This window comes from Anas acuta, chromosome 2 (assembly GCF_963932015.1).
Source record: "Anas acuta chromosome 2, bAnaAcu1.1, whole genome shotgun sequence".
NCBI lineage: Eukaryota > Metazoa > Chordata > Aves > Anseriformes > Anatidae > Anas > Anas acuta.
In genome coordinates, this window is record NC_088980.1 from 34,531,732 (window position 1) to 34,603,820 (window position 72,089).

Genomic DNA, 72,089 nt, shown 5'->3' on the forward strand with positions numbered 1-72,089 from the left:
GATCTCTCGAAGTCCCTTCTAACCCCTACAGTTCTGTGATTCTGTGAAGAGGGGCCTATTATCCTAAAGCATGAAGTCAGTCTCATAGCACTAGGAACACTTACCAAATCTACTAACGTTGCAAACATTTTTCTTATGCTCCAAGGATTTGCCTCTAAGCCTTTTTTTAAATGATACTAAACTCTTTGCCTTCCACATATACCAAGCAGAAAATTAAACAAGTAAATTAGGATGTGCTTCCCAAGTTCCTTATTTTGATTTTATGAGTTTGATCAAACAAAAATTTTCATTATGGAACTTATAGACATATGATACAAATGACTGATAGGACTTTTCTGTAGCAAGTATATTTTATACACTTGTCATTAAGTTGTAGTTTCTATTTTATTTGTTTGTTGGCTGGTTGGTTTTTGTTTATTTGTTTGTTTTCCAGAAAGAACAAGCTCAGTTTCTCACATCTTTCTTGTTAAGTAACAAATTCCCTGATTTTAATAATGCCGAACCCTGATTTTAATAACCCTGAACTCTGAAAAATTGCTTGAAGAAGCAAAGGAAGAGGGGAGTATATCTGATCTCTCAATGGAACATCTTAGAAGACTGCAGTGAAGAAAGACTTGATAAAAGTAGAAAGGTATTTTGCTCCTTCTTCAAGTACTCTCTGAGAAACAATTGAATAGGCCCTCTTTTAATTAACTAGTTAAAACAAACAAACAAACAAAAAACAAATGCACATGTGCTGTTTCTGCTTTTTTTAATCACCACCTGGCTTCTAGCTCCTTAAGGTATTCATTGAACCAATATTAGTTATGCTACGGAATTTTCAGTAACAGTGATACTGATCTCCTAGCTCACAGAAAACAGCAATTTAAACTTATTATTTGCATCCCTTTTGCAAAACCAGCTGGTAGTTCATGAGGTGGCTTTCCAATAACCTTACTATTTATTGCACTGTTCTTATTTTTGAAAGGCTTTGCAAACAGGACTTCAGATGTTTAAAAATAATGTGTTTGGTGATTTTGTTGTTGTTGTCATTCATATGTCCCCTCTCAGCTTCTTGTACACCCCTGGCCTCCTCATTGGCACAGCAGCATGAGAAGCAGAAAAATCCTTTACTCCTGTGCAAGCACTGCACAGCAACAACTAAAACATTGATGTGTTATCAACAATATTTTCATCACACATGCAAAACACAGCACCACGTGAGCTACTATGAAGCCAACAAAGTATCTCAGCCATAACACAAGAATAGACATGCTACGTTGAAGTACTTTTTATTTGTTAGTATTTTAAAAAGACCAGGGAATGTGTCAGTTATGGAAATAAAAAGCATTGAATCCATAGAATTTGTGTCTCCTTCCCTCAGTGATGTTATCTCTGAGATCTTTTGTCTCTCCGTTGATAGAATCATGAAAACGTTTTCGTGCTGCTGTCTTAGAGAAGGAATCCTGCAGCTCCAGCAGTGCTGTCGGGCGCTGAAGAACCTCAAAGCCAGGGATCCATTCAGGCAGTGCTGTCTCTGTTTGCCTCTCTGGTCTCCATGCAGGCTGACTTGCTTCTTGATACCAGAGGTTGTGCAATTCAATTCTTCTTTCATCGCTGTTTACATCCTGTGGTAAGACTGGTTTATTTAGGCTGACTGGGTTTTCCCATGCTGTATGTTGGTCCAAAAGTTTGGGCTTGATATCTTCACAGGAAAGGCAATGTGCAGATTTTGGAAGGGATTCAAGTTCAGACATTCCTGAAAAGTGCCTCTTGTACAATGCTTCTGTTTGCCACGTGTCAGTGATTTTCTGAAATTCGTTTATTGGCAGCCCTGTATCCAGATAATGATCTTTCTGGTAACACAGGCAAGGCGGTTGGGCCTGCTCCTGGCAGGAGCCCTGTTCTTGCAGAATAGATTCATGGGGACGTCGGCCTTGAAGTAAACGTGCAGTGCGCCCTTCAAGAGGTCTCACTTGTGAGAGACCAGACAGAAACGTTTCTTTCTAATGGAGGAAGGAACAGAATTAACACTCTAATTAGCAGGGATTGGGGCAACCATTTTCTGGGACTAGTGAAATTTACTCAGTTACGGGTCTATCTTTACTGCCCCACATTGTGGAAAGTGAGGGAAGCATTATTCCTAGGAACTTGGAGTGCTGTGCCAGGTGTGAGAACTTTGTCACTCTTGGCCACTACTTCACTCTGACAGTATGCAAAACAGGCTGGGAAAGGGAATTGGTCCATCAGTCCAGACAGTCATTACTGCCCTGCCATACAGAGAGATTAGAGCTGGTCTGTATGCTTTGGAAAAGACAAAATATTCTGCTCCATCCCTATGTACAAGATGCAAATGGATATAATTAGATTGTGCTTTTTTTTTTTTTTCTTTTTCTTTTTCTTTCTGCAAGCATCTGTTTTCCAATTTGTGGTCTCCTAAACAATGTGATAGTATAAACAGTGACTATTATGGGCCTGGCTAAGAGCAAAGTCAGCACCCTGAACTTTAGAAGATCCAACTTCCAGCTGTTCAAAGAATTAGTGGACGAGATCCCACGGGACACAGTCTTCAGGCTTCTGATTCTTCACAGGCTTCAGATACCAGTGCAGAGACAAAGCTACATTGTATAGGGACTGCTCATACAAAGTATGTTTGAGTCCTGTACCCAAAGAGTGGGCTTCAGCAATTACTGTGCTGAACAATCTGAATTTTTGATATTTAATGTATGTATCTTTTAAGTGGGATAATGATGCTCAGATAAATCAGCATGGCCTCTACTGATCACACTTTGGAAGCCAGAGGGCAATAAAACTGCTCTGTTTTGAATTAATGTAAGCTGCTAGTTTGGATTTTCATTTCCAGAGACAAGCTGTTGAAGGTGTTCTTTGAAGTTTTCATTGTCACAAAGCAAAACGTTTGTTTCTTTATCATGCTGGAGAAAAAGCCAGACAACTTTTCCGATTCAGTTATCAAAGACTTGTTAATACCATTTCAAAAAGGATTTAATTTATTTGAATTAAAAAAAAATAAATTAGTAATAATAAAAAGTACAACAGTTTGGGGACTTTTTATCCAGGGCAATTTTTTTGACTATAAACAAAGAAAATGACAGCATCTTACTTTGGCTGCCCTGCTTTTCATATATTTGTGCAATCACATATGAAGGCATTAGAGACAAAGAAGTTTGAACCTGCAAGCCCTGTAAAACCAGCAGTGCTGTGAAAAGGTGAGCAGGAATCTGTTTTACATGCAAAATTGCTTAGCTGGTAACAATCAATTATAACTGTGTATGTACTCAGCATGACAATGTGCAGGTGTCACTGAAAGGGCTTAAGCCATTACAGGTAATGATGCATTAGCAAAAAGCAAAACAAGTTGATTTGCTATTCCTACCTACAATGTTATGCCTTGTTTGCATGGGTAGCATTTAATAAAATAGTATTTTTTGACTTTCTAAGAGGCCACATTAAATATCAAAATTTTTGAAGACAATGAACATGGAGTTTCCATATCTATGTTCATGCCTATGTTCTTAAAATTAAATATTTGCAATGAAACAGAATTTGGCAAAGTTACTGATGCATCCTAAGGAAAAAAAAAGCAAACCACTCACATAAATGGAGAAGGATGAATCACAAGAACTCTGCCAAACTTAAACTGGTATAGTTAGTAAGGACATAGGAGTCTGCAATGATACTAGGCCACTTATCAAATAAAGCAATGTGCAGTAAAGACAATAAGCTGATGTGGAGCTGTGCTGATTAACACCAGCTAAACGTCTAGCCAGTATGTTTCAGTCTCTGCAGTACTGCACGGTTCATAAGAGCTGCCAACTCATTTTATGGAGAATATTACTTCTACTTTCCAAGGCAAAAGGTCCTTTGAATTGCTGTCATGAGTTGGTGGCAGCTTTAAATGATAAGATAAAAAAATATTCAGATGATCACTGTAACCTACCCCCAGCACCTCATACCCTGAACAAATCACTAATCCATTACATAAGTTCTGTCAAGCAGCTCTGTCAGGAGTCATTTAGTATACTGAACTTTACCTTTTCTCTTAGAATGATTCTTGCCTTGCATTTAAGTATTATTAAAGGGAAGGCTTAATTCTTTTAGTTGAATCTGGAAATATTCTTGTCAATGTTACTGTGGTGAAAGCATCAGATTTTTAGTAAAGGCAGTACTTACAAGTTCCACGTCTGTACCTAGTTCTCCAGTTAGTCTGCCAACTGCTTTCATGTAATAGTCATCCAGTATAAGGGGATTCATAGGGCCTCTTCCTTAATGGAGACATATTTTATCATCACATATTTTGATTAGTTAGGAAAATGAAAATTAGTGCTCAGCCCCCCTGGAAAATCTCAGATAATTTACAGATTTTGAGACCTTTGTTACTAAATGACTTTTTTTTTTTTTTAATTTATTTTTTTTTTAGAGAGAATTAAAGGGTGACATCTTGTGGTCTTTCATTGCTATTCCAAGTAAATGAAAAGAAAAACAATTGCTTACCTGTGAAGTTCCGACTGTATGTTGTGATCCCCTGAGCCCTTTCAGTGTTTCGTAGCATGTTGGTTGTTCTTGGAGAGAGATTATGTTCTAGCTCTTTAAAAGTGGAATTAGGGGCCACCATCTTTGGTGGATTAGGGTAGTATATTTGACCCTTTTCTTCAGCAAATTTAGGAAGCTGAAGGATAAGAAGAAACAGGTAAGGCATAAACCAAATAAATAAAATAACAATGTTTTAAAGGTTTAAAATATCCCTTCCATAGTATGCTAAATTAGTGTATTAGAAAATGCTAATAAAAATCTTCAGTACAGTATTTCTACTCAAATAGGAAGATTTAACAGGCACATAATTCAGCTGAATTCATTTCAAAGGACTTGGAATCAACTTAGGCATGGTAGCCACACCAAGGCAGAACATTACATGCTATATAAAGTTTCTTTTGCAGTCACAATAACAGCCTGAAAATGGACTGCCACTTTGATTTTCCCCTGCCACATCCATAAGATTGTGTGTCTCCAAAGGCTGTATCTTTCTTTGATTACCACTGTCTTTTGCTACAGTCTTCACGGCTTTTATCTGTCATCAAACTTCAGGCTATATCCCCCTAGGACGAGAACAGCTGTTTAACAACTGTTTAGGCTGAAGAACAGTAGAAACCCAATCATTCATGACCGGTTTCACTCTTCTGTTTCATGGATCAGCCTAGTCTCCATCATTACAGCTGTGGAAAGCAAGGTTAGAGTCAGTGACCATTCACAATCTGCTTCCTTCAGAACATGGAAATAGAGACACCAGCCTGTCAGTATGTTGGCAGGACTTGTGGAGAGGTAAGAAGGAGCAAAAATCTATTGCTGCTCAAATCCATTTATTTCTAGGGCTGGAGAGTGTAATCTGGGTTTCTTTAGCAACACCTCCCCCCATATGCTGTATGAATTACCTACTTGGAAGTATGTGTATTGTCCTGGCCAGTGCAAAGCTTTCTTCAGGGAGTCAGGGGGAATGCTGACAACCTCATGCCTGTATGGATTACCTGAAGGGGATATATTTAACATGTTCTAATGTAACACCATTGATCAGAATGACAGATGTATCTGCATATCAAGCTGTAGACGAATTATGCTCAGTTTATAGACAGCTGTGCTGGTGGAAGAGGTTCTTTCTGGAGCTGCTGCTGCTGTCTTTTCTACCTTGGGAAACTTACCTCATGGATCTGCAGACAGAACTCATCTTCACTCTGTAGTACAAAATCAGCAGAGCTAAATCAGATCAGATTAACTATTTAGGCAGCCTACGTTAACCCTCCTGCCTTGCTGGAAGTCTTCACATGAGCATCTGCACCACCAGATAGTTGTCTCAGGCAGAGGGGATGGAGACAAGTTGCTGAAGGCTGGATCTTATACCCCTGCTAGAGCTGACTGACACATGCCCGTGACCAATTGTAGGAGCTCTGGATTAATTCACACACCAGCAGGTTCTTACTGCATTCTCTGTGCATGATTTTTACAAAAAACAACAGCAAACAGAAAGATCAATAAAATTTCATGAATTGTTGAAGCTGGTTTTGTACTCATAATGTCACCTTCAGCAGAATAACAGAATTCTTCTAGACGTTTGATAAAAATGAAACTGCAGCGTATGCTTGCAAGAGCTTTGTTTCTCACCCTGGTTCTGTAATTGACTACATAATAATTACTCTGAGTTTTGCAGAAGCAAGATGTAGAAAGGGAAAAATAAATAAATAAATAAAATTTAAACATAACCTTGCTGTGAAAAATTTTAAACACAACTTTCCAGTGGTAAAAGTCACCCACATGTGATCTGTGTCATCTGTTCTTAACCAGAGGTTTCTCCTTCAGTCAGTGAGGAGTGGAAGCATCCTGATCAAATGAAGTGAAGTTGTTTTTGGAGTGCCAGCAGTAGCTGCCCCCTTATCTTGTAATTCCGAACCTGCTAAGCTTTGCTGGAAATAGAGCTTGGCCTCCAATGATCCTTCTGTTGTGCAAAAATAGGCTTTGTAGTCGCAATAAACCCACCTCCACACATGTCATTAGTGTTTCTTACATTGAAAAATGATCACTGAAAAGTGACTAAAAATGACTGCTCCTGGCATTATATGTTCTGTGGAGAGATACTTCATTTGGATAGACAAATACCCTGCAAAAAAATGGCTCACATATCCAATTATATACATAATTGTACAGTAGTGGCAGTGACTGGGAATGGCAGCTCATTAGTGCAAATTAACCTACTACTTAACATTATCAGCTTTTACAGTACTGAAGAGCTTCTTAGACACACCAGTGTATGCTTCTTCTGTTCCACAGTTTTGCCAAACCCCTTCTGAGGAGCAGTGCCATGGCACTGAGAGGTGCTGGCTTTCTGCTGTCCCAAATTCCCCAAGCCTCTGTGGCCAACAGCTGCTAAAGACTGCTCATCAGTTCATGCAGGTGATCAGCAGAGCCATCCAGAATGAAGTACCTGTCAGAATCCCAATGCAGCAGACTGACCCCAAGGAAAAGCACAATTTTTCATCCAATGCATTATGCAAGTCACTCCCAGGACAAAATTCTGCTGGGGTTAAAAACTAACATGTCACAATGGCTTACATGGTGTTCTGTAAAAAAAATCAGTTACTATGTGATTCTAGACCTTGTTCCACCATCTGCATGGTGATAAAATATTTTAAATCATTCAGCACTTCTTTCAGGGGTAACTTTTTGTCCTCAGCAAAGGTGTGGCAGACATGGCGTTTGCCCAGAATTTGTTAGTTTTTGATCCCTCTTAAAGCATTTTTTTCCTTTCCCCACCACTCCCTCAGACTGTGAAGAATCATTTGCCTGCCAGAAGGTATCAGATACACTGAATGATACATATTTATGGAGAATACCATTTAAGAACTTTAAGAACACTGTTGACTTCTGAAGCTACAAGGTCTTTGTATGAGACAGACATTAATTCATCACTCTCAGTGCTGAGGTATCTCCCTTGGAGAATGCAACCATCAGCATGAAGAGCTCCAGTTTAAGCCAAGATGTGTAGCTTGGTCACTAATATTCTCAGATCCTAGCTGCATGGAGCTTCATTAGAAAGGAGTCAGAAGACATAGGCAGAGTTTCTAAACAAGATTCAAGAATAGATGATAAATCCTCAGAGAGCAGTCTTACCTTTGGTCTTCCTTAGAACAACCACATCATAAGGCTTGCTAGGGATATTGGGGTGGAAAGGCTGATGATTGCTTGCATCGACCCCGGTGTCTCGATCCTCAGGTGATCTGAAGTTTGGGAACATGGCATACCTAGAGATGTGTGTCTGGTAGGGATGAGAGATGGGAAACGGCAGGCACAGCGGTCTTGGATTGGTTTCAGTTGACAGGAGGATGAACAGAAAGAAAGAAAAAATCCTTATTTCATATTTCCTTATTTCACATTTCACGGAGCTTTAGCATTAAATATAACACTTCGCAAGAACTGGGAGGGAAGTAAGAAGCAGAAAGATGGTATCTTTTTTCATTAATCCTCTTTTTCTTGTACCCTACAACGAATTCACAATGATCATTCCCTTGCCTGCTTCTATATTGTCTGCTTACATGAAAGAGAATCATTAGATTTACATTTGCAACTTGCAGAACTGCATACCCAGGCCACCAACACTCCCCAGTCGAAGGCGCAGTGGCTATGCCTCTCAGACATGTCCAACAGTGACGTGGGTCTGTTGGTTATAGCAATTTCTCCCTGGTGCTTAAAGACAGACCCAGTTGAACTGGAGAAAGGATGCCTCTGTCAGACCCCAAATGCAAGTAAAAATATTTGCTTCTATCATTATAGTCTTCCTGTTAGCTACAATTACTATGAATAAGTCTTTCAGAGCAACACAATTGTTGTGACTCTATCACAAACCATATTGGATATCATCATATTCAGAGATTTACTCTGCCCTTGATGGAATGCAGGGCAGGATTGTGCTTCAGAGAGAGGTGCCCACTCCAGAAATCATAAATAACTGAAGAATTGATGAGAAATCTTTCCAGGGGAAATTTATTTCCTGTAGACTCCAAAAATGACAGAGGTGAAAGGGGGAAGTAAAGCAAGATTGTCATGAGGAACAGTGTGAAAAGAGATGGTGGTGATGGTGGTGGGAATAACGAGTGAAGAAACCCCGTCACAACAGAAGCAGTCTCATCTGCCATTTGGACTAGGACTAGGACTATTGGGCTATTTGTGTATAAGAAGGTATTTATTTGTGAAAGGAAGATGGATAAAGCTAAACTGGAGAGTTTTATGGGGTACTGAGAACCAGGACTTCACAGAGAGTTCTGGGGTTGCTGTAGCTATCCTTTTCAGCTTTCAGTTTTCCATAACAGCCTAATTAAAAAAAATAAAAACCCCAAATAACAGGAATCTTCTGAGGCAAATGAAAGGCTTCTGAGGAAAATGAGAGGTTTAAATGAAGTTTATTCCAGTAAGAGTAATCCACCCCTTTTGGATTCTTCTAAATTCTACCACAACTGCATGTAGCAGCTTACTGAGAGCAAATGCCTTTCCCGAGTTGCTGCTGAAAGCAAAGTTTTGACCTTACGTAGGAGCCAAGTTCATCCATTCCTGAGCCTTTCCATCATGAGGTAATAAGTTTTTTTTACCAAGCTGAGCTCTTCCTAGGCTTCCCTCCCACAAATCTGCTTTATACATACATTAGATTTGCATACTTTCATTCACGTTGGGTAAAGAGGCCATGAACAACACGGCCAAGGAAACCCAATTAGCCCATAGGCAAGTCAGCAAGATCAGTATTTGTTAGGAGAGTGGGTGTGCTGGGCAAACACTGCTAACTTGCTAGACTTATCATTATATGCTTCATTTGAGAGAGAGCTTTTTGCCTAGTAGCTTTTTGCTGCTGCTTACTGCCAAGGAACTTACACTGTGCAATTATGGCTATAAGAGAAAGGTCTTGTCTTTTTATTTCATTAAGGAAGTGATAAGGTACAATAAAGGTGAAATGTACTTACTTAGCCAAACTGCTTGGCGGCTTATGAAGCCTGTATTAGGGAAGAAAAAGAGTGAGTTACTTGAAATGGTCCACTTTCATTTGCACCTCTCACACTTTATCTGAATCAGTGCAATCAATATACATTAGGGACAAATCAATGTGTAAGCAGTGCAGACAATATTCTTACTGGAATCACTCAATCCACGAGAAATGTTTGGTGTTGCTAGGTGCCAAAGGCTGAAACAGTGCCTGGAACAAGTGGTATGTAGAATGTCTTCTTAAAAGGAGTGAGGGAAAAAATCTAGCCTCTTACACTTCTGTGTAATAAACTCTATATTAATTAACAACTGCATGTGCTATTAGTAAAAATAAATCAGTAATGCAAAACAGAAAATGTATCCTATTCATACTTGCAGGGAAAGTACTTATTAATTCCATGATAATAAATTATTTATATTTTGCAATGGAGACTTATTTTATGCTTCAAATGAATTTTTAAAAAGCAATCAAAAGAAAACACTAAATTTAAAGGGCAAGAATTTCATCACTGAGGCTAGCTAAGAGTCTCTTGGTGATTGTTCCAAGACAGAAAAATGTCTAAGATTAAGAAAAAAAATTACTTTGCTTAATGGTTCTGTGTGGCATAACGAAGGAAAAAAAAAAAAAAAAAAGACAATTTTATTACTGATCTTATCATCTAGTAAAAAATCTAAGTGTATCACCTGGAGCTCTGAAATCCTCATGTTTTCCATGAGGAATCCTAAATTACCTGGTCTTGCCTGAAAAGGTCTTTATATGGGTAGGAGAAGTTGTCTGATGATAATCTTAAGCTTTATTTTTTGTATGGTGTTCGTGTTTCTTGATTCTACAGGCCATATACCAAAATCTTCATATTGCCAAAACCCTTCATATTTCCCAGTGAGGAGAGAGATGTCCAGGAATCATTCCTAAGCAGGAGGCAATGATAACTTCAGAGCTCCCGCTGTGCCATTTGAGGACAGAGCTGTGTGAGACGTTAATGTGCTCCATGAAGACCGCTTTCTTTCAGCCTTAGTAGTTCATAGAATCATAGAATCATAGAATATCCTGAGTTGGAAGGGACCCTTAAGGATCATCAAGTCCAACTCTTGACACCGCACAGGTCTACCCAAAAGTTCAGACCATGTGACTAAGTGCACAGTCCAATCTCTTCTTAAATTCAGACAGGCTCGGTGCAGTGACCACTTCCCTGGGGAGCCTGTTCCAGTGTGCAACCACCCTCTCTGTGAAGAACCCCCTCCTGATGTCAAGCCTAAATTTCCCCTGCCTCAGCTTAACCCCATTCCCGCGGGTCCTGTCGCTGGTATTAATGGAGAAAAGGTCTCCTGCCTCTCGACACCCCCTTACGAGGAAGTTGTAGACTGAGATGAGGTCTCCCCTCAGCCTCCTCTTCTCCAGGCTGAACAGGCCCAGTGCCCCCAGCCGTTCCTCGTACGTCTTCCCCTCCAGGCCTTTCACCATCTTCGTAGCCCTCCTCTGGACACTCTCCAACAGTTTCATGTCCTTTTTATACTGTGGTGCCCAGAACTGCACACAGTACTCGAGGTGAGGCCGCACCAGCGCAGAGTAGAGCGGGACAATCACCTCCCTTGAGTTCCTTGGGAGACTTTTCCTCCCACAGCTCGAGACTACCCAGTCACCTGGTTAATGACATAGCCATGGCATGGGAGCTGCACCCAAACTCTGTTCAAGTCACCCGTGTCTCAAGAACTACAACTTGGCTCCTCCATCATTAATCTAGTCTCCATAAAAATAGATACTGCACAAAGAGAAAATATGCTCCCTTGTCTAAAGAAGTCCAGTACAATCCTACGCTGATTTCTTTCCACAATGAAATGGTTCTTTTGAAGAAAAACTTTCATGTGCCAGATAATTTTGTTCATGTGCTGTTCCGATACACTAAGCAGTATTCATGCATTTCATTGTGAAGTCTGTGTGATCACCATGAAGTGCTACATCTCCCAAATTACCATGCCAACATAACTCATGCCTCAACTGAGCTAAGCAAAAGATCTGCTTCCCTTTTAGTGTGTGATGCTAACAGCATTTAAACATTACATGTTGGATTTTGACAACCATTTGTATACTGTTATAATCATCTGGGACTCTGATTCAAACTTTGTCTTGAAAAATGAAAGCTTTTACAGAAATAGCCACACTTACAGAAAAAACAATCTTTAGATGCTTTTTCCATAGATACTCCTAATTGGTTTTCCATTTCTACAGTTAGAACAGAAATTGCTCAGAGACATGGAGGAAAATTCTCAGTGTTTATTCTCCCTTCACATTATGTTACAGTGTGCATTGTTAAATTCTTCATTGCATTCATTGGACATATTCCTGATACAAATATGCAAGTATAAGGAGAATAAGCCTCCTTTGTGCTGTATCATGGCAGAACTGTTTAAATACCTTTGTGGATCACTTCTCATTATAACACAAGGCAGCAATAAAATAAGGATAACTATGCATTTTCATGACTGCTGTGATTCAGAGAAGCTTTGTGAGCTCAGGTTGTAACAGCCAGCAAAGCTTTACATTTTCAAAGGTATCCAGTTATTTAGAGTGTCCCTTACATTTTTAAAACTCAAACTGCGTTATTGGTCCTGAAGCCACTTAGAATGGATGGCACTATAGAAAGGTCTAGCTCCAACAGGAAAGGAAGAAAGCAGTAGTAATTTTTCCAGACTTGGGTCTGAGAGGCTTTCAGTGAACTTCTGGCAGACTGGAGTCTGCCAGTGTTACACAAGACACAGCTGCTCAGTAATCATTATCTCCCCCTTTGTGTTCAGTCCACAAAGAATACAGAGTCCGTCACTTCTTGAAAAGAAGTCAGGCTCGAGCTGGAGGGACTTATGGTGCCAGTTTAGAAAGCTCCAGAATAGGTCCAGGGAGTGGTCCCGTAGGACACTGTCCCATTTCCCTAGCAATGAGAGCACTTTGGGCACCTTGAGCTGCAGGTCAGGGAACCACTAGGTCTCAGGGAGCCGGGGCAAAAGCAGAGGAATGGAAATGATATGTGGCACGATATGCATGATTTACAGATTAAAACCCATGCAGAGAAAACCCAGTGGAGAAAAACCATTCTGTAGCGCTGCTGAATGCACCCAAAACTTTGTTGGTGTGACTTGTCTTTGGAAGGAAAGTGTAAATGCACTGGCCTGATGCAGTGTGTGTGTGTTGCTAAGGTTCTAGTAATGGCTCAAGGATGTTTTTCAAGGCCTTTCAGGATTTTTATGGTCTTGTTTGATGTGAACGTGAGGACTCATAACAGCTTTAGATGGAAGTAGGCAGCTACTTTTCTCCAGTACATTTGACAGAGAGGGCACATGTAGCCCACTGCTAATGCACTTGCGAAAGTACATCTGGGCAAACCAAGTGATTCATTCTAATGCAGGACTGCACAAGGATATGTAGGGTGCATATTTAAGGCAAAAGCATAGTTGTCTCATGAAGGTGTACAGAGTTACTGCAAATGTCTGGTAATTCATTTCCCGCAAAAGACAGTAATGGCTCAGAGGAGCCCTCACAGGCTATAAGGTAAATAAACTGAGTATTAACAGCTCCCAAGTAGACCTGCAGAGCAGCACTCAGTGGGCATTTTTCAGGAAAGGTTCCATGTGGCTGTCACCGCTTAATAGTCTCTGACAGCAGGAAGAATATTTTCTCTGAAAGACCTTGAACTATGAACATGACAGATGTATTTGGTGTATGTTTCACTTTTCATTTTAAAGGATACACTCTTTCCTTCAATTCAAAGGTCTCTAAAAGACAGAGAAAATATAACCTTAAAGAAAAAAAATGTTTAAACCAGAACAAAACATCAACCATAATGTATTTTAGAGACCCAGCATGTTTCAGATGAAGATGTGAGTGCAAAATAATGGAGAAAGTACATCAGTGTGCTAATGATCAAACATTCTGTGTCCAAGGTTGTACACTTCTGAGTATGTGTTGGGGGCAGAGTCTAACCTATGCTTATATAAAACCTCCTTGTTTCTTATATAGTCAGCACAAAGCCATATAGTTACAGAAGTTCCTGGTTACTTCCCCTTACTGAATCAAATCCCCAAAAATGTCCCATGTCCTCGCCTGACTATGTGGATATTCCATTCAGGTAGGCAACTGGCATAAGGAAAACTCTTGCTGTGAAGTGAACAGGTCTCAGACCATCCTTTACCAAGATGCATTTCAGGTTGAGCAGCCTAGGAATTACTGAAAACACTCCTACCCTATGTGAAGAACAGTTTTAAATTTTACTCCACAATCTGCCTGGGCTTCTGCTGTTTCATGGATACAAATAGACATGTCATGTAACAGGACAATTATTTGACTAGTAAGTCACAGTAGGCCAAATTGTTTTCTGGTATTCCACTGCATTTGATGGAGTCTTCCTGGGGATGGATTAGGAAATAAAACAGAATCAACCAGTTTTGCTATGCAACATAAAAGAAGCAAACATTCATGTAAGTGGTCAGTGTTAAAGGAAGAGTGAGCCTGTTTCTGCATGTGTTGTACATCCCAAACTTGAGGTGTATGCACAATTTCAAAAGGGCATGGGCCAGTTCTTGTCATTAAGTGCTTGGGAGATATGCAGGAAGAAACTTGCAAGGAAACTTGCTACTTCCTTGTAGCTTGTAATCAAATTATGCAAAAGCAGCACAGCCAATAGCTCTAACGTGCATGGCTGGTGAAAGGCCATATGCTATCCCAGTATGAAGGAGTCTTGGCCTGTGCATTCTTGGAGGTAAACAAATTCATCTCTTTTTGCTGGCTTACTGTAATGAGGTAGTAAAAAGAAAAGCCTGCAAAGAGCAGTGGACTACAAAGAGCAGGGTGGGAGGTTTCCTTGTGTAGCTTCTGTGGCTTGTTTACAATTAGCTCTCCTGCTTTTCTGGAGTGTGTTGAGTCTACACAAAACGGGGAGCAGGTACCTCACATGCAGGGGGGCTAAATGGAGACTGGTGGAGGTCAAACAATACCCTTCACAGCCCTATAAAGATAATTGAAAAAATAATCACAGAAATATTCTCAGGTTTCTAATGTGCTGTAGCTATTAACGCTGACATGAGAGGTGTAGCTTCGTTCATTTCCTGCATTTGAAGAATTTACATTTAAACTTTAAATTACTTTAAATTAATTGCAGTAGTTTGAGCAATGTTAAATGTTTTGCTGGTGCCATCAAGTGGCAAAATGTTGGATTGCAGAAGTGCAGCCCCATCCAAATTCACTCAATCTTTCTGTTAAGCAGTAGCAGTGAGGAAAACAATCCTTGCCAACCCTCCTCCTTAAATGCATCTCTCTATATATATACACGAGAAAAATGGACTGAAATACACACGGTGTCATGGTTACTGCAGTTACTTCAATTTAATCTAGATTCTAACTAGCAGAAAGGACCGTACTTTTGAGTATTACAAGTTGATAAATATGGAAAATCTGTAAAACAGATTCAGAGACCCTTGTTGAAGAGATACCAAACTGAAGGGGCACAATGCCATATTCTGAATTTCCTTTCTAGCTGCGTTTGCTGTTGTTTGTTATTTATTAGCCTATCCCTTTTTACAGAACACGTTCCTTCAGATTTCACATATCATGTGTGCACTTCATATCACATACGCATGGTATCACCAGAGTGGAATGAATATTCAGTTTTCTGATAAATTCACTAAATTCACAATCTAGGTAGCACACAGTTTAAACTTACAGATCGTCATTCATACGCACATCACTTTTTTTCAGCAGGGTGACATCATAGTACTGCTCAATGGGAAGGCCTCTGTGCAAAGAGAAAATGCAAATGTAGAACACTTGTGCTTTATATGCTCATATTCTTATATTCTCATAAAAATTCAAATCAATATATATGTTTTATGATATGTATATGATTTCTCAGGTAATTCTTAATACCCAACTCATAGGTGCTACCCATGTAGAAATCTGTTCACAGTTTCAACATCTAAATTATGCAGGGCTGGATTTTGAGAGGTGTCAAGCACCTGTGCCTGAATCTGAAGTTTCTGAGTATGCTGAGTACTTCCATCTGTGAAAGCTTGGCCCTTATAGCTCCAAACCATGCACACCTAACACTCAATAGGAGCTGTGGGAACTGTTTTCACTGCAAGTGGCATAAACCCTATTATATTCTGAACTCCTAGAGGAAGAACCAAAGATATGCAGTGTGCCTGTCTCACAGAGAAACAGAGTTGCAGCTGCAAGAGTGTAGATTTGTGTATTGTCTCGAGGAACCGTACTCCCTTGTATCTAGAGAGTTTGTTTTACAGGTCTAGAAAGGATTATTTAGGTTACAAGCAGGCTTAAAATTATAAGGGCCAATGAGCCAAACTTATAGTTGTCCTTTTCAAAGAGGTTACCAAGTAAGGCTGAGGGGCTGACTCAAGCAAGGGCCAGCTGGTTATGTTAGATCTCTCGGCAGAGTCCGTGGATTAGGGTCAGAGCTGGGATTTGTTTTTTAACTGACAAGCTGATGAACTGAATTTGAGGCTGGGCCTCATAGGGTGTCTGTTGACATTTTTCCCTGATAACTGCAATAGTAATTCAGCTTATCTGGGCAAACAGAGACATCTGGTCTAAGGTTAAGGTTGAGGTCAGGAAAAGAGAAAGGAGGAGCTAAACTCAAGTGCAATTTGGGACCAGAGATGCTCGTGTATGTGTGTATAGGCAGAAAGCACTGGGGTAGGGTTTGACCTGGCAGGGAAGAGTGGGTAATATGACTTGGTGTGCAAGGTGCCATATGTACTGTGTATCAACCCTAAACTGGTGCGCACTCCACATGCCAGGTGAAATCAAAGCTTCAGGCCTCCAATGGGCCAATGAGAACTGCTATGGTCTCCAGTGAAACTTCTCTCTGCAAGGTTCATGTTTGGTGTTCAGACCTGGAGTCAAGAACAGGGCCTGGACAGAGCAAGGCTGATGGAGGCAGACAGGCCTGGAACTCAGCTGGGCTTGGGCGGTGGCTGTCTAGTGGGTGCAGAGCTAGGAATGGTGAGAGACACACTGCTGAGCTGGGCCTGACTGGATCATGTGTGGCTGAGTGGCAGTTTCCTGAAAAAAGTAGCGGCAAAAGAGCATCCAGAAAGCTGACATGACAGTGGAGCTGTTAGAGAGGAAACCGTTTGTGCTAAGAGGCCAAGAAAAGGAGCCCTGGCTCAGAAAGCACACCCCAGATCTGTTCCCCTCATCTGTTGTCTGATGAAGACAGATCTTGGCTTTTACAACAGCTTTCTAAAAAAGCTGTGTGCCTACTTTTCATTTTTTATGCCTATGGGATTTGTGGATGCCGAGCATTCGTGTCAATTAGGCCAGTAGTGACATTTTAAAGGCCAGGAAGGGTGTTTGGGACAACAGCCAACAGTAAATCATTACCAAATGATGGGCAAAAAATAAATGAAGTATGGAGATTTGGAATTTTAAGTGTTTCAACAAAATGCTCTGTGGAGATTTGTGGGTACCAATATGTTCACACATTAATATTTCAGGCATTGTAAAAAGGGTAGAAGCTTAAATTGCTCCATTTCTAGAATGCAGATATTTGCATGTCTCAGGCTAAATTGCTGTCTAACCCAATACGTGTCTATTGCTATTCTTGCTAAAATCCCTTCACTTAAACATTTTGATTGTATTTGTCTAACTTACCTTGGACAAGGGTCAACAGCACTACCAAAATGGTAATGTCCTCTAACAACTGTGCATGGAGACTTGGCCTTTGCCATCTGGTCTTCTGGCAATACAGGTAGTGCAGTTCCCCCATGCACACTTTGTATTCCCCCAGGAAGCTTGCAGCAGTAAAGGGATTCCCTGAACTTTTTATATCTGAAAGAAAGAATTCCCCAAAACACCCTTTAACAGCAGCAAAGGTGATGGTTGCTTGAAGTCTTTTAAACAGTGAAAATTTGGCTTAATTTTCTTGGCTCTGAGTTACACAGCCTTATTCTGGATAATGCTATTTTGGTGAACTGGCACTAGGAGAAGTAGAACAGTGACTGTCAATTCTTTAATGAAGGTTGAATCAAGTCTATTATGTTTTGAACAGTGAGAGAAGAAAGAAGCTTTTACATGCAGCATGTGCATCTCACAATATAAATCTTAGCTGCCTGCACACAAATACCTGCATTGTTCCTTCAGTAAATATTACTGAGTGGCATACGGATGGTGAACATATACAATGTCACAGGTGGGTGAACATATACAGTGTCACAGGTGGAAGCTTTAGCATCTAATTTCCACTGATTTCATGAATTTGTTATCTGTGCCTTTGAAAACCTTATCTAGGCCAGTCTCTAGAGAGGGGTGAGAAATGTTACTTTTTAGCCCTGAAGTGGTCAAGCAGTTGGACTCTGGTTTTTGTAGGTCCCTTCCAACAGATCTAAACCTATTCTGTTCTATTAATGTAAAGTTCGTAGCTCTAATTCACACTGAATGCTAGCTGTATCAGGTACTTCACATGTAGTGAAATGAATTTGCTAGTGGAAAAATACGTGCATTACAGTTTCATATATCTGTGTCATTTGAAATCAAGGAGTTGAACATGTTTAGGTGCATGATCACCCCACATGTTTTTGGTTAAAAGTGTTTTAAAGAGCAGCACCAAACTCACAGAAAATTTGAAGTTTCATTTTCCTTTGGACTGCAGCAGTTTCCCTGCCAGGGGTACAGATAGGCTCTTTTATTAAAGAGATAAGAGCAAAAATAAGTGTTATAAATTTGACTTAGTTGTGCAGAATTTTCTGAAAACAGAAGGAGCTAATGAACTGCTGTGATATGTGATAGGCATGGTCACCCTCAGGATCTTTTATTCATGCGCCGTATTCATTCCTATGAAACCAGAGAGCATGATGTTTATGTTACTGGGTTGGGAACTAGCAGCCAGATCTGTCTGTTGTCAGTGTTTCCATCATGTATAACCCTGATTCTTGTATGTAGCTGGGCTTCATCTGTGCTACCTCCTTTTGCTGATACTAGGTATTTCTTTACTGATAAGTGAAGCATCTGGACATGGTTGCAGACCAGTAGGAGAGCATTTGTTGAATGTGGTGCAACCACTGCTCCGCTATCACAGCACTGGACTTGGTGAACCACACATATCCTAGCTTGCTCCCAGCTAGCTTGGACTTCTCTGCCATGAGAGATGATGATGTATGAGATACGGACACAGTGCTGCTGTATGGTGGTTTGTTCTCTGTGGTTGCTTGGCAGTACAGTGCCATCCTGTCATTTAGTTTCTTCTTCAGGCATCAGGACCTCTCTGCTGCCACCTGATGCTGTTCCTTTATCCATTCTACCATGATGCAAGGGGTAATACATTTGTATTGTAAGGTGAATGAAAATAAAAATTTGTACATTTGTAATTCTTCATTTGTATTGTAGGATGGACAAAAATAAAAATCTGATGTTCTGAGGTTTATCAGAAGGCTTAAGTTTCTGAAGGAACACAAGCATCCGTTTTTTAAATTCTTTCTAAATCCTCATTTTCCCTTTATTAATGTAGGTAGACAGATGCCATATCATTTGCATGGATATGGTATTTGTATTCATTAAGTGGACTCACGCTGGAAACATTAATAGATCATTCCTGTTGTTTGCTATCTCCAGGTTACTAGGTAGCATAACAACCACTCTCCCTTAGGCAGTAAGGAAAAACACTGCACACACAGATTTCTGGGGCTGATCACCCATTCAGTCCAAATAGGACTCTATTAAGCTTAAAATGTTTCCAAGTCTCATTCTCATAAAAAAAAAAAAAAGCAAAAAAAAAAGCTGATATTGATCAAGTGATATTAAAGATGACTGCTTCTGTCCAGAGAATATCAAATGAGGTCTCAGGTGGACAGAGTTTTAAAGAGTATATCGTGAACTTCAGAGTCTCAGCAATATAGTCAATGACTTATTAAGATTTTCCATTTCTAAATTCCATGACTCTAGATTTATTCTGAATGCTGAAAGCTGACTCCTAAATTTTTATCTTTCTTGTTCTGACCAAAAAAAAAAAAAACACACACAAAAAAAAAAAAAAAAAAGAGGAAAAGGAAAAGAATAAATTGTCTTAGACTGTGAGCTTGTGAAGGGCTCCAGTAACTGCTTTGATCAGCATGTGAGGCCAATGCTTCTGAGAGTGTGTTGCTGACGGCTTCCAGAAGGTCTGTGGAAAGTGTGTTTGTACAGGGAGAGGTTTAGGGCCTGATCCTATATGAGTTCACATGGGATGCATTCACACTGGCATTTTCATTTGGATCAGGAATACACTTTTGACATTAATTTTCCAATGGTCTGTATTCTGCAGTGCCTTGGCTTGGAGTATGTGAACTAGGTTCCTTCTGGATGCAGTTAACTGCAAGACATGCTCCAGAAATGCAGTGGGAGTGTATTACAACATTTAGTCCCTGGAATCACACTAGAGGTAATCTGAAGTAGAAAGAACATGAAATGCATTTTGTTCTGGACCTCAGGCCTCCAACACCAACTCTTTGACTCTACAGGTCTTCTGTACTGTACTCCGCTGTACTTGCCAGCATAGATGTAGTCACTGAGTAACATATTGATTTGGGATTCAGTGCATTGGAGGGAGGGGGAGAGTGGAAAAAGTAGAACCTTGTTTTATTTATTGTTGTCCAACTAACATACAAATAACTACATACATTGTCTTAGTATATCAACCTGAATCTGATTGTCTAATCACAGTGAAAAATCCTTGGGATACCTTTAATGTACATATATAAACTTATAGGGCTTTACAAATACATGTATGTACCTCTGGTTATGCTGAGGGCTGTTTATCAGTGCAAATCTTTGTGACAAATATTCTAATCCAAGATGATAATGTAATAAAATTCACGGATACAGTATTTTTAGTAGCTGACAGCAACTGTATTCTATTTATTTATGTGCTTATCACTATGTGACTAGAAAAAAATGCACCGTTTAAAAATGCGTATGACATTCTAAGACATGCAGGCACCTTTTCAGATATAGATTGGTGAGTTCACTGGAGCGTGGATTTACTCTAGCAGAAAAGTGTAGCTCACTCTCTGTGTTACAGGTTTTCCTGTTCAGAAAGAAATAACCTGTCTGTGCTTGTTACTTGTTTGTTGTATTGCTACTAAAACAGTAGCAATATGAAAGATGTTTACTAATGTGTTAGGATCCTAATGATGCAGACAATTCTGAGCTTATATTTTCCTTTTGATTGGTATCCTGTGTAGCCAATGTGAATCTTTCCTGTACATTCACTGAAACTGGGCCTAACATTTAGCAGACTTTCAAGTCGGACAATAGTTAAAACAGTTCCGATGGAAATTCACCCAGACTCCTGTAATACAAGACCTAAAACAACAAAAGCTGACTCAGGGAAGATACATAAGTGGGAGGCCTCAAGATAGTTTGACAGACATGATAATTCAATATCACAATACTCTGTCTGGAATTCAGATGTTGGATATGCGATGTTACAAATAACAGAAGTTAACAGTAGTAGTAAAACAGAAGGCTGTCGGTAAGATGAAAAATCAGAATTGAGTTTTCTAGCAACAGAGATAAAATCTCACCTCAAAGAACACTGATGGACTTACGTCTAACTCTTGAATGTTGTGTATGTAAAAAATAGAAATTTAGATTAAAAAAAAAAATAAAATTGGCATGAGTACTGAACAACTAGAGGTTCAGATTTCCAGAACTTTAAAAGTTGCAGGAATTCTGCCATATATTGACTCCTAGCTAACACTTTGACTGGTCCTGTAAAACACAATAATGCATTGATTCTTGAAACTTTCTTATTGCATGTAATAACTACCAAAGCAAAAAGCAGGCTTCCTGTCATTAAATTTTAATTTTAAAGTTTTATCTCACTAATTCTAGGCCAACTTGCAATCTAGAAAAAAAGGTTTGAAACAGGAGTAGATCAAAGTGTAATGTGATAAATGTTGGTGATCAGTTTGTGAAATATGTACATTTTTTCTGAGTTAGTAATGCAATATACATATTGTCTTTATTCTTTATGAAAATTATTTCAAGAGATTTTTGAGCCTTACAGCATAATATATTTCATCAGTCCTCTTTTCACTTGTAATCAACTTATTTCCCAGGGAACTGACAGACTATTGCACAAGGTTATAATGAAAAGAAAAAATATATCATGCCATAAAAACATAACGTTTAGAAAAATGCTTTCTGGTGACAGTAATTAGATATCAAATACTTTTAATGAAATAATTTTTCTTTGTGAGCTCCGTTCTTACCTGTCTTGTGAGACAGTTAGACGTGAAGGAATTTGAAGTGGAGTAAGTATCTCATTGGACTCAAAAGTTCTTGATAGGCTTTCAGTTCCTTTAATTTCCCTGTGGTAGCGGGGCTGGTCATGCATCATCATGTTTTGTATTTGAGGGTCTAGGAGAAAGCAGAGGGATAAAATACCAAATCAGCAAAAGGTTTTTCAGTGCATCTGGATCCCAAATAAGAAACACAGATGAGTTCTGCCTAATTCTGGCAAGTGTAGACTGGAAACAATGGTTGTTTTTACTATAGCTACTGGTCTTTTGTACCAGGTTACAGAATAAAACAAAACCAAGAGACAGATTAAAGGGGTATGATACTGTTGTTTTGTGTTACCGATGAGTAGGAGTTAGAAAAAAAAAATTAAAAATAATGACTTGAAAAAGTTTGGACTTGCACTCAGAAAGTCTCATTTGTGATCATTTGGATATTTTCCAGTCCCACTGTAAAGGGTGATACTGCTTCACAGAGATTTTTTTTCCTAGTTTCCTTGATTTTTGTCTTTCTAGCTCTGTGCTGAGGAGTGCTCTAGTCTTCCTTTCACTTGTATTTCAACACTGGTGGCTCTGATTAGCTCTTTGTGAGGAAAGGTGCTATACCAGGTCAGCACAAATATCCTGCCAGGTTCAGTGTTCTGCCATCTATAACCACATGCAGATGTTTGTACCTGAACAAGTTGCCTCTATTCTGAATTGCTCAGGTGTGCAAGAGAAAAGCACTGGGACTTGCCCTTTCCACTTGTTGAAACTCTGGTTCACAGCACTGGGAGTCTTCTGTCAAAAAACAACAGGAACTTCTTAAATAAATTATATGTGAAGATGCACTACTGTTTCCTCTTCCTCTAACAGGAATGCTCTAGCAGAGCATTCCCCTGCATCTATTTCCTACTTTTTATGGCAGAATCCTAGGTTTTCCAGAAATATACCCAGTAGGGTAATAACTTTTAGTAAAATTTTATGGGTACGAAGGGAAGCACTGCCTTCACTCTGCTCTCCACAAGCAGTGACAAAGCTCCTTTTGACTCATGACCAATGGCTCATCACGTGGAGAAGGCTGAGAGGCCTTTGTTCTACCTCCATATATTTTGACTTGTACCTTCAATCAATTTGCTCTGCATTTTATAGTCTGCTAGCATATGTAGCTTAGTCAGCTTGGATATGTAGCTTACAATGGCAACAGGAGTCTGAGGAGAGACTCACGGAGAAAGGAGCAACATAAATTCATCTCACTGGTACATGTTTGTGATCCTGACTTTGGCCAAGTTTTGACAAGTGGGATATTTTCATTAAGCTCTCTTCAGGAATATGCCAGTGAAATGCAAAAGATTTGACTTCCCGTTACTAAAACAGGAAACAAATTTGAAAATATTTGAAACATTGTTCTTCTAGGATGCCTGGGCATTTGGGCCAGATGTGTCGTAAGAAAAAAAGCCGCTATAGTATGTTCAAGTGAAAAAATTAAAATTAATTCTGTCATGCTGGCAGTTTCTAGAGCATTGGGTGGTCTGCTATGGAATCTCATGCTGATTACTCAGGTTCAAGAACTACTGTCTTGCAAAGAGAAAAATATTCAGATTTGTTGATTCTCAATCTTCATGTGCACAAAAAAAATAGAAGCCAAACTTTCCTTCCAGCACAACTGCTGTAGTTCTGTAAGTCCTGAGTCCACAGTTTTCAGAGCCTACCTGAATTTCCTCTCTATCCAGCTTTACTAACCTTTCTGGGAAGTATGTTCCTGGCTTACAGAATTTCAGGTGAGGCATATGACTGGTAGCTCTTATGTCCCTGCCTGTTGTATACATAGGGAACTGCCACAATTCTCAGCTTCTTTCTCTGTGTAGTGGGTTTACATTGCAAGGTTTTGGTAGCAGGGGGCCATAGGGGTGGTTTCTGTGAGAAGGATCTAGAAGCTGCCCCATGTTTGGGAAGGGCCCCACTGCTGACCAGAGCCGAGCTGATAAGCAATGTTGTTTTGCGCCTCTGTGAGAGCATATTTAAGACAGGGAAAAAAGAGCTGCACCACACAGCAGCTGGGAAAGTGAGAGGAGTGAGGAACGGCCTTGCAGGCGCCAAGGTCAGTGAAGAAGGAGAGGGAGAGGTGCTCCAGGTGCCGGAGCAGAAGTCCCCTGCGGCCTGTGGTGAGGACCATGGTGAAGCAGGACGTCCCCCTGCAGCCCATGGAGTACCACGGTGGAGCAGGGTTTCACGCTGCAGCCCGTGGAGGAGACCACGGTGGAGCAGGTGGCCCTGCACCGACGGAGGCTGCCGCCTGTGGAAGACCCCTGCCGGAGCAGATTCCAGGCTGGACCTGTGGCCTGTGGAGAGGAGACCACGCAGGAGCAGGTGACCTGGCAGGAGCTGCTGCCCGTGGGGGAGCCAGGTTGGAGCAGTTTTCTCCTGAGGGATGGACCCCGTGGTACGGACCCATATCTGGAGCAGCTCTTCCAGAGAGCTGTGGGAAGCCCACGCCGGATCAGTTCATCAAGGACTGTATCCCATGGGTGGGACCCCACAGCACAGGGGATGAGAGTGACCGAGAAGGAGCAGCAGAGAAGAAGTGCTGTAGACTGACCATAACCCCCATTCCCCCGTTCCCCTGCGCTGCTCGGGGGGGGGAGGAGGTGGAAGAGGGTGGATGGGGGGGAAGGTGCTTTTGGTTTCTTTCCTTTGTTTCTCACTTCTCTAGCTTGTTAGTAATAAGCAATAAATCTTACTATCTCCCTATGCTGAGTCTGTTTTGCCCGTTACAATAATTACTGTGTGATCTTCTCTTCCTTATCTCAAACTTGGAGCCCTTTTCATCGTATTTTCTCCCCATTCCTCTTTGGGGAGGGGAAGTGAGAGAGCGGCTGTGGTGGAGCTTGGCTGCCCACTCGAGTGGAGCCACGACACTGGAGCTCCATGACAGTAGCTGTCTGCTGAGGCAGGGATCTGCGCCCCAGTTTTTACTTCATCAGTCTCCTGGCATTTCAACTGTTTTCTGTAGAACCAGATTCTGATCTCATTGCATTCAGCTGCAAAATGTACTTACACCCCCCTGCAGTTTGATCCGTTATATCAACACCAGCCACACTGAGAAGCCCCAGTCAATAATAAAGCCCTCATCAATAGGGTTCTGCATCTATACACCTCATGTCCTTGCAGCGACACTTGTCCAATGACACCACCTAAATCCCAAAGCCTGCCTTCAGCTCCAGAAACATAGTTCATTGCACATAGAGCATTTCCATGTGGCTGGGTTGGGAATCAGAATTTCACAGCCCTTGACAGCTACTGTGAGCAGCAGGATGCAGGCCAATGACTGAGGTATCCCTATGCCTGGAAACACTTCTCTCTAGACACAGTCCAATGTCTGCAGAAGACCCCCATGCTCTGTCCAGTTTTGTTCCCTGGGAAACTGGCTCAACTCTTCTGCAGTAGAAACCTCATTTTTTATAGCTCAGTGAGGCCATTCAGGCTAGAGAGCTGGCAATAGGTAGGGGAGAGTAACTCTAGGAGAGAGATGATGGAATAATAAGCCAGATGGAGCCAGTTAGTGGCAGGACCAAAATCTCAAGTCCTTCCTGATCTAGGGGAAATTACTCACATAGGTTAGCTCCAAAGGAAATCACTAGTTTCCAGGATGATGTCTTTCCAAAGCAGGAAACACAATCCTTCATATTTCAGCCCCAGAGCTTTCAGAAATCCGTGGTTAAGACAATAAATTATCTCACTGTGAGCCTTTTGGTTAGGAAAAACTTCCAATGGGGGAAGGCAGGAATATACAGAAAAACTATAATGTCCTGAGGAATCCTGCATATATAAAATTTAATTTCTGAATGTAATGAACTTTTAAATGCAGTGTTTACCAAATGCCAGACAGATTTTATTCTAAAGCAGGGGACAATATCTGGGGATTAGCCCCTCTATTCCCAAGCTTTACTGCCTGCCTGTCTTCTGCAGAACAGGTTAGTCAGAAACAATATAGAGCAAAATGACAAACTGAGCCTACCTTCTTGTTCAGTGCAGCACACTGTGAGTGTGCATAGGCTGGGGTTCTGGTACTATTTGACATCACAGTGAGAGAGTGCTAGGGATCTTCCAGGGTGATACACAGAATGAGGCAGCTGGTGATGTTAGCAAGGGGTTACCTACAGCATGAAGGAGGAGGATGTTACAGCATGCTTGGGGGCGTGGGTCTGAGACTCAAGTAGCTGATGGTTTGCTTCACCTGTTGTGGTTTAACCCAGTGGGCAGTTGAGCACCACCCAGTTGCTCAATCACTCTCCCCAGGTGGGATGGGGGAGAGAATCAGAAAGGTAACAGTGCAAGACCTCATGGCTTGAGATAAAGACAGTTTACTAGGTAAAGCAAAAGCCCAAAAGCCATGTGTGCAAGCAAAGCAAAGCAAGAAATCCATTCGCTGCTTCCCACCAGCAGGCAGGTGTTCAGCTGCTCCCAGGAAAGCAGGGCCCGTCACACATAATGGTTTATTGGGAAGACAAACACCATCACTCTGAACTCCCCCCCTCTCCCCGTTCCTCCAGCAACTAAAACATTGGTGTTCTCACTGCTAGTTTCATCAAAAATTCAAAACACAGCATCATACAAGCCTCCATGAAGAAAATTAACTCCATCCCAGCCAAAATCATGACATACCTTTCCTGAATAAAGCAGTAAAAGCACAGGCCAAACCAAAAAATATAGCCAGTTCACTACAGAAATTCTGACCATGTCAAATATAATTGGAAGGAACTGAGTGAAGTCATGGGGGTGTTACTGAATTCTTCACAAACTGGCTGAGACTAGAACATTTCCAACAAGACAGACAGCACAACATCAGGGCTTCTGTGAACTGCAACTTCTTATTTCCATTCTCAGAGACAGCAATATTCTTTGCTTATGTTTTGTGCATGTGTGTGTAGGGGGATTCACAACATCCTTCAAAATAGTTGGACCTGGCACCGGTGGAATTTGGATTCTGGTTAGCTGGTTTGCTGGATGTTTCTGCCTGCATGTTTGACAGACACAGTGATAGATTTCGATCTGTTTTACTTTTTTCTGCTGACCTTTTCTTTCCTCTCAATGTGGTTTTTGTTTGAGATGAATTAATGTCAAAATAAATGGATGCGTTTGAAGAGAATGTTTTTGTTATGTTTTATCTTTCACCAAGCAGGGTAAAATTAGCTGGAGATCCTACTTTTCTTGGAAAAGTAGTAGGAAGAAAGCTGGAAGCAAGTCTTTTGGCAAGTGATAATACATAAATAGCATTTCTGAATATGGATGAAATGGACTGTTGTGTTATCATCCAGGAGAGCTGGTAGTTGGTTTATTATGGTTTTGGACCACTGGTTGGTTTTTAACACGGGTGACTTGGCCATCACATTAAAGTGAACTATACTTTAATGTTTGTGCCACGTACAAGTGCTATAGCTCTGTCAGTAATTCCCAGGGTTCACAAGTTCAATATATTCCGAAAAATAATATTTTCAGTGTTTCGTTTTCAAGCTTCATCTTAGTCTAGAGCCAAATGTATGGAAAGGCTCAGAATAATCTTTTCCTTCATTTAATTAATTACTCTACAGTTGAAAAATGCTATTATTTCCTTCCAAAAATACCATGGAAGATTTGGAGTTGTGGTTTATAAGATACCATGGGAATGACATTCATTATTTGTTATTATAGAGGATATGCTGACTTGGAAGCAAAAGTCTTAGGTCATCACTTGTACCCTCCAAATCCTAACACAGAAGAGATCTCCCCACATGTAAATCTATCACTGCCCGCCAAGAATCTGGATGTATCTCTGCTATATGATCATCTCACACCTGTATCTCCAGGTTAGTGAGTTTCTTTAGGAAAAAATTGTCTGGGGGGACTAAGGTCCATAATACCTCTTTGTATTTACTCCTGACCAGACTACAGTGGTTGTTCTGCACTGATGTGATGAAAGAGTAGGGAAGATGGATACTACAAGAACACAGAATCACAGAATGATGAGGTTGGAAGGGACCTCTGTAGGTCATATTGACCAAACTGCTCAAGCAGAGTCACCCAGAGCAGGCTGTCCAGGACCATGTCCAGACGTCTTTAGAATATCTCCAAGGAGAGAATTTCCACAGGCTCTGTGGGCAATCTGTGCCAGTGCTCCATCATCCTCACAGTAAAAAAATATTTCCTGATGTTCTAGTGGAGCCTCTCATGTTTTAGTTTGCACCCACTGCCTCTTGACCCATCACTGGACACCACATGAAGAGTCCGGCTCTGCCTTCCTTGCACCCTCCCTTCAGGTATTTGTACACATGGATGAGATCCCAATCTCAAACCAGTCCAAAAAATGTCAGTTACAGGCTGACAGCTTTACTAAGCTATGTAGGTAAGCATATGAAGCTGTTTCGTCATGAGTTCCCCATGAGTTCCTTCCATTTTTACTTGTCTTTGACTCATGAGATCTTGCCCACAGATTTTATTTCTTACCTCAGTGGCCTATTAAATACTTGCTCCCACAATCCTACAATCAAGGCCTGTCAAAGGTGTCCCTGTGCTGGGGGAAGCTATGTGGAAAGTGGGAAAAAGAATACTACCCCTTTGATGGGGGCAAAGAGGAGTCCTGCAACAAGACACCTCTTGAATTGGAGGTATAGTCTGCCTTCTTAAGCAAAATATTCAGCTCCCAAAGGATAGTCACTTGATGGCTCTGACAGACACATAAAATAGTCATTTGTGTTTGACTCTGGCAGATATATGGCCTGATGTCAGAACTCTTTCAAACTTCCCATTGATTAATACAGAAAAGATGAAGATTTGCAGAGGCAGTTATTAAAGCAGTACCTCTCCACACTGAAACTGAATATGCCTCTGAATAAACTGTATTTGGTGTAATGTAATTTAGCCAGAGGAAACAGAAAATTGAAGGATCATTTCTGAGTGGTTAAATCTCTATTTCTGTTACCTAAATGACAGTGGGCTGAGAAAACATGAGGCCAGCTCAGCGAGGTAGGAAGGAAAGTCATTTCTCTAACTCACATTATCCCCCAGATTGTGGTAGGGAAAACAGAGGGATATGAGCATTTAAGTGAAGAGGACTGCAATGCCATTCTCTGAACTTCTCACTGATTTTGATGGCCATGATTTTGTGTGAATTACAGATGCATCCAGATCCAAAAAGAGCCTAGGCAAGCTGTTTATTGAAGTGAGAAATGATGTATATTGTTATCCTTATGTCAGTGCTAAAAGGCAAAAGATATAAAGCAGTAATAACATTGATTGTTTAATACACACTTCAGCAAATGCTCTTTTCAGGCTTTACATCAAATACTGTTGTGATTTATTATTATTTTTTTTAATTTAGTTGGTCTAGAACAATTTATTTAAAGGCTTAAAGTTCAGTGTGACCAAAATTTGTTAACACTGAAAATTCGTGAAACAGCTTTTGTTAAACTAACTTTGTAGTTTACATTTTCTGACTCCTCCGGCAGGCTTTTAGGCAATCCACAGCACAGGTTCTTTAAGCTGATTAATTATTCTCTCCAAAACCGTGCTGTAAGACGAATGTTCTCTCTGCCCTCTCGTGGCCACATGCCTGTGCTGCAGTTTTGCCACGATGGGAATTTCAAATGCCTGCACTGCATTTCGATGCTCCTAATGTTTTGCTTTTACTTTACAGAACAAAGTTTTGTATCCCCAAGCAAGTTCTTCTATATACACTGTACTTATTAATATCTTTTATTTGAGCACAGAAGTTGACTATGTAGATTGTCAAATGAATTACATACCATATTCTTAGTTTTACCTTACAATACAGTCTGAAGATATGACTTGCATGTTAAAAGAAGTATGTATGAATAATTTCTTTTCTAGCCACTAAGATCATTTTAGTCTAAGGATCTGTGCCTCACTTTTGGCCTGTTCACCTGACAGACATCACATATCCACATATGCAGCTTCTTCACTTCAGTGATTCTTTATTTATAAAAATCCTGCTCAAAGTTTCCATGTCAAGTCAATCAATCAATACGTAAGCCAATCTCAGTGGAGTTCCTTTAGATTTATCCCAGAGTGAGGACAAGATAAGACCATAGTTTACAAAGACCCTGTGCAGTTTAAGGTTTATCATGTATTCCATGTATGTATAACGCTATCAAATACAGGCTTATAGAGTGAATTGTACAATTTCATTCAAAGCCAAAGTGAGCTGTTACTGCTGCTTATCAGCTTTCCTGATGATCAAACACACACACTAAGAATAGGTACATATAAATGCACAGTGGTAGCTCTAATGCATGCTAGCTGGTAAGGATCTGAAGACAAAATTTTGTAGCCAACATAACAGAAAAAAAATATAGAGCCTATATCACAGTTATTTAAGAGAACAGTATTATACAAAACAATAACAGAACAGATTATTCAGTGTCAAGATTAAACTAAAGAAGTGAGAGTATTTTGCTGTTTTAAAAACACAAGTATCAGAAAATGGAAAAAAAAAGCCCATTACTTTGTACTTTACCTTCAGACTTTCTCCTACCTGTCCCTTTTCACAGCCAGCCCAAGTTCCCATACCCTTATCTCTCAGATTTCTGAGGTTATTAGGAAAATCCCCACTGAGGACTAGTGCACAAGCACAGCCTGTGCTGCTGTTGTGCCAGGTCCACCATGCACCAGCTGCACTTAGCATGAGAAGGAAATAAGACCCAGAAACTATTTACCACTGGTTATAAATTTCAAATGGAGGTGGACTCTGCAACCCTCCAGGCTACCCTTGGGGATGCATAAATTCATGTGGTGTATAAATAAGTGTAAGCACAGATTTGTTAGGAAATGTCTCCTGGTATGGAGCTTGGGGAAGCAAGCAGCAGTGGCTGAGCCAGTGGGGGATGCATCTTTTGACAGTGGTCTATTCTTTCCCCCCACCTGCTTTTTTCACACATAACTGACATTTCTAGTTCAAAAACAATTCAGAAACAGCTGCATTCACACTTTACTATTTCAAGCCATATGTGAGCCCTGTATAAAAGCACGATAGGCACCCAGGTGTACCTTCCCTGGTATTTAATTTTTTTTGTAGGCATCTAAATTAAATTGCTGCCTTTTCATTCCTAGCTGCCGAAAGAAATAAGCTGCTGAATTAGGATGTACCATTTCATTTGAAATGCCTCTGGAGAGACAGAGCAAACTTGCACCTCTCAGAATTGATGATGATCTCTAAGGGCAACTAAGCACTTAGTCAAAAAGGTAACCACATTCAAAGACAAGCACGGCACCCAACATATGTTTTTATTTTTAATTTGATCCTCTCTCTTCAACAGCAGGGTTCAGGGAAAGTTCTTCTCCATTCTTTTATAAATAAAATTCTCCATTTTGGGTCTATAATGTAATTTTATTACCTCAAGATGCAGATGTACTTTAGGTACTCACAGACTTGAACAGCTAAGAGAAACAGCTGATTTTACAAAGTTCCTCTCTGTTCTCCCTCACAAATTCATGCAAACAGACCAGCTAAGCCCTGCTGGGAATCAACAGCACATGGAGCTCATCAGAAAATGCTGGCTCTGTTCAGCATCTCCACAAATTGTAAATCTATTTGTTTTCAGCTGAAAAAAATCAGAATAAAGCTCCTCAGAGATATAAGTTGACCTGTGTATACGTTGAATCTCAGTGATGCAAAGTAATTTAATGTGTTCTCTTTGATGTGAGGCAGGGTGGTTTTAGGAACTAAGGGTCAAAACCCAAGCAGAGATTTGAGTTAGGATATGCCTAGTAGTTGCCTCTGGTTTTGAATCACTGCTCATCTATCACTTTTTACCTGTATAAGCATAAATGTGGTATTTGCAGTCAGATAAAATGACTTAATGTGCCCTACAATATATATATTGCACTGTGCATGTTTATGCATCTCTCCTGTGATATACAGTGTATAAAATTTAACTCCTGTTTTTCATATTTAACCATTTATTTATTCATTATGTCTGAGGTATAATATATAAAATATATATTTGATAATAATTTGATATATAAATATATTTGAGGAAAAAGAGAATACATGTTTTGCAATAGGTAGAATGTGAAGCAGTAATTGAAAGGATTGGTAATGTTCCTTGTTTAGTTATTTGCTGTCTCTAGCCATATATGTAAGATCAACCCCCCCCACCTGCCTGAAGTGAAGGAAATCTGAGAAAAATTAAAGCAGGAAGTGTCTGATATTATGCTTTGCTTTCAACTCTGTTGAACAATAAACTGACTTCTATTTTAATTGAATATGGTTCCAGGTAAGGCAGAAGAATGTGGCCTATACCAGTCATCATGTAAACATCCTCCTGCAGATATTTGATTCTATTCCACATTCTGATAACAAAAAAATAGTCTTTTTTTTTTTTTTTTTTTTTTTTACTCTACAGCAGAAAGAAACAAGAATCTAAAGCTGCCACCTTTATGATTCTGTGCACATTTCAATTACTGTATGCTTTCCCTTTGTTATAGGCAATCCTGAAAATCCTAGTATATGAATATTCTACAATTTTCTATCTACCATTTCATAATTTTTCTGCTTTAGGCAACATATATCCTTGAATAATGCCAAACTCCTATATTACCAAGACCTAAATTCCCTGAAAAGCAAGAATGGGATTTGAGTAGCACTAACAGATAGGAGCTGTTTTTAGGAAAAGCAAGATATTCTCTTTGATACTATGGAAGAGAATCAAAATTCTTAGTTTGATAAGCATTTCTGCTAGATTTTTAGAAGAAAAACTGAAGTCCAGCTCACTCTTCAGATTTTGTTGACATCAAAAGTTCCTTCATTTAAGTTCCTTCACTTAAGTCCAGTTGAAGTTCATTTATTAGCTGTATTAGAGTGTCATCAACTGGTTCCAGGTACTGCTGCTTTTCCCTCTGAGAAACTTAATGCATTTTTGGAAGAATCATCTCAATAAGGAAGATACTGCTGATTTAGGATTTGAATGTAGTAGTACCAGTAGAAATCACAATTTAGCCAATGTTCTTTCTTGGACCATGTGGTGTAAATGCCTGAAGTAACTAGGAAAATAAAATTAACATTCACACTTTTAAGGAAAAGGTACAGCATTGAAGAGGCTTTCAGGGTAGGGCATAACTGCATTATCTGAGCATTCCCTAGGCTCCCAACCTTAGATGCTATCGCGCTGGGGAAACTTGGTGTGCTAGCCCTAAGGAACACCACGGAGCGTGGAGTGGAGTGGAGACACCACGGCTAGGCTCTGTAATCAGGTGGGGCCTCGATTGTTCTTGTGCACAAAGCTGCACTTTTTGCCACCCTAAGCCAAAGACCTGTCATGTTTTGACAAATGCTGTACCCTAGTGTACTTTTTGCTCATTATAATATCATTATAATACCAAAACACACCTCCATCCCAAAAGCTACCCGCCTCCAAGGTGCGACCACCCCTCACTGAGCATGCGCTCTGAATTTCTCGGAGCCTATTACTTTAAACGGAAACGGGAAAACTTTACACCAATCATAACTAAGATATGCTTGACTAGAGCCACTCAAGCTCCACCTAAAAGATAGAAAATAATATAAATTGGCCCAAGAGAGAGGGGATGTTAGGGAAGATACCATCGTCAGGGGAGATACCATCCCAAGGACATACAACATCCTTAGGACCTCCTGACTCCTGGGATCAGTCGACGGGCTGAGCCTCTCTTCCCCCCCCATTGGGACGCCTTTGGGTGAGATCTGAATATTTGCTTATAAATCTCTATAGAGTCTTTGATCCTTTTAACGCGTTTATTTCTAGGCTGCGCACCTGTAACACCTAGAACACCTAGAACACACACCTAGAACACACACCTAGAACCCACACCTAGAACACACACCTAGAACACACCTAGAACACACACCTAGAACACACACCTAGAACACACACCTAGAACCCACACCTAGAACCCACACCTAGAACCCACACCTAGAACCCACACCTAGAACCCACACCTAGAACACACACCTAGAACCCACACCTAGAACCCACACCTAGAACCCACACCTAGAACCCACACCTAGAACACCTGTAACACCTGTGTATTTCATGCATACTAGCTTGCTTTTGCAGATAGTCACTATCACCGGCAATCCAAAAGAACCTGATTATCTGTTGCTGTAATAAACCATACTTGATTGCATTGTGATAGCTCTCATTAATGCAACTAGGGTGAGGGTGGTTATCCGTGATAGTTCAGTGTTCTGAATCTAACCAGACCCCCAGACGGTTAATGCATTGTTGGTGAATGTCTGAACGGACCCCCAGGTGGTTAATACGTTTTTGGTGAATGTCTGAGCGGACCCCCAGGCGGTTATTACGTTTTTGGTGAATGTCCGAACGGACCCCCAGTTTTGGTGAATGTCCGACTGGTTCAGTACTCTGAATCCAAACGGGCCCGTGACGGTTAATCAGCTACACCCCTTTAACGCGACAGACCATTACTTAGTACCAGAAGCAACAATTGCACATCCATTTATTCTGTTACAGAACAAGCAGACTTGAGGATCTCATATGTAGTCCTCCTTCTATTTTCAGTAACAGCCTCTCATATATTTCTTACAGAACCGGGATCTACCTTCCAAAACAATCACTATCTCCATCTTTCAGTGTTTCTCCATCACATGCCATATGAGTGAAAAAGGCACATGTTGTGGATGGGACAGATGGGACAAAAGGCAGGTGTTTATCACCTAAACAAGGCAAAACTTCTTATGAGATTACCCAGACCCTTACCTGACAGCAGCTCTAAAAAGAGAGGGTTTATGCTCAGATCCTGCCAAAAGGTAAGGCTGATCGCATCAGAACTGGATATATCAATAGGTTGGGTTTCCAACTCAGGCAAAAGCTTATTCAGGAGCTACTGTCAGGATGCTTCCAAAACCAGAATGGCCTTACTGGTCAAGACAGAAGTTTCTCTGAGCCAAGCAACGTATCCCTGGCAGAAACCTGTGGCAGATATCGGCAGTGCACAGCATTCCATGACAATGAAGTCCATCATATTTGTGTTCTGTTTGCAAAAGCTCTTCCTTTAGTTTAGGTTAAAGCTTCTCATTCATAATTTCTTTCGATTCACTTATTTCTTGTGTTATCAGAAAAAAAATAAAGAAGTTTTCTATTCTTCTATATGAGTCATGATTTTATAGGACTTTATTTTTTCCTGTCAATCATTTATTTCACTGCCCAAAAAGGAGTGGTCTATGTAGCTCTTCCTGTAATTTTGATCATTTTTGTCATGCTTTCCTATGGCCATTCAACTGAACTTCTAGCTAATTACTTCACAGGATTCATATGCACAGATATGAAAAGAAGAAAAAAAATATTTTACACTGTCCATGGTTCTTTGAGTTAAAACACACATAAGGATCCTGTAAGCCTCTTTTCCCCTTGTTAATGGTACAGATTTTTTTCATAAATATTCTGAGGCACCTCTATAGTTCACATCCTCAGGTGAGCAGCACAAGTGCAAATTGGCTATCTATGGATGCCCACGCATCTGTGCTAGATGTTATTTAATATCCGTCAATAGTGAAAACATTTCCAACTCCTGTTAATGGTTACTTTTCAAGAGGGGGTAATTTTCAAAATGTCTTGTTCAGTGGCTGGAAATTTCTAGTAGCCTGTCATTTTGTAAGCACTTGGATCAAGGCCATCACACTTGTCATCTTTTGAAGAAAACGCAGTGGGCAGTTGCAAAAGCAGTTGAAGCGAAACTAAGATTGAAAAATTGCCTGTGTTAAGCTCAACCTTCCCCTTTCCTTTGGATTGCCACTGGTGATTATAGGTCAATGCAAGCTGAGCTAGCAAAAACAAAACACAGGGGATTTTGTAGGGTTAGTTTCCATCCATGCAGTTTCATGATGGCTAATACTGGCATTAGAGATGTGGCAGGATATTATGGTCACAGGGTGGAGAGACACAGGGCTGCTCCTACCGCCAAGAGCCTGCAGTAAGAGCCGTTCAAACTGATCATGTACCTGTGTGCCAGATTCTTAGTATAAAGACAAAAATGGTCTCAGTTCCACTGACCAGCCTAGCCTGGCTCCTTAGGTCTTTGGAAATGCAAGAGACTGATTTCCTGCCCTGTGAAGGAAAATTGACAGAGAAATAGGAGTTTGTAATGCCAGATGCCCAAGTCTTCAGCTCCTTCTGAGAGTAAAACAGTGTCTCTTTACATTCCACTACATCTGTCCAAATGATTTATTGCAATTAACCGCATGATGAGCCCTCAGACTTTTAAATTAATCAGTAGATTGTCAGCTGTCCTCTCTATAAGCTTAAGTCAGAATCTAAAATAAGCCCGGTGTTGTTTTTGCATGGAGGCTTTAATAACAGACATAAATATTGTGTGTATGGCAGGGAAGGCTGGGAGCTCCTGAACCCTACTAGAATTCATGCCGGTAAGCCTTGATAGTCTGTCACTTGATTTACTTTAGTCCTTTCCTTGCTTTTTCCCAATTCATGAATAATATCTGTATTTGGATAATAAATAATCTGGTGAGTAATAGCTATAGCAATGTATGTTGCCTGTTGTACCCCTTTGCTTCCCATTGCACTATCCAGTGATTGTTTTCTTGGCTCACATGCTCTCAAACCAAACAGAAATTTTGCACAGCGTAGCATAATTCCTCCTTTATGTACTTTTCACCTAGCTCTTCCTCTGCTGAGGGAAAATAAATCAACAGCCATCTCCTGTGTCCATGCTGTGCAGCTTGCAATAAGAGGGCAACCTAATTGTACTTGCTGCTGGGCCAATGTTTGGGCTTCTGCTTTCATCCCATAGCAGCCATCATTAATGCCAGTTGACGTGTACCCCTTCCCTGTTGCTAGGTGATATGTGCCTTAAAAAAGCAGCTCCCATTGCTGCTCAGGGATTCTCACAAATCTTGTTTGCTCTCAGTTCGCATGATATGCAGTGAGGTTTGCAGGACCAGAACACAAAGTTCAGGGAATTTCCTTCTGCTGTTCATTTGTCTGTAAATCACTAAGAAATTCCAGTTTTCTTGATTACAGAAAGAATAATGTCCTGTCCTGGTGGCAGGCAATGACAAAACTTCTGCTTCATAGGCTGGGGCCTGGATTTTCACCCATACAGATGATGTGTTAACCAGTATCCTTCAGCATGGACCTGGCAGCAGTGCCCAAGTGTCAACGTGTCATGCTGCAAAACTGATGTTTCACCAATACTCATTGAGACTCTCTCACTGAGACTCGGAGACAAGCCTAAAGATTGGTTTGGGCCTCGACTTTCAAAAGGCTCAATTCCTTTCATAATCTTGTTGGTTCTCCCTCTCTTTGATGTTTCAAGTCTGCATGAATATTGAGACTAGATATTCTCAGGACTGCAGTTTCATTAATTTGGATTGAATTAGATTAATCAGCCACCAGTTGATTAGTATTGTCTTTCAGGTAGCTGTAATAACTTTGTAGAGGAATAGCAGAGCTCAGGCTCTGTCCCAACTATGAATTTATCCGATTTTTTTTTTTTTATTTTTTTTTGGGGGGGGGGGAGAGGTGTCTTCTAAAGATATGTGGAATGTAAGGATATCTGGTTACTGGTTATGCAGCATAAAAGGCTGGAGAAGTAATAAATTAAACTCTCAGTATCCAAACCCTGAGGAAGAGGAGATAACAAAACAGTAACAAAGAGCAGAACTTTTAGATCATTGATTGATGGGGCCTTAAAGAACCACTCAACGCCTCGTGGAGGTTCAGCCAGAGCCTTGTAGCTGGTTATCATGGATCTCATGGGAAAAAGCAAACTTAAGATGGGGTTTTTGAAAGGGCTTGTGGGATCACATACAACTTACTAGGGGATGTTTTAAAGGGATGTGGGAAAGTGATGAACTTATTTGGGGACGGTTTAGGGGAGAGCCAAAGACAGTCAAGGGGAGGGGTCAAGATAGATGGGGGAAGAACATGCGTGGGAAAACGGAGAAGAGGGAGGATAAAGGAATTTGGCTTCATGCAAGCAATCTACTGTGCTTGTCTGGTCATGTCATCTCTTGTGCCTGATTGTCATGGTTTGTCCTATCCTCATGTTAATATCTGTATGTTTTCCTGTATGAATGTGCTCATGGACACTGGAGGGACCAGGGGTCTGTGAACCAGCTGCTGGAGCGACCACAGGTCTGGAACAACTTGAGGGAGATTCTGGAGGGAGAGAGCTGGAGGGAGATTCTGTTCACAGATCTGCTAGAAAGCACTGAGTAAGAACAGGATCAGGCCATTTGTAAGTTTGTGTGAGTCCTGTTGGTGTGTATGTAAAGGCATCGCATGGTGTCTGTAAAGGCATCGCTGTCTGGTCTGTTGGTAGTCAGCTGTGGCTGTATATACTGTGTGTACGTGTTCTGTGTTTTCTTAGGGATGCCCAGTGCCACCACTGGCTGGACCTGACATCAGGTTAGTGAGGCTTCTGGGGACTAGAAGGAAGAATCCCATAGATCCTGGGTGTACTCCAACAGATTTGACTTCCCTTTAATGGGTATGAATTCAGTTTCTTTTCAAAACTTACTGGAAACTTACTGAAATTTTGGAGGAAGCCTAAAGAAACAATATTCCACTTAGAAGAGAATGTTTTGATAAGAAATATGAAATGGAAATATGGGCTTATAATGGAGGAGCCCCTTCTGCATGTGTATCTGGTAACTGTAATGTTGTTCACATTAATAGAGGAATCAGGACACCCACAGGGCAGATCTTGTAGGTCATTAGGGAGGACATTATCTCACATATAAAAAACAAGGTAATTGCATTACAGTATGACTTTGGTTAGATGTTATTCCTCTGTGGGGGTCCAAGAAGCTTGTTTTTTTCCTGACTAGTCGCCTTTCAGATTTATATCTTGCAGGACTCATAAACAACAGGAAAAGTGCTTTCTCTACATTTCACTTGATTTTCTTCAGCTACATAAGACAAAAATGTACCGGTGGTTTTGGTCCTGCATCTGTTTGTTATTCACACGGTAGGATTCTTTTTATTTGTACCATGCTTCTTTATTTTTACTATGTTTCTTTAATTGTGTTTAAAATGCTTTCTGTTATACAGCGATTGTTTTGAAATTAGTTTCTACAACCAACAAGATATCAGTTGCACAGAAGTAAATAGAATTTATACTGTACTGCCACTGAAGTAAACTAGTACAACACTCACTACAATCATTCCCTTATACATCAATCATTTATACAGAATACATACATTATAACATGAAGACAGGTTTGCATTTCAGTTCTCATATATGTTTTCTTCTTATGACCTTTAGTTTTGGATACACATTGCATCTTCTCCAAGTCTTTCACTTTCACTCTTCTGATTCCGATATTAATGTATCAAATTCATATCCCTAAAAATATCAGAAAAATAAAACAAAATCTATAATAGTCAGGTTAGATGGTGAGTAAAGAATAAAAGAAATCCAATTAAATAGGAAAGAATATTGGCTTCTGATAGATCAGGTATCTTTCCTGGCCTAAACTTCCACTTTATGCATATGGCAGATGCAAGTCAGGGGTAGCCAACTGAAACGTGGTTCCAAAACAAATAGGCAGTTCAGATTTAAAACAGTGGAGATGAGAAGAAGGACTGTTATTGAAGAACTGTTTAAAATTATTCTTAGAAAGGACAGGAAATATTTTTCCTAACTTGAAAAAAATTTGAGACATCAAGAAAACTTCTCATCTTAACTTGGAATGAAAAATCAAAATCTGAAACATTACCTCAGAAAGACAATCTGAAAAAAAAATAGGTTTGGATCAGGAAAAAAAAAGTTGTTCTGACCATTTCAAAAAGCTGCAATGGAGTTTTGAATTTATTTTTTTTTACTCTAATTTGCATAAATTTAGAAAATGAAAGAGTAATTTTTAGGTAATTTTCTTTGGTCATTTTATAGTGCTGAAATGGGATATTTTAATGATGCTGAACCTTTTTCACCAAAGCTTTAAACTTTTCAAAATGAAACCTGATCTAAAAAAGCATTGCCAAACCTAATCTCATATGAGCTTTTTGGCTTTGACTATTTGGCACTTTCTCATTAACAAAGATTTCATAGAGATTCTCTACTAGTTCTTGTGATGAGGCTTTTTGATTTCATGAACTGCAAATCTTTCTTTTGGCAAATTGGTCTCATATTGAAATGTTTAGAGAATATTCCTTGAGGAAGGCTGGTTGTGTTTGATCATTATTAACTTGTGATTTAATAATTTTAATACATGGCTTGAATACTTGCTTATTGTTACCTGGTTCAGATTCCTGGACACCTTGAGACAGACTGACAGGCAGTGACTTCCCAAATCTCTGTGGCAAATTTAGAAGTGATTGAATGGAACTTCTAACAAGTGGAGATCTCCCAAGCCTCTGTGATAAATTTGGAGCATGCCTAGGTAGATTCCCTCCAAAAGCTCTTCCAAATCTCAGAGGCATATTAGCAATTGGTTTAATGCTTCTTTCTTCTGGATAGTTTCTTCCAAACCTAAGAGGTAAATTAGCAACTGAATTTGGCACTTTGTTTAGTGTAGGAGTGTTCATTTTAATGATGTTTTTTGATCCCCAGTCTTTCATTTCTTCAAAATTCAGGCTCCTTTGTTTTTCTTCCAAGGCATTGTCTTTAATCTGAAGAAAAAGTAAAAATGATACTAGCATCTGTATAGCGTATTATTTCAGCTACTAGTCAGACAAAGGATTCATTTTATCATCTCTCTGGAAAGCTTCTGTGTATCATTCTTTTTCTCTTTTTCTGTTATCTAATGCTTTCTAGCCATATTTGCTGAACTCCATTCTAGTGTGGATTACTTCATTTGGAGACATTGTCCTGCATACCTTTTCAGTCCTCTGACTGCAAGAGCACATCAGCTTCTGCAAGTGTTCAAATGGAGTCAATTGGAAATATTTCTGGACATAGGTGCTGTTAACTCTGCCATCAGTTTTGTGTGGACAGGTATTGTTGTCATGTCCACATTTGCTAATATCACTGTCTGAAGGAGAAGAAGATCTTGGGTAGAAGATGCTGGCTATATTTAGTGACTTGATACAGATACAACTTCTTACTCATCTGGTCTAGATGAACAGGAAGATGGGCCAAGCCACCTGGAGGTGTGTCTCATTTCTTCCTAAGCACTGGGTGTGTGCTTTTGACCCAACATGCTAATGGGCTAACAGTCAGCAAAACAAATGGAAAGTATATGGGTCAAGTCCATCTCAAACCTCTTCTGGCCTTGTAGCACAGAGGTTATCCTGAACTTTAAGTTGCTTTAACCCTCCACTAGCATACAAGATACATGAGTTGCTCCTGGGCTGTCAGAGCCAACCAGCACAAAATCTAACTTCTGTGGCTACAATAAAGAACTGAGCTCAGTATGTTACTAGTCTTATGATGTAAAGAGCAGCTTTTACCTGCAAAATAACTATATCAACCTGATCCTTTCCTATGTATCATGTTCTTTCCCTGGGTGTATTGAAAATCACTCATTCTGATTTTTGTGACAAAAATAAATTTCTCTGCCTTAGCAGCAAACATGTACAAATATGATTCTCTACTTCAATTAAAGTAGTAACACAATTAGTAGCACAAATGCTACTAATCCTAATTTCAGTTTCTTATCCACGTTTGGTGGTTTCCCCACCACCAAGGAATGAACCATTCTAGTTCATACTTCATGATTAAAATGTCAAATAAACTATGCCTCTGATTGCACCTGTGAACCTGAAGAGAGATTGAAGACCAGGAGATTTCACTAAAATTATTAAAGGTGTATTTTGCTTTGAGGGATCTTTATTACACCAATGACAATAAGACAAAAAGAGAAGTTGGCTCTCACTTCCCAGGGAGTATTTGCAGGGCAGACAAGAAAAAAAAATACAGATGAGCTGTGCAAATTTGATTTGGCATCCATTGAGATATAATAAATGTGCAACCCTGCAAAGATATTTTTATAGTCAATTTCCAGAGCAGAATTTAGGAACATTAACTATATTAGATTTATAATGTTCTCTGTTTATCATTATTCTTTGAGTATTACAAGCATGCCTTTATTAATTCTGGATTAATAATGTATTTGTTATATTATGTGCATAAAATGCCTGACAGGAATGTTAACTGAGGCCCCACTGTGTAAGTAAGAAACATTTCAGAAAAAAGTCTCAACCTAATCGCAAGGCTGTATTGCAAGAAAATTGAAACACGAATTGATTTACACAGTGTGTGTGTCAGAGCAAATGAATTTCCTGAAAATTTTCTCAACAAGCCTCTTTCATACTGCTAGTGCTGTAATGTCAAATACTGTGCTATGAGGTTAGGAGAGCCATTGTCAAAAAATTCAAAGTACTCAAGATTTGACCCACAGTTCCCCCAAATACTCTCTTAGTAATACAAATCTTACCTTGTAATATTTATCATCATCATCTTCTCTGCTCTGCAGACTGGACTTCATCAGTTCATCTAGGCACATACTATTCGATGTTAGAAGGACCACTGTAACTAAAGCAAGTAGAATAAACTTCTGGGTTGAAATGACTTCCATTTTTTCTCAAATTGAGCTCAGTTAGAAAGCTCAGAATCTGTACAGAAAAGCAAACTGCCATCATTTTATATCATCAGTAAACAAAAAGACATCATTTCCTATGACATCAATCTCAAAAGCTTCAATCCTTAATATTAATTAATGAAGTAATTTGAATATATTTGAAGAATGTTGGGAATGTTTTTTGTGTGAACCTTTTTAATCAACATAGCTACTTGGTAGGGACACGCTGACTTTACAATTATTTTCTTTGCATGAAATATGTCTTAATTAGCTAAATTTGAGAGCCATGACAGGAGAGACTTAAAACAGCCACAATGTTCTATCTCTATTTGTAGACAAAAACACCTTCTTTCTTTTGTTTCAGTGTCCTCAGAAAGACTATGAAAAGAAGCTTTCTCCATGTATGCATTCTTCTGCTTCAGTGGTCCTTTTGGACCATATAATTCTCATTTTTAGATGTGTACAACTGGGGGCATTTGGCCCATTGAAAACAAGTGTTATATATTGACGTAGTTGATAAGGTTATATAATCATCAAATTACAGACTATCCTGAGTTGGAAGGGACCCACAAGGATCATCAGGTCCAACTCCTGGGTCTGCACAGGACCACCCAAAAATCAGGCCATATGTCTGAGAGCATTGTCCAAATGCTTCCTGAACTCCAGCAGGCTCGCTGCCATGACCACTGCCTTGGGGAGCCTGTCCCAGTGCCCGACCACCCTCTGGGTGCAGAGCCTTTCCTAACACCCATCCTGACCCTCCCCTGTCCCAGCTCCATGTCGTTCCCTCGGGTCCTGTCGCCGTCCCCAGAGAGCAGAGCCTCTCATCCTCCAGACTGTATGTATAGCCAGGGTTGCCTCTTCCCAAGTGCAGAATCTGGCAGTTTTCTTATTAAACTTCATGTTGGTGATTGCCCAGCCCTCTAATTTGTCAAGAACTCTCTGCAAAGCCTCTCCACCCTTGACAGAGTATCCCAAGAGAGACATAAGAGACATTATACATGAATGAGATCTATTGATATATATATAGTGTCTCTGCTCTAAATTAAACATGTTAATTTGCATTCAAACTGAATTAGGAATGTGTATTTAAAACCCTGTCCATCACTTAAGGTTTTAGAAATTTCAAAGTTTTTATTAGATTTATATTCTTAGGGCAAAATTTCCAACAGTAGTTTTTAAAAGGGCATCTGCCACTTTGCTGCATGCAGTGAAGGCACTGGATTGCCTGTGCATGCTCTATCCCAGAAGGTGATTCAGGCTCCATGTTAAATGAAATTAAGGCACATACTGAGTTGATTGCTAGGTAGGCTGGTGAGCCAAGCTGCCATAAGAAAGCATATTGTGTTGCTCTTCCATTTGTTATTCTTAAATTCTTAAAAACTGCCTAAATCTCATATGCTAATACTTAAAATCAGCTGCATAATGAGAAATCTGCTCATGATAAATATTCATGCTGGAAAACTGGACTATAGACAAGTTGATAGCATTTACTGCACTGTAAAGCTGAAGCATTTGTGAATAACCTCATTTTAGAATTAAGTTGGCTGTTTTCATGGGTTTAAAGCTGTGTGACATGCATGGAGTAATTTCTGTTTTAGCTTCTCTGAGGCTAAGATCCTAGAGGCCTTAAACTGCTTTGTATTAGAGCTAAAAAGACACTCAAACCTCCCTTCGGACCTCAGGTCAAGTGTTGGAAACTTCTCTGACATGACTGTTACTGTAATTTGACCGACATAACAGGAAACACTAACCATACCTCCTAAACTCTGTACTAGAGCCACTTAAAGTGAAAAAAAAATAATAAAAAAATTCCAAGGACTGATCTTCTTAGGAGAAATGACTTCTTTTCCTTTCCCACACTTTAATCCTTATCCAATAGCACAAGGAACAGTAAGCTCCTCCTGTTACTGGGGAACATCTAGGGTAGGATGACAATCAAAAGTGTTGGGTGTGTCTCCTTGAAGATGATAAGAGTAAGCAGTTTTAGAGGGAATTTGAAGCCTTCTTGGGAAGAGGATATATCTTCTGGACATATTCCTTGTGCAACCTGCTTGAGGTGGTCCTGCTTGAGTAGGAGCATTAGACCTGATGACCTACAGAGGTTCCTTCCAACCTCAACTGTTCTGTGATTCTGTGATAACATGATGGGGCTTGGGACATGCTACACAATGCCTACTACCAGACTTTTGTACTTTCTAGTGAAGCATCTGGCATGTTACCATGAGAGAGCAGTAAGCAATGGACCAGACAGACTGTGTGACTGGTTTTACCTGGTAATTCCTGTGAAATGCTTCTCTTTCAGCTTGGCTTCAGTGCTAGTCCACCTGCCATAATTTTCACGTTTGTTCCGGATAAATGGTGTGCCTGCATTTCCTCTCTTGTGTTCTCTCTGAATTCTGAGGGATGAGTTCAGGAATCAGGAATAATCCCATCCCTAAGATAAGGGCCACTAGATTTCCAGACACTATAGTTTGCTGTGTCACCCATTCCTCCAGTAGGACTGAGACTACAGAATGAACCAGATGACAGTGGGAGCCAGAAGGGGTAACATCTGGAAGCACAGCTGTGTGAGGTGAGTTGTGTGTGAGGACCTGTCCAGGTGCTTTGCTACCAGTATCTGCAGTGAACCTGCCTGACACCGTATGTGGGGAAATATCCCCTTTCCCAGGGGAGAGGGAAATACCATTAACAGAGCTAGAAGTGAAAAGGAAGCAGGTTTTCTCAGGTGGAGAAGGTGTGAAAGATTCTGCCCATTTCTTATGTAGCAGGAGGCCATTAAATTGTTAAAACATGAGAATGTTATTAGTAAGCTAATTAGGAGCTTATGTGAGAAAAGAGTACATTTTAATTAGTCACTGGCTTTTGTGTTCAGTGTTCCCTTGTTGTTAGAGACATTATTTGCATTCATTTCCTCTTTGTTTCTTTGCTGTATGTAATCCTTCTGGCCCTGGCTGACAGCAGAAAATGTTGGGTTCAAAGATCTGGGACTTCTTTCAGAAAACTTGGAAAAAATGGAGTATGATGAGAAACTAAACACAGTTCTGCACAGGGGCAATATTCCCCTTGCATTCTCCAAGCCTATTGTACAAGATGTTGTTTTGGAGTGTGGTGTGCTAGATGGAGGGAAAAGGATACTGGACCAGTAATGATTCATTAAGTGTAGTTGTATGTGGGTACATAAAAAAATTTATGTAGGAAGTAAGAAAGCATCATATGCCCTCAGAGTTCCTTGGTGATAGCCCTCTCTCTCAGAGTAAGCAACCTCTTCTGTTTGGAAAATCACATATATTCTAGGGGTGGGGAAATGAAGTTTTGGGGGTGCCTGAATTATTTCCAAATCCAGGCCAAATTCATTGGAAAACAGAGGAAATAAAAGGAAGATAATACCTTAAAAGGAGCCCATGTCCTCTTAGTGCTCTGGCAGGTCAGGTGCAGCAGTTGTCTCTTTTCACCAAGGCTGAGTGTGGTGGGTTCCTGACTCTCTGGAGCCTCATGTTATGGGGCTTCCATCTGTGGGAACAGATGGATTTTCCAAATTCCTTTTTTTAATGGTAACAATAAAAACAATAATGCATGCAATTCCTGTGCTAATATCTATTGAACATGTGGTCATTTACCATTGGGTTTTCCTTTAACTTGCTACTGGATTATGAACCTCTCTTGATCAATGGTTTTTCAATTAACTGTGTGGGAATATTTGATCTCTAAAATAAATGGAATTGGCATGATCCAAAAACCCTTCTGCATTGTTTGGCACAAATACAAATTCCATTTTCCCTAGACAGAATAGGAAAATTTATTGCTGTTGTCTAAGCTGTATCGGGCTTTCATGACATTCAGTTTGTCTTCTATGTATATTGATTTTCTAAGACAATGTAAAGTGAAGTTTTTCAGGTATTTTGCATGCCAGGCAGTCAAAGGGTTGTATATCCCCTGTACTTTCTCATGGGTTAATTTGCCTTTGATGGCACTATGACAGGAACTCTTTGGAAATTTCAAGTCAAGCAGCTATGATGATTGGTCATTATCTTTCCTGAGGTAGGGATTATCAGGCCCTAGAGCTCAAGTACTGGAAAAGGCAATAGGAGCACTACTCATCATTGTGACTACAAATTCTGCTATGTTTAGACCACTTGCAGTAGTGGCACAAACTGACCAAGCTGACTTGGAGCAGAGGCAGCTGAAGCATACTGGCATGACCTATTAAAATGATTTATTTTGGGAGGGAAAACACATTTGTTGGTGGTAACAAGTGATGTTGAGGAAGAGGTCTGTCTATACTCAAATTGCTCCAGCTTGATCCACAAAAACGTCTGGTTAAGGCATATGGGAATCTCTAGTACTGTTGAAATCAACTTTAGTGTTCCTAGCCTCTTGTCCCAGACTTGTTTTGTCTTGCTATCTTATGTCACTCATCAGCCAAGCTGTTCAGAGGACTTGACCATAACTGAACTTCTGAAAATTCCCCAGACAGTTAAATAGGAATGAGCCCTCCCATCTGCATGTGAAATAAGCCTCACAGGGCTAATTTAAAGAGTTTTCCTACAGGTTCGTGTTACAAACTAGGACAAGGTAGTGCTTGCTTCTTTTCTTCTTTCTGTTTAGTGTAGGTAGGCATGGGAAAGAGCATTTATTTTGGCTTAGTGGTACAACAGTAATTTTGATCTGGTCTGTGATGAGTTGCTACAGTGGCTTGATGTACATCTACTTTAAAAATTTGATATTAAAATGTAATTAGTAGTAATAGTATGAGTAGCTCAACGTCATAAGCAGCTCAATGTACTGTAAGTTATTTAATTCCAGTGAAAGAACAAGTTTTAATATTGCTCCTTCTGTTTCGTGTAATAATATACTGATAAATCCTTATCTATTATTAACAACATATTGTGTGAAAATTGCATGTTATATGACTCATGCCACCAATATGCATCTGCACATTTCCATAATGATAAATCATTCATAATATATTCATTTTGCTGTTATGTATTATGTGACCTATTCTATGGCTCATTTTGAATTAAGAAGATTTAAAAATATATACATTCTTTAATTGGCAAACAATTCAATTCGTTTTTCACCCATTCCTATGGGATGCAATGATGGGTTTGTGCTGGTGTTGCTGTGTTATGCTTCAGTTCTGGCATGCAATAGGAGGTGTATTTGCCCATAATATTTATGGATCTAAGCAGGTAGTCATACCTTCACTGCAGTCAGTATCCTGACGTTGTATATGTATACAGGCCTGGTTTCTCCCTCATACTGAGAATAAATATTTCACTGCTCAGTGTAACCAGCGAAGCTTGGTTTCCCTTAACTTTGTGAATGAAGAGTAAACGCTAGTGTGAATTCTCCAAGGTGCAGTAAGGATTAGTTTTACTTCAGGATCCCTGCATGAGCTGCATGTCTGTCCTCTCTTGCCTTGCATGTTATCATGAAGTAGAATTTCAGTGAGACTTCTGCCCTGCCAAATTGAACTTGGCTTCAGATTTGAAAGTTATCAAGGGTCACTGACAGACACACACTTCTGCACAGAGAAACAGATTTGCCTCATTTCATTAGGAAACCGGTACTAAATCAGAAATGACTCTGGTGAAATACCACAGGTGTAAAGACTCAAAATCTGTACAATTACTGTGGGCACAATGATAGTTTCTATCTTTGTTAATGAGGCATTAGTTTAGGTTTGGGGATTTTGCAGGAAAATAGGAGAATTTACTCTTCTATGAAAGCCCCCTTCTTTGTGAAGTATGACTTGGCAAGAAAAAAAAATCCTTTGTGAACCTGCTCTCCCTGATTTGCAGAATCAGACCTTTGATTTTAAACTAGATGTTCAACTTCATGTCGTTCTGAGCTTTCCTGTTAGCTGGGTAGTAGTAGACAAAAGGCAAATGCACGCAAACATCATGGTACAAATAATCTTATTTTAAGGTAAACCCTTATGAATCATTCTACAGTGTCAGAAGACATTTTGCACTTTGATTAGCTAAATCTGGAATATGAATGTGTAACTTCACATTTTAATGTTTTTATTTTCCTTGAACGTTTGGAGCAGCAGAACAGCATGGGAGAGAGAAAACAATAAAAGGCTTGAGTTATTAGGGTAACAAGCTGAAAACGACTTTATCTTCTTGTTAAAAAAAAAGGTGTGAACGATAATTTAAGGTTAGACAGGTTCTTCAATTATACATTGGTGTTAGTAATAAAATAAACATGTATTCAAATAGCATTTGGGATATAAATGCATTCTTCTTTTTTTACTAACTACTCTGCAGAGTATAATACTGTACTTACCAATCTACTACAGTGTGTAGCAGCTCAAGCCCATTCTTGTCTATTAAAAATTAAACTCTTTTACCATACATTATTAAAAGTGCTTTGGTTGGCTGCAAATCAAGAAAGACTTCATAAAGTCTTAGAAGAAAGAGAAATCTGATTAAGTCTATGGTCCACAGGCAGCAATGGAAAGTACATGAGAAAAAATTAAACTATGTCTTAAAAACTCTTTCAAGACTTTAAAAAATAATTAATAGCTTTTATTCAAGTTAACTATTAACCAAGAGACTTTTAATAGATTTATTATTACAAGTTCCCCCTTTCCTATTGCAGTTTGGAACCTGTGTTAGTTACAGATATAGATGCCCTTACTCCGTATTCTTCCCTTTTTCAGAATGACTTCCCTCCCCACCTCCCCCAGAAATATGGTGCTCATTTAATGGTTCCCCTATGCCTTGTACATAAGCACTGAGGAGCATGAAGATTATACTATATATTATCTGAATTGTGGTTGCAATGTCTGATTTTCACTTTAGGAAAAAATGTAGGCAATTTAGGAGAGAAAAAAAGTTAAAGGAAAACATCCAGTTTCCTGGAGTGAGACACAGGCTGCAAGCATTTTGCTGACAAAGCTGGTGAATAAGAAACTCCAGCTTATTTGAAATAAAGCTTCTCTTTCTTTCATTTTCTTAATGTAGCTTTTCAAAGGGAAAGACGGAGAGAAAAATCTGTTCTTTTCATCCTCGCTGTTTTATGACAGTTATGTCAGACAGTGTCCTCAGATGGGAAGTAGCATCTCACTGGGAAGTACTGAGCTCTGCATGTCGTGGTGAAGGAGATGACTGTGTCATTCTTAACCTTGAGTTGAGTGTTAGCTGTGAGGTCTGTAACATCTCTTTACATTGTGAAAAAATGACAGGGAAGGTGAAGCAGCACAGCCATCACACTGGGGTCATGATCCATGACTGGGAGTTATTTTTGTTGTTTACATAGAAATATTCATTTACAAACTTAGCTCAGAAGGGCAAGAGGTCTCCATGCCTCCACTTTGAATGTGAAGAGAGATGGGATGCACTCATGCTTCATTTCAGGCATGCATCTCCCTGCCTCAGGGCAGGGCTGGGCTCACCTCTGACAAACCAGGACACCAAGAGGCCATCTGATGCTCTAGAGGCCTGCCAGCTCCTTCTGATGATAATCAAATAAGATGGAGCCAGAAAAAGTCTTCTGGGCAGACTACTCTTCTTTTCTTTCTCACCTGGGAAAGAAATGAAACCTGCTAGGAACCAGAAAGCCATCAAGCAAGCTTCCTGCCAGGGCCCCCTCCCAAGAAGAGGGTCAAGGCCTGACTAAGTGAGGCCTGAGGAGAGAGGTACCAACTATTTGAAAACAGACAAGGTTAACAATGCAGAAAGTTGTTCAATTATGGCAGATTTTGTGCAACTTTCTTTGAAATGTGCTGCTGGATACTGCTTGAGATAGCATGGTAGGTTAGCTGGAGAGTTTGGCTGCTTTAACACCAACACTTTTATGTTCCTGTGAAAAAAGAGTCACTCTTCTCCACTACTTCCTTATTTATTTATTTATTTATTTATTTATTATTTAATGGTCTGTGCATCCCTGTTCATCTGAAATCCAGAGGAGAGATCTTTGTGAAGGTCTGATCCACTGGTCTCTGTGGATCAACAGGTTTCTAACGGGAAAACTGCAAGTGGTAAGGTGCAAGTGAGTACTGGAGCTCATTCACTGTCTGTTCTGTAGCATTTCAAAACCATCGCACAATGTGTCCCAAATTTATGGGTAAAGAACATTTGTCAGTCCTGCTTGGAGTTACCAGAAATGCCCAAATTTTTTGTGATGGGCTGACAATGTCCTGAAGAGTCATGTTCTAATTCTTGATGTATTGGCTTGGGCAGTAGATAAGCAAGTACTGAAGGAAGGTTTAATACCACACCATCTCTCAAAATCCTCATCAGATGCCAAGCCACTGATTCTGATAATTTGTATTCATCATGTTTGACACTCAGTTCCCTGAACCTTGTGCTGACTTTCTCAGAGACAAAAATCAAGGAGTTTTAGTCCCGGTAGGAAAGGAGCTGTGATGGCAGGTGCTGCATGGTAGGGGAAGCACTAGGAGCCGTGAGAGTTGTGTGTGGGGCCGTGAAGGAATTAGAGCAAGAGGCAGCTGCAGAAAGAGCAGAACAAGAACAGCAAACCAGGAAAGTCTGTGCAAGGTGTCGATCCTAAGCACAGATCCTCTCTCTATAAAGTGTAAGAACTAAATAAATTTTGAGTTATAGTGCTATAATTCCATCACTGGATTGTGGTGACTGTATAAGGCCACTTGAGCTTTGCTCTTATAGTTTATGATATCACCACAATCCCTGGGTGGATTTACAGCACTGTAATTTTTTACAATAGTGAGCTGTTTGTTTTTCTATTTACAACAGTACATCACTGGAGATACTGATAACAGTCACCTAGTTCTGTCATGTAGTTCTCTATACTCTTGCATTTGTTTTTGTAGAAAAAATTAAAGCCATTCTTTAGGAACTGGGAGGGGGAAGGGAAGGAAGGGAGGAGGGCGCTACATCTACATCATCTGCCTCTCTTTGTCTCTTTAAAGACTGTTTAATTTAGCAACTATTTGTCCAGATGCAGGAGGGCATAATGATGACCAATTTCACGTTGCAGTATGACAAACAGCTGTATGACTCCCACTTTCACATATTTTCTTTTCTCTTTCTTTCCCCGTGCCATATATTAATTTCTCAATTAAGGTCCATCTCACCAGTCTGCTGCACAGGATGGGGCCATAAGAGAAGGCTGAGGGGAGGTCAGCATGGTACGTTGCGTGCAGAAACAGGGCTCAGGCTTGACCCCACGCTGAAGCAGTCCCATGGATTTTGGTTCAGAACAGATGGATGTACAGTTAATTTGATTAGTTATGAGTATGGCAGGGAGGTAATCACAGCAAAAGGGGAAGAGCACGGCAGGTAGCTAATTTAAGTGTCATGCTGTAGCCTGCTGCAGCGTCACAGCCATATTCTGCTCTGCAGGTAATTTCACCAATTATTTAGTGCAAATAAACAAATAAGTTGTGTCTAACAATAAACTCAGTTGGACATCCCACTGTACCTTGAGCACTGGGAGAGGGGAGAGCACAAATTTAGCAGCAAATCTGGGGAGCTAGTTATGAGAGTTAAAAGGATTTGAATGGAGAGGGAGGGGATGCCCAGAAGCCTTTGATTTTGATGGAAGTAACCGACCTTGGCACTTAGAAAAACTCATGGTGCCCCTACTTACATCTTTCAGTAAAACCTGCAGTGATTTTACTGCAGGTCAAAAAGTATGTCTGCGGCCAAAAGGAATGGAACCTCTGTCTCCACGTGCAGACTAATGGCTGTATAATGGACATGTCTGCAGGCCTGTGATTCTAGATGAACACAAATTATCAGAATGGACTGAGTTATTTTCAGTTCTAATCCAGAAAATGACCACTGCAGTGTGATAAGATTTGTCACATGTAGGAAGTCTTTTGTTTCTTTTCAGTCTCTTTTTTTTCAGTGTGGGATGTGAAGAAATATGATAATAAATCCATCTTGATATATCTCTGCTTTGCCAAGACACCAGAGTCCAGACTTTGGTTTAGAAAAACACAACAACAAATATTTCCCTCCTTAATATTAAATCTATGAATTTTGATCATAATTTGATATATTTAGGCTGTATTTTTAATTAAATAATACCTAAAAGCCTAAGGTGACTAGTCATTAACAGATGGATTTTAGCTAATGCCTTCCCAATCACTGGTCAATCATTTTTTATCAGATTTTTTTTGTGCACTCTCTCCCAGGCTAGGTCATGGTAGTGCCTAAAACAGTAATGTATTTTCTAGATTTTACTTATGTGCAGACTTTGTTGGTAAAATATCTAAATTAGGCTGTTATGCAGTTTAGTTATCATTCTTCTTTTGGTATGCAAAAGAAGTGCTGTATGCAAATAAAAAGAAATAGAAAAGCAACTTTAAAGGATTTATTCAGCATTCTCTCAATTTAACCACACGGGGGCATGAGATATTTATTTAAGAGACCTTTTTCGGCATTGGGAAATATATGAAGATAGGAAGCCTTACTGATAAAAGAGTCAGAACTGTCACTTGCTTGTTAGCTTTTTTGCTTGCCTTCAGAAATACTTAGCAAATAATTATTGCAAATGGCAATAAGATAAAATATAATAAAAAACAAAAATACAGTGTGGACAGGAGAGAATATGAAAACAGATTTTAAACATCCCCATTAGTTAACTTGGCCTTTAAATATATTTTTATGACACTATTTTGAATTCTGGTGGCTCTGTAAACAAAATCTGAAATCCTCCACATAACCCTACATATCTGACTTAAATAACCTGAACATTTAAATTAAATGAAAAGATGGCAGCTCTGAGATATAATGACCTCAATCTGGAGTAAATTCATTTCATTAATTGCTTAGATGACATTAATTTTTGTCATTCACTTGCAGGATGAGTAATATGCTCTATACATTTAGGCCCAGATCCAGCAAAGCACATAAAATCATAGTTAATGATATTAAATACTGGAATAGTTCTCCTTGAGCACATGCCTTAAACTGAGTACATATTGAAGTGCATTCCAGCACAGAGAAAGTGGCACAATCAAACCTTTAATTAGTTTTAAAATGGAATTCAAAATGCAATGCAATTCTTTGCACTTTACATTGAAAACAATGCATACTATGGGATTCTCCTGGGACAGAGATGACTAAACCTATTTATCCACTTTGGTTTCCAAAGGGAATGAATGCTCATTGTTTTCTGCTGTTATTCTCCCCCAAATTTATAAATTTATTTTGCTCTGTCAACTGGTTTGTTTAAAGCTGAATATTTATATGAATATTTCCAAGTCTGTTATTTTATGCACTTTTTTATTTATAAGATAATTCTTGCATTTTATTGGTATTTAAGAGTGTGGAATATTTTTACTTCTGCTTCTGCAATCTTAAATCAAAGCAAAATGAGCAGCAGTAGCACCATACAAACCATTGTACCTGAAAGTTTGTTTCTTTTCAAAATAAGCTGAAAATCAGGATTTTGTGCTGCACGTTTCTGATCCAAATATTTAATGCTCACCCAGCTCAAAGGAGACATAAATTTAGGTCTTTTATTTTGAGCTATTGTATGCTTTCCAGTTTCTAGCATGTGCCTCTGACATACCTATCTCTATCCAAGCAAGATTACTGCCCACAGGTGAATTCTAACAAGGAGCACTGTCTTCCTGTTCCTCTCAGAGAAAATAAGTTGAGAAAGGCGTTTCTGAATTCAACCTGGACATCACCAAAACCCGGAGTACTTTGTTCTTTGGCTTTGGTATAAACCCATCTTTGTTGTAAATATATTTTTTGCAAGGAGTCAAAATAATGCCCAGATTCGTAGCAGGCAGAGGCAAAATTGTTTCCGAGCATAACGTAGCTGGTATAGCACAGTGAAACTAACTCCTGAACTAGCAGAAAACAACTGTTGGATACTTTTTCCAAAGCTACAAAACCTTCTTATTTCAATACCTATAGATCCAATTTGATTGCTCCAACTATTTCTTCTTGACATCTTGCCTTTTATAAGTGCTCTGTGAAAGCTTGCGGGAAAATCCCTCCTAACAAGCTTTAAAATAACCTGAGACTGTTGCTCCTCTTGCATAACAAAGAAATTCGTGTGTCTCCTTGCCATGTTCTTCCTCAGACTTAAAACAGAATTGTATGCGGGCAATTACAAGCAGTAAGCAGAGGATGAACCCACATTGCAGCCTTACTCTGGCGAAATGCCCACTGATACCAAGCGTGCAATTTCTGTCCCCAAAGTAAAGTCATGTCGTATGTTTGATTGTGTTTCTTTTATTTTCCCTAGTATGTCTGTTCACTGCTAGCAATGAAGTCCTGGCGTGTTTTAATCTCTGAAGCTATCAGTTCATCTATATGCTCCCTGGAATGGATGAGGCAATGAACATGGTGTCAGATACTGTTTTCCCGTAAGTTTTTCTGATCCACTAATGCATCAAATATATTTGAATTTACTATTCACATAACTTTTTATGGAACACTATTAAGCCAATTTGCTTGATAACCACTGTAACCTTTTTAGTAAGTTACAGCACAGTGAGGTCATTATTCCTGGATGTGGTTTGCTGTATCTTATACCACACGCTTTTACCATGACATCCCTGTATGAAAGGGGAGAATGTAGTTTGGTGATTTGGGGTGGTGCTTCTTTTTTTTTCTTTTTATGATTTCTTGTTCATAAATAGAGAACTGATTAGGGAGAATGATTTAATATTGCTTTGCCTCAAAAGCAACGGAATCTTGGGAAAGGATCAAACAGTCCCCTTAAATTGGCTACCACCTTCCTGACTTCATATTGTTTTTAAATGAAACATCTGACACATTCTCCAGCTGGGGTGTTATTTTCTTCCTCTTGACAAAGTGATTCAAAATTCACTGAAAAACAAGCTGAATGGAAGAGAATTTTTTTTTTTTTTTTTTTTTTTTTTCCATAGACATCTGGAGCTTTCTTTCAAGGCTGATGTGATCTTTCATCTGGACAAGAAAGGCTTTGATCCAAACTCTAAGATCCCCCTATCTCCCAGTTAATTGGTGTTAGTGAGGTAGGTTTGACAGTCCCTAACGCAGTCTCTGGAATGCCTTACTCTGTTAAGACCTGTCTTTTGTGGCTCAGTCAGCTCAAAGACATCAGCTTTCTCTTTGTTTGACTTCTGCCCCGCTGGGGATGGTTACAGGTTTTATTTGCTTTCATTATTTTCTCTTGTAAAACCATTGAATGCCAACAAAGGAAAACACTTTCTAAACAGAGGAAAACCCAATCACTTACAGGCTTTGATTGTCACAGAAACTCACATATAATAAGTGAGAGGGAAGGGGATTGCATTATAAATTCAGTTCATTTTTAAAGATCTTGCCCACTTTTTATTGTGGTCATGTCTGTTTTCCTGTTATACATTTATTAAATGAAACAATGAAAGAAAGTGTCTTTGCTCCCACCATGTGTACATCAGCTATAGACTGTATATATGAACGTATTGTTCTCTGAAAAAAAAAAAAAAAAATCTAATTTCTAATTTCTAGAAAAAAAAAATCTAATTCTAAAAAAAAAAAGAAATTTCTAATTTCTTAATCCAGTTTTTAATGTGATTAATTTAAACAAAATCTTTGCTCTTCCCTCATGACAGGACACAGGGGAATAAAGGAAATTTTACCTTCTCCACATTGTAGCAGTTGGCACTGTGGGTAATAGTTAGGTAAAGAGAGCTTACTCTGTGGGGCTTTTTCTCCAACTCCTGTGACAATGGAGAACATACACACTGGATGAACAGAGCCCACATTCAGCTGCACCATTATCAGAATGAGAGATGAGACAGGAAAGAAATACATAAAATTCATTTCCTTTTATGCTTTGGGAGAACTACACAAACCCTTGTCACTTCTCAGCCAGGGCACACTGCAACTCCACATTCCTGTACCTACCTAGACTGCAAGGTATGGTACACCAAAGAAGCAAAACCATGCAACACTTAAAATTTCCTCTACCAAGTTTCTACAGCTGAAAAACTGGAAGCTTCATGATCCATCCCTTTTCCAATGGAACTAATTGCTCTTTCTCTCAGACAGCCTAACAATTGCAATTAACCAGTTAAAGCTAGTTATTCTCAATATGCATTTAGTTCAAAAAACAAACAAACAAACAAACAAAAAAAAACAAACAACAACAAAAAACACATCTGCTTTTATTCAGAGCTAAAGAAAAACTCATGTGCCTAAAAGTGTTTTTTTTTTTTTCCTACAGCAGTGTTTAGTCTTATAAAATATATTACGCTTTTGCTCAAACCCTGCCCACATCAATACCATTCCAACTACTACTAAGATACAACTTCACCAGACAATGCAATTGTTTTACATATCTGTGAGATGGACAAAGTCAGCATCTCCCTATGGAAAAACACAGGAGAACAGCATGCTTAAGTAATTGATTCAATCAGACAGATACAGCTGTCATATTTTTGAGGATCTGTAGGCACTGGCAATTTTCCAGCTATTCTTTAAGGTACAGGAAGCAATATGATACAGAACTACTCTTCTCATTTAGGTATCATGCTGAACTGTTGTGGTATTGCTTTGGTTGCTGGCAGACATTTCCCCAAACCAACAGCTCTTGACCACTTACATTACTGAAAAGAGCGTCTGAAACCACATAAACTCAACATTGCAGAACTACACTTAGGAAAGAGTGTAGGATTTTTGTGGTGTGTTTATTGTCTGCACAGCTAGGGGGTAAGCTTACTCATGGCCCTGACATCTGATCATGAGAGAATATTTGAATTTCAATATTAAAAATATCAAAGATGAAAGTAGAGATTCCTCATCCACTAGACATAAAAAACACACAGCAAAAGTCATTATTAGCTGATATGTTTGAGAAACTATACGACAGCAATAACCCTGCAGCTGTTATTGATCTTGGCAGTTAGAGGTTTAATATTGATTAGAAACTGATATACCACTGACACTCACATATCTATTTCTCCAAGAATATATGTCTCATCTTTTTTCTCTAGGTTCATCTCTGGAGCAAAGATCTCAGAGTTCAATGAGCTACTCAATGGTAGGTTCTGTATCCCACAGCTTTTCTTTAGCACAGCTTCTTCCAAAAAGTTGATGGAAAGGCAGTGCCTTTGAACTGCAGTGAGCATATCTGCAGTGTATAAGGTTTGGTTACAAGTAGGAAGTTGAGTAGGAAGAAAAATGAAACGAGGCTGTAAAACTATTTTTTCAAGATTGAAGGGGGTGGCGGGGGGGGGGAGGGGGAGGAAATATTGTAAATAATAAGAGAAGCCAGGATGTAAATGTAGGTACTGACTGACTGCTGATTGCTTTTGCTATTCAGAGCCAAGATAAAAATCTGTTCTCTACTCAGCAAAGAAGAGAGATTTAAGGATCAAACCTCTTCTTACAAGTAATGCTGACATGTCCAAGTTTAAACTCTCAGTGCCAAATACATCAGTGGACATTGAGATTGCTCAATGGTGGGTGATTAGCAAGGTTTGAGGAGATGGGGAGAGACATACTGATCCAGTGGCTAAATGTTTGGGCGGTAAGGTCAGATACCCCATGCTGGGGTCCATGCTCCTGGTGCCTGAAGCAGCTTGGAGAGTTTGCTTCCTCTGGTCAGACCTGTTGTCTGCATGCAGGAGCTTCTCCCTCCCATGGGATGGAGCGTCTCGTCTCTTTGTACGTGAGATTTACAGCTTTCAGTCTGCCATTTACATGCTGTTCCAAGGGCTTCCTGGCTTTTTGAAGCCTCAAACTCCTGTTTTTGCCAGTAAAGGTTGAAGAAATGAAGGGCTTGAGGGTCACTGCTCCAGCTCTGCAGCTGTTAGTTGCCACTCTGGAGTGTGAGGAAGAAAACAGGCAATACAAAGTGCACTAAGCAGCCTCTGTGTAATGATTGCCACTGTTTGGGATCAGAGATTTTTGTTTGTTGGATTGTTTTTTTTAGGAGTGCAGTAATTTATTTTTGGCACATTAATTTTCCATTAGGTGACTTTTTTAGGAAGGTGTAACAACTGTAGTTATCATATCCTGGCATCCTGAGAGAAATGACAGGCTGTTTCTGTATCAATACTGGAATGTGAGACCAGTGGAGATTTGGGGCAGTTGTTGAGTTACATACATAAGCTCAAAATCTCCTACATGAGCTTAGGGTTTTTCTTATTTAAGCACCTAGGATTGATTCAGAGCAACTTTGATGGAATAACCAGGCTTTATGCATTAGACATGAAAGGCATTTGAATAAATTCCAGTTCAGTATTTAGGTCTGGCATTTTCAGGATCTACTCTTAGCTCACTTCCTTTCAGCAAAATTGGGACTGTGCTTTACCCAGCTTTTCAAGCATTTCCAGAGAAATACCGTTGGAGAAAAGAAATCTGGCTGAAGAATGTACTTGCTTTCTTTACTTATTTGCAGTTTCAGCAACAAAACCAGGCAGCTCTTGATTTTTAACCTCTTCAGGGCTGAACTTCTAAGAAAGCTCAGTCACAATCTGAGAAGTTTCAGTTACACATTGCCACCATTTTTGACTGGCATAGATGTAATCTCATTGGGGTATCAGGGAAGATTGACATGCATGGAGAAATATTATCTATTGTTTATTTGTGCTATATGTTGGGATAATCTGTGAAGCCCTAGCGGAGCTATAACTCTGAACATGCTGATCGGAAGCATTAAGGAAATTAACATAAAGCTCTATTAATGGCTTAAGGGAATCTGACTAAACAAACAAGGCCACACTGAGCAATAAATGTGAGTCTCAGACTGCATGACTTTCCTCATAACTACTCTAATTAATTGCTACAAAAGATTAATTTTATAATACTGCATGGATATCAAAGGGAATGGCTTAGTGATTTAAGTGTTATGTGTCTCCCTGGGAGATGTAGGTTCAGTTCTTCATGAGGCTGTTGTCAGCCTTCCAAAATATAATAGCTAAAATGAATTTCTTGTATTTTGCTGCTGGAGTTTCAACGGAACAAAGAGCTTGGCTGTTCTGCTGAAGATGGTGGCAGGTTTGCTATTAATTTCAGTAGAAGTAGGAGTAGAACCACAAATATTAAAACCAAATTCTGCTTTGAAATGATATTTGCACTTCTTCATTAGTTTGAAACCATGTCTTCACACAAAAGCCCTGCCAAAACCCTGCTTTCCAGCAAGGTTCCCGCTATACATTGTGACCAGCTCCATACAACTCTTTTAAAAACTCACAAGTTGAATGTATAATTAGCTGCAATTGATTGCATTGGCTCCTGAATCAAGATGTGACAGAACTGTGATTTAGTGTGCTTGGAAGTTCAGTAGAGCAAGAGCCTAGCTAGGTTAATAAACATTTTTGTGAAATACATTCGACAGACAAATGCAAGCTCCCTTTGCGTGGACTTTCCTTTGGTCACTAATTCAATTCTGCCCTGGAGGTACCCCAGAAAGAAATATGAGCTGGGGTTGTCTGAAGGAGTCTGAACCCAGAAAGCACTTTCTTTTTGGACTGAACCAAAGTTCAGTTTAATTGGATCCTTTTATATTCTGCTCTGCTTGGATGAACTTGGATGTGGGAGTCCAAACTTGAACTTTCACGTTAGAGGATAAGTGATTGTCTGAGAGCTTAAGACGCACACAATAGGACTCAGACCAAGTAAAGTTCTTTTTTTTGAGTCCATGTATCCGTCTGAGGTGAATGAGTTGACTCCCTTCATAAACAGGAGAGAAAAATGGCACTTTTCAGGTGCAATTCCTCTGACTTTGAGACTCGTACTTTATGAGAAGGTGGACGTAACCCAAGCTGTCTCAGGAATAGCTCTGCTTTTGGTTATATGCATCCCAACTGCAATCAGTCTGTTGCTTTCAGTAGTTGCCAGTATTGTCTGTCTAAGCCCTTTGGTATCTACATGTGTGATTTTAGTGACAGCAAATACAAGACAACCTGACTTTGATTAGCCCCAGTGAAGGCAGTGAAGCCAAGTCACATTATTTTGTATTTGCAAGGCCACGCACACAGGAAGTGTGCTGATAGCTCAGCTGATGTGCAATACCCTAACTGTATATCTGAGCCCAAAGGGTCATCATTCAGGCTTGCTAATCACCTCAGTGAAGAACTGTCAAGCAGAACAATGTCCCTCCACTTGTAGATCTTGGCTGAAGCTGTTCTTATTTGATGGCTCGCTTAGCCTTTCCTCTCCAAAAACTTGTGAATGGAATCCAATAATTATTCTTGGTTTATTTTGACAAGTGTTTCCATTGCTTCCCCTTCACTTAATATTTATCTACATGAGCCAAGTTGGAGGCTTATGCTTTAAAGAAAATGAATGGTAAAATAAGACTCTGCATTCAGAATTAGGCACCTAACTAGGTGACCTGATTTTCAAAAATGCCAATTACCCAGAAAGACTTCCAGCTCTAGAGACCATTAAAAGAATCTTAGCTTTATAACTGTTATTACAATGATTATTTATGGTATGTATTGCAGTAGTACCCTGGCAACGGACAAAGACCCATTGTGCAAGGCACTGTATGACTACAGAGAAGAAAGTTGTGTGGATTAAAATTCCAACTGCCTTTTCCTTGGTGGAAACAAACTCAGAATACACACACTTAACACGGCCACCCCCTCTTTGGAAAATGTCTGTCAGCTATTCGGATGTCCTACTTTCAAAGCAAGTCAGTCAACCAGTAGTAGCCCTCACAGGTCAGAAGAAGGGCCAAGAAGCTCTGTCCTGTCCACCCCGTTATTTTTGAGACCCCTTGGGACACCAGTAAGGGATCCTCTCTGTTGCTCTCCACCCTTGGGTATGTCACATAGTCACTCAGTATGAGCCCAGACAGCTTTGACCAGGCAGCACTAATGGCTTTGGCTGCAGTGACAGGTCCTCTTCTTTGTGGCTGTTTCTGTGCCTTTCACACCCGATCAAAAATGTTTACAAAGGTGCAGTCAGGGAATGAAGGCAGGGGGAGCAGAAGAAAAGAAATCCAATTTTGTTTGGAAACAGTTTCAGAGCTTAATTAGTAAGGAGGGGGGTAGGAAGGGGGGCTGAACAGGTGGTGTATTATTCTGCCAGGGATCTTCAAAAGAGAGGGAGTGTGCATTGTTAGTTTGCTGCAGAATGAAAAATGGGAAGTTCGATAGTACCTGGATACCTAAAAGCAGGTGAGCTGCCGAGGTGAGGTCTGAGTTGTGCACATATACACACTCAAAAATCTGCATAGGAAAAAAATAAATTTTCCTTTTTGCCCACAGGGGGACAGATCCCAGGTCTGCATCTGAGATTTACATGGATTCATATTCATTACATTAGCAGTAGCCACATTTAGCAGTGATTCCCAAAGGAGCACAAAAATGATGGCCTAGAAGAAAGCTGCCACATTTCAAACTCTCCAGCTGTGCCTTGCCACCATTGCTAGATTCCACTGCCAAATGCAGTAATTTATGAATTTGTCTTTTTTATCTCCAAAAAATGTTAATTTACAGAATGAAGAGAAGAATAGGAAAGGACTAACATGGTTAGAAAAGGAATGTCTGCATTTTCTCTTAACTGCTTTATAACTATTTCTCGGATGCTGTAAATGTTATTTGTGCTCACAAGATCATTATTATTTTGCATTAGATGCTTAAAAGAAAGCAGGGGTGCCAGCAGATAGTGCATTCCAGCTTACAGAAGAGTCATTTTAAAGAGATGGTAGCCCAGCAAGACTACAACAGAGTTTGAATAAATAGAGAATGAATTATGAATGGTAATGATTTTTTTTTTGGTTGTTTATTTAAGTACTGAGTGCATGCCATAAAAGAATAATAGGTATTGCAGTTGTTTCAGAAAAGCTGTTTTGTGTTGCAATGGTTGGAACTTGTACATATACATGTGTTCCAGCAGGGCAGAGTAGGACCCATACGCCCTCTGGGTGAAATTACTTGAGTACAGGAAAGTCCTTATAAATTAATAAATAAATAATTAAATAAATATTCCTAATTAAATATTTTTCCCTCCCTCAGCATTGTTGCTGAAAGGATCATGCAGAGCTACCTACGGGACCACCGAAAGAGTTGATTTTTGCAGTCTGAAAAACATGTGCGTAATAGTCTTGCTAATGGTTTGATTCTGTTTCATGGTGCTTCTATTTTCAGTCTGAAACAAACAAGTTGTACTGCATACATTTGTGGATTTTATATAATTTCTTAAGAAAGGAGGTTATAAGCACATATTCATGTAAAATCCTCTGTACCTCACAAGACACCAGCTTGGTAGAGTCCAAAGCTTTCTTATATAACTGTTTAATAAGTTCAGCACTATCACTGAGATGCAGAATAAGCCGTCCTAATACAAAGAGGCTGGCTACAGTGGTGTTGAAAGGAATGAAGAGTCTTTCCAGAGACCAGAGAGAGTAGTTTGCATCCAGCAATATCTGCCAGCAGATCAGCAGGTAGAGCTGTATAAAACCTTTATGTGCTCCTCTGTGAAACCAGGCATTTATAATGTTGACTAATTCTGGTGTCTTCTTTCCCTGGTGCTCAATGATTCTTAATTTTATGGGCTACTTAACGAAGCAAAATTCCCCATTAGTTTTTAAAATGTCTTTACCTCTTAATGCCAAGGGCTGTCTTTTCAAACTGATGCTTGCCTGGACCAAAGGATCTCATTCTGTTGACAGGTGAGGGCAAGGCACTCACAGAAGGAAACAAACAGCTCAAGCCTCCAGGAAGAAAAGGTACATTTTGTACCTTGATGTGGAAAACAAACCATACAGCTCTTTGTGGAGGTACTCTGCCCATTGTGCTGTGCACAAAGGCAGTGCAGGTTAACAGTCTGAGAGGAGATGGCTCATGCACTCATTCTCGGTCCTGACACCCCTGGCAAAATAGATGAGAGCAGCAAGCATGCCATCCCTGATGAGTGCCACCTATGGCTCAGCAATCAGCTAGCATCTATGAGCAAGGACCTCGAGTGCCCTGTGGGCAGGTGGAAGGGATTCGTTGTGAGTCACAGGGGAGGCTGGTATTATGGCCTGCCTCACCGGGCTTAGTCAACACTGAATTCTCCAAAACCCTCCTAGGTTACCTGGCCAGTAATGGTGTGAACAAAATAGAAGTGGTTTTGTGTCCTGTCTTAGCAGGTGATTTCAACATCTCATTGACCCTTCTCAAAGGAGGATTCCTTTATTTCACTTCAAGGTTTCTTCTGTTCACTTTGTGCTATTCCTTTTCCTCACTCCCATCCTGAATGCTGAAAATACTGATCTCCTGGACTTCCAAATTTGTTTGATGCTAGTATTTAGGCACTGTGAACCCAAATCTCCTTTTCCTTATAAGCCTTTCATAACGCCCCTGATTTCAGTCAAGGTTTGTAGGATTTACACCAGTATAAATGAAATCAACACATGACCCATGACAGGGGCTCCTTATCAGTCTTTTCTCTAGGCCGTGTAAATTAATTTTTCTTGAGTCTCCTCTCAGGATAGCATAAATTATGAGGCAAAAGCCTGTAATTCACTGCTAAGCGAGCAGCAGTAACTCCCCCTCTACCACTTTCCTGCCAAAATTATGGGAGAATAGCTGGTGATCTCAGCTCATATTTGCACGGCATGAATAAGAGCAAGACAGAAGAATGATGGCTCAGGTGGCACAAAGGACCAGCACCCATTGTTGCCACTGCCTTGCTTCCAACAGGGAAAAATGCATGGGAGAGCAAAGAAGCACTGGCTGTGCTCTTTTGCTTCTCAGTCCATTTTAACATGTGAAGTGAGGAGTATTAATGTTGTATAGAATTTGTGTGCTGATGAGTGCACAAAATATTCTTCTGGGTTTTTCTGGTTACTGATTTTACGTCACTGGGGCTTCTTTTTTCCTTCCTCTTCATTGATTCAGGATCTCTCTGTGTAAATATTAACTATAGCCATCAAGAGGCAGAGGAAGTTTCAGGAGACCAGGCCATCGGATATTGTCCCTTTAAATCATGCTAATATTTCTTCTTGCCCTGTGTTCTAAAGGTTATGCCTGTTCTCACCCCACACAGAGAGTGTTGTCTGATAAAAGCCTAAAAAATGCAAGTCCTGCTATTCCTTTTGGTCTGAGGGCTGCATGTGCAGATGCTAAGCCTGCCCGTGACTCCCACTGGCTGCTCACAAGCTTTGGATCAGCCATCCCCTCTGGAAAGCTGGAGTGGCTCAGGTGTCAAAGAGCAGATCTTGAGAGACAAGAAGCCCTGTAACCCCCCTCTCCATCTAGCAGCAGCAATGTCACTGCGTAGGCTGCTGAATCAGATGGTAAAAACAAAGCAGCTGGCAGATGACTATGTTGGCTGACATACTGCCTGTTGTGCTGAAGTCAGACCAACCCAGCTGGCTGGAGATGCTCCTGGCTTCCAGCACAAATCCAGCAATTCCTTGCATTATGCAGGTGGAGATTAGAGCAGCTTGGATTTTCCAGTTGTTTTGGCAACTACATGGCTCCATTTCTATTTGCTAACGTATCACCACACTTTTGAAATACATTTAGCCTTCTTTATTGGCTTCCCCATGAAAAGTAGTGAGTGTTATAAGCCCCTTTCGTATATGGCAACAACTGAAGGTTTTCATGTTGAGATTCAGCCTTTACTCTCTGCTGAACTGTGAGAGTGAGTTACTACCTTGTAAGTGACTCACAGGTATTTATTATCCTGTGTATAAAGGTCAGGTTTTAATGTTCTGTGTGATATATGCACATGGCTCAAGATCAGGCAGTCCTGAATGATAGATCTTAAATTATGGTCCAGTGGAAGAGGAAAGAAATGAGAAATTGCAACTTTTGTTAAACAAGCCTGAAAAAACACTTGTACATATGTGGGCTGGTGGTGGAAGCCTGCCAACTTCAGAGGCTGGTTCACTGCACCATGGTATTGCGGCTCATGGAGCCCAGCTTGGAAGGAGAACTGAAGTGAAATTTTAAAAATTCAGGTTCATGTCTTTACTTTCTTGCAGCTGAAGTCCCCTGCTATGGAAAGATGCAGCATTAAAAGACAGGAGGCTGATAGCAAAGCCTAAAAGAAGACTTCTCAGGAGCCTTTCCAATGCCAGAAGATCCACTAACACTTTTCTGAGAGTGCATTGATATTCCTACATCTACAGGTTACCCCTAAGGGACAGAGTTTTCAAGAAGAGCTCAGCCCCTGGGCCCCAGTGTAGAAGCATGTGTAGGTTGCAGAAAGCCAGCAGTGGCACTTGTCTGCTGTCTGCTCCCTGCCTTCCCACAGAGAGGCAGGGCAGAGGTTAAAGGAGGTGCGTGAGAAGTGTGGCTTTCAAGGACAGAGGCAGGACTGGAGCATAAAACATCCTCTGGTGCTCCACCAGCTTGGCAGTCCCTGTGAGGAGCTCCGCCAACAGGGTAATACAAAACAGTCCAGGACGTTGTAGGAAAATATAGGTGGAAATTGGCACAAAGCTGCCTTCTTTCCTCTCCCCCTGAGCTGCTCTAAGGCTGAATTCCATGCAACTGAAGGTTTGGCCTCAAGTCTTATATTTTCAATATGTTTTACATAGTTCACCCTCAAATGGCCCTAGAAAGATAATAAAGGATTTTTTTGTGGCTTTATGTCTGATGAAGGGGATAACTGAATTTTGGGGCTTCTTGCTTCTTTCCGATAACCTATTAATCTGCTACTGATGCTGGAGAAAATTACCTCGGTAAATTGTAGTTTTGGGTGTCAGCAATAAAGTGACATGACTTTATTCAGAAAACCTAACAGCTATGGGTTACATACAGCTGTTGTGGGTTTGGCTATGTGGAAAAAATACAGAAGTGGAGGGGAATGTCATCTGTGAACCATTTTAGCCTAAAGTTCTCTGTATTCTCATGTCTTCTACTGTCTGAGTACAGGAATATTTATTTCAGGGCTCTGGTAAGCAAAGTACAGAAGTGCATAATGGAACTAAAATTGGGCAAAGTTGTTTCTGAATTTGGTAACCAGGTCTTAAGTAGGAAAATGAGTGACAATGATTTTAGTGACTTTTAGCTCTTTGTGTAAATTTCTGCTACTGTCCCCTTAGTAGTGCTGGGGCTTGTTCACATTCATACTGCCATCAGGGAGAATGGAATTTCAGGCAATTCTGCCTACTGTTGGGAATGTTCCTTAAAAAAATAATATAATTAAATGTGGGGTCAAAGTTCAAATGGAATAGTCCAAAACCTTTTATTTTTCTTAATAGTAGAAATCCTACTTACTCTGTCATGTGTATGGAAATGCGTCTTTCTTTTAAACTGGAGAAGGAAATTGCAGTGATGATGTTGGTTGTTTAGACAGGGAAATGTTAGCTGCTTATAGAAAATGGACGCTTCCTGCCTCTTTCATTTTGGATACATTTTACAGATGTGCTGCTTGTTGATTTTAGTCTCAAATATTATTATTTAGATTTGATTTATGGTTATGATACTTCTGAGACAGTAAAAAAAATCAGAACCAAACGTTCTTAAAAAGTCATTTCTTACTAGGTCTTAAATAAAAGTTGTGAAATTAAGTGGAAATTAAATATGTCATAAATAAGACTGTTTTCCAGTGTTGGCTAAGTTCCTTTTTATAACTATGATTTGTGCATAGATAAGCTCCAAATCAGTGTCTTCATCTACATACACATTTCTTATATCTGGTAGTTACCTACATGACCTAGATTGTATTCCTTAATTCAACTTAGTGAATAACGGTGTTTTAGATTGATTGTTGTGCAAAAAAATTGGACTGATAATTAGAAATAAGAAAATGTTGAAAGTAACCTTAGCATGTAAAAGTCAGACTGTATTTGTTGAAAACAGAACATGGGCATTCCTGAGCCACAACATTCTGAGTATTCTCTTAAATCAAATTGGATCTTTTTTGTTTGTTTGTTTGTTTTTCTGGCTCCACTTGAACAACATCTTCCAAATGCTATTTAGCATTTCATTAGGGCTGTAGTATGGAGGGCCACAGGTGGGGCCATACCTGACTTTATATACTGGGAGCATCTGACTCCCCTGATGCCAATCATTCAGTGGGGAAGTTGTGCAGGAGGTGTAATCTAGCAAAGGAGTCAAGACAGCAGAAAAAAGCAGAAATATGGAAAACCAAATCCAACTGATTCCAATCAAGCATTGCAGCAAGCAGTTGAGCCCCTGTTAATAATCTATTTTCTGCTGATATTAAAAAAAAATAAAATAAAAAAAAATAAAAAAAAGAAAAAAAGAAACAACATGCACCAACTTTCCATGTAAACTGCCCTTGCTCATGTTACGTACTTGCTTGCATTTTCCTATCAAAATGTTGGTGAAAGCTTAAAAATTCTTCTTGGATCCAGTTGCTTGCTTTCTTCCAGATTCCAAACAAACAGATAAATCTCATTCACTTCTAGTAGCAACTTTATTGCCCTGATCTGATGGTCCTGGTTAAAAAACAATTAGAGCTATACTGACAGCTGTATTTAATCCCCAAATGTTAGCGCACACATATGCTCTGCCTAGATTTGTGAAAGGTCAGAAAGCCCCACGTAGCTAACATTTCTGTGGTTTTGAGTGGTGTAAGTGGTGTAATGCAGCATTGCTGGTTTCTATGTGGTCTTGGGTCAGCACTGGCCAGTATAGGCACTGCCTGAGCAGGTCCAGGAGAAGGAGAAGAGCCAGCAGATGAAGAGTGAAAGGGATAGAGGATCATTTTAAAGGCCAGCCCCAGTACTGAATCACACCACCTCTGAGCAACCTTGTCTCTAACTTTCAACACAGTTCCTTAGTGAACATACGAAGTGGACATTCAAAGATAGATGTTGCAGATGAGGCTATAGCAAAAGAAGGGTGAGAAAAACACCAAATCAAAAACTGCAAACTCTGGACCATAACGCCTTCTCAAGCCTGGCGTGTCTTTCTTGGCTTCCTACCCCTGGGGAAGGTGTAAGCAACATTGCAGCACTTGCGGAGTTAATTTTGCAGAATTTCGCAGAATCATCTAGGTTGGAAGAGACCTCCAAGATCACCCAGTCCAACCTCTGACCTAACACTAACCAGTCCTCCACTAAACCATATCACTAAGCTCTACATCTAAATGTCTTTTAAAGTTATGCATACAGAAGAAAGATCTCACACCAGAGAAGGTGTTTGCCTGGCCTAAGGCACTGGGGCCTGGAAAATGCCCTTCTGCCTCTACTGCCAACCATAGCCCAGTTCCAGAACCTTCAATATTATTTATTCAGTAGCATCTAAAGTGTTTCTCTGCAGTGTGAAACAATGGAGACAACATTAAAAGCAAATAGCTTTCCTCAATTGCTTGTATACCTAGGCAACATCATTAGATCATATTTATAGATTTTTTTCGTTTCAATCTATTATGTAAAAAAGAGGAATGTTTGAGTTAACTAGGTGCAGAAAGGTTTGGAATTGTCAGAAATATTTTGTCTCCTCATTATTACTCATGGAAACAGAAAACAGTTTTCAAAAAACAAGCAACAACAGCAACAAGAAAACAAACAAAACAACAAAACAAAACAAAACAAAACAAAACAAAACAACCCCCAAATCAAAATCTTTCAGAAAGAATTACAATTCTTTTATATAAACCAAGCTTCCAGGAACACTTTTTTCTTCTTTGTGTCTCAGGTTTGGAGGACTGTTGCATTAACTGAGAAATTACATCTCAAGCTTTAGCTGTACTCCCATTTTATTTGTGTGATATTGTGATAAACTCACAGGGACCCTAATGAGTGCATGAGTAGAAAAAGCATCAACTAAATGGGGGAACTGAAAATGTTCTAGCCCAGTGCTATTACGCAGTTCTTACGCTTTTTTTTTTCCTGCCTCCTCCGTAATAGGATGTTTTGCAAATTCTTCTCTCAGCAGGTTTTGAACATGAACTTGCATTACAATTCTTACAAAATAATAAACAGCTTTGGGCTATAAAATCTCTCAAATTGTTTTCCCCAGAAGGGATTTGCATGCTGACTCATTCCTACTATATTTATTACCAATTGCCAAACCACTGCAACTGCAAGATTTCTAATAAAGCTATGGAAATTACATGCATTGCAATGGGAGTTGAATACATTTACATTTGTAGTATTTTACCATTTCAAAATTTATGGCAGATTACCTTGTTTCTGCATGTCTGGTCTTTAATGGTTATTTTTTATAGCAGAAAATAGTAGTTTATGGTGGTATTCCCAGTAGAAGTTTTTTTATGAATCCACCATATGGAGTATTACATAAAACGAAACTTGTATCAGTGGTGATTTTATGTAAAGTAAAGCAGTGAACATTGCCAAGAATTAGTGATTACAGAAAATGTCAGAAAACCTGATTTTGTTTTTCTCCCAATGACTTTAGCACGTATTAATAGCTGTCTAAATCCCTCCTTTTATCATAAGGAAAAATCTATTGTCTACAGCAAAGCCTGGGCATTTCAAACATTTATTGTAGGTGACTCCCTCTACCCCACCACATCTCCTTAAAGTATGCTTCATGGAGTTGTGATGTTTGGCACAACAGGGATACATGCAGTCATATAAGCAGGAGAAAAGTAAGAAAATCTGGAAAATCTTCCGTTTTTTTCAAAATAACACATCTATGTCAGTCCATATGTTGTAATCACAGCTACTTTCTTAAGCACCGTGGTAGAATATTGTCTTTTACCTGTGCCTTCCTACAAATGGAAGGAACAGATTTCTGCTAACAAAAATTGCAAGTAGGAAAATGTTCACAATTCCATAAGAAAACAGAGATGAGCAGGGCTATTTTCATGGAAATATGTGTTTGCAAAAGTATTGACACTGGGAGACTGCACACAGCTTTTTCAAAGAGCACCTCATGGATTTGGGAGTCATTTAGCTAGGAAGAAGAAATGTGCCATGAAAAGTAGGTAACCAGTCACACCGAGAGAGCAGCAGATGGTGCATCCATGAAACAATTGCAACCGCCAAGAGCCTGGAGCATTCTGCAGGCTGAAATGTGTCTGCCTCGTTAATGTAGCAGGCACTTGGGTAGTGAATGTCTATGGCCATCTATATGTGATCATGGATAAGTTGTAAACGGGCTGTGAAGTTTTTATCTGGGATGTAAAAAAGATGGGAAGAGGATCGGAAGAAGGATCAGCTATAGGTATCTAATCCTAATTCTTTGGTTGATCCCAATCATGGCAGAAACTCTTGGGCAGCTCAAAGCTGATTTTGACCGAAGGCACAGTGTTTTAGGGCTGGTGACCCAGGTAAGTTCTGCTTCTCTGCACTTTACCAATCCTCGTGGGGAGGCTTCCTTGATGTGTCAAAGTGGTACAGGAACAAAAGCATAAAGCCAGCTCTGTCCACTGGGATGCTCTTACTGGGTGAAATTCACACCTAAAGGGAGCTGTGAGTTTTTTAGAAGTAGGAAAGGGGCAAATCTTAAAGAGCAGTTCAGCTCTTCTGACTGGATAACTATTTCTGTAGAATGGCTTTGAAAGCTAGCATATGGGTTTGCTGTCAAGTGTTAGGGTAATTCAAATGAACAGTCCACAGTTTCCTCTTCTTGCTCCTTTTCCCACAGAAATCTTGCTTAAGAGAGCTTTGAAATCAGAGAGGATTTCAGATTGGGCTTGTACATGTGTATGTAGACATTTCCTGGGTGGCTATCAACTTCTGAACTATTTTGAGGTCAAATAGAGCCATTTTATCATCATCTGACTTCTTTTAGCATCATGGAGCTTTTGTGGCTCATAAAACTTCTGGCTTGTGCTGTGGAAAGGATGCTCTGTGAGAGAGCTTACCCAGTGTTTTGCTCTGGGACAATTCCTCTGCTGAGGTACAGCCTCAGAGGTGTACCCAGGGGTGCTCTTGTTGCTGTTTCCGCCAGCTGAGGAGCTGCTGCTTGGCCTCTCTAGATGACTGAATTGCACTCTCTTTGCTTTTTCATTAGTTGATGTATCATAGTCTTACAGCTGTCTTCTCGTGATCTAAATTGCACACTAATACTGTACATTATTGATTAAATGAGTCTACAAATGTCTTTTTAATACTGCATGGGTTGATCAGTCTTCTCAGTTAATGTACAGCACCTCCAGTGGGCTTTAAAACCTAGTGAAGCAGCTTTTTACCAGACCCTGCTGGGAAAGAAAAAAATGAATGAGAGGCCACGCTCACATGCACTCTGAGGTATGTGTTTTGACAGCGGGGAATTGGTAATGATTTCACTTGCTAAGCTAAAAGCTCACTGTGTTCACAGGTTTGGATTTTTATAATTGTGATTCGTGATCTAACCCTTTGCAACTAAAAGAATTCGCGGGTGACTGTTGGCATATACTCTGGTGACAAAACTGCACTGTAATAGCTGAGATAGTTTAGCAACTAATTTGGCTTTTCCTGTGATTTTTTTTTTCAGAGAAGAGGTTTTGAAGCTTTTTTTTTTTTTTTTTTTTTTTTTTTTTTGTCATTTTAAAATTTGTTTTTATATATGCAGGACTGTAATAACTACCTTTCCCAAGTATGACATGTGACGGTAAAAATAGTATTCTGGCTGTTTGAAGTGATTCTTTGTGTTACAGAAACAGCATTCAGGAGTGACTCTAAGTTCTCTCCCAACTATGTAATCATTGTAATTTTCTTTTTGCTTTCATTTTTTTAAGCCTAAATTCCATTCTATCAACCTTCATAACTTAATTTATATGCCATAATGTGATTTATAGATTGGCCTATTTATAACATAGAAGGAAAAGCATGTGTGTTTTTTGGATAGGTGTCATGTTTATCTGGTTTTGTAGAATGATAGAAAATTGGGCTGAAAGGGCCTGGAGGGGTCACTTAAGCTTACCCCATTCTATTTTAAACAAGGAGTCAAAAATGAGGTTTTATTTGAATCTATTTCCTGAAGCATGGCTTTTATTTCAGATCTGCATACTGAAGCATTGCACAAATGAAAACAGAGCTCTAGCCC

At 39.8% G+C, this 72,089-nt stretch overlaps 2 protein-coding genes across 2 annotated transcripts; both read right to left on the bottom strand.

Moving 5' to 3' along the window:
• Positions 1-1,255: 1,255 nt before the first annotated feature.
• Positions 1,256-26,171, bottom strand: SPMIP4 (sperm microtubule inner protein 4). Its single transcript, XM_068674227.1, has 10 exons — positions 25,787-26,171; positions 21,763-21,910; positions 17,168-17,344; positions 15,219-15,290; positions 9,492-9,521; positions 7,654-7,838; positions 5,431-5,519; positions 4,492-4,666; positions 4,171-4,262; positions 1,256-1,985 (listed from the first exon to the last, which is right to left on the bottom strand). The coding sequence occupies exons 2-10, from the start codon at positions 21,891-21,893 to the stop codon at positions 1,308-1,310; spliced, it is 1,629 nt and encodes a 542-aa protein (XP_068530328.1). The 5' UTR covers positions 21,894-21,910; positions 25,787-26,171; the 3' UTR covers positions 1,256-1,307.
• A 12,913-nt stretch (positions 26,172-39,084) lies between these two features.
• On the bottom strand, positions 39,085-42,316 carry NPVF (neuropeptide VF precursor). Its single transcript, XM_068670988.1, has 3 exons — positions 42,158-42,316; positions 40,005-40,391; positions 39,085-39,126 (listed from the first exon to the last, which is right to left on the bottom strand). The coding sequence occupies exons 1-3, from the start codon at positions 42,296-42,298 to the stop codon at positions 39,085-39,087; spliced, it is 570 nt and encodes a 189-aa protein (XP_068527089.1). The 5' UTR covers positions 42,299-42,316.
• Positions 42,317-72,089: the final 29,773 nt, after the last annotated feature.

Excerpts from the sequence above, each read along its gene's own strand:
- SPMIP4 (XM_068674227.1), bottom strand. The coding sequence starts at position 21,893 with ATGATGATGCATGACCAGCCCCGCTACCACAGGGAAATTAAAGGAACT. Across the intron at positions 9,522-15,218 it reads GTGCGTATGAATGACGATCT|GCTTCATAAGCCGCCAAGCA; the intron begins GTAAGTTTAAAC and ends TCCCTAATACAG. Across the intron at positions 1,986-4,170 it reads TAGGTACAGACGTGGAACTT|AAAGAAACGTTTCTGTCTGG; the intron begins GTAAGTACTGCC and ends TTCCTCCATTAG.
- NPVF (XM_068670988.1), bottom strand. The coding sequence starts at position 42,298 with ATGGAAGTCATTTCAACCCAGAAGTTTATTCTACTTGCTTTAGTTACA. Across the intron at positions 40,392-42,157 it reads ATGATGATAAATATTACAAG|ATTAAAGACAATGCCTTGGA; the intron begins GTAAGATTTGTA and ends CTTTTTCTTCAG. Across the intron at positions 39,127-40,004 it reads AACCAGGTAACAATAAGCAA|GGATATGAATTTGATACATT; the intron begins GTATTCAAGCCA and ends TGATATTTTTAG.